The sequence below is a fragment of the Marmota monax genome, unplaced genomic scaffold (assembly GCF_021218885.2).
Source record: "Marmota monax isolate L192 unplaced genomic scaffold, Marmota_monax_Labrador192_F-V1.1 WCK01_AAM20220418_F8-fsc00012, whole genome shotgun sequence".
Lineage (NCBI taxonomy): Eukaryota > Metazoa > Chordata > Mammalia > Rodentia > Sciuridae > Marmota > Marmota monax.
The window spans coordinates 27,067,663-27,139,751 of record NW_026695227.1 but is presented as its reverse complement, the minus strand read 5'-3'; positions in this window follow the sequence as shown (position 1 = coordinate 27,139,751).

The window sequence follows — 72,089 nt, the reverse complement described above, 5'->3', positions numbered from 1 at the left end:
GATGAGAGGGGTTATGGATTCTGTTTTTGATATATTAGGACAGGGTGCTAACAGGGAATTAGATATGAGGAATGTGACCTGAAAGAGGTCACCTCTGGAGATATTGCCTTGGGAATTGTCCAAATGGAAGTGCTAATTAAACCCATGGGGCTGACTGGAAGCTGCCAAAGGAGAGAGCCCAGAGAGAGAAAGGAGTGAGGCAGATTGGAGCAAGTCAGGGCTGGAGTGTCTCAGGGTCCAGTGGACACAGGAAGGGTCCAGTATTGATGCTGCCCCCAGGGTAAAAGCTCATAAAGACCCAAATACAATGTTGTCTTTGAGTTTTTCTACTTTTTAAACTTCAAGCTTTTCTCTACTGTAAAAGTTGTTTCTATTCTCTTTCTAGTCTTCTTACCTACAGAAACTTTACCTAAACAAACAAGCAAATAAACAAAAAATTTCACTTTTTCTCTATATAGCACATGTTACATTCTAATTAATATGCTTTGGGTATGGCTTGTTCTCAAAGTGTCTCTGTGCTGGTGGCTTGGTCTCAGTGTAGAAGTGGGGCTTAGTGGAAGGAGTCAGGTCATTGGGGGTATCACCCTTGGAAGGGATTATTATAGTTCTCAGGGGACCTTGGTTAGTTCCCAGAATAGTTGGTTGCTATAAAAAAAGCAAGACTACTCTCCTCCCTGGTGTCTGGCTTCTTGTCTCACCATGTAATCTCTTCCTCACAGCTGGTGGGGAAAGAATTCTCAGAGAATTCAAAGTTGTCCTAGTCAAGTCCTCTGTAGAGACTTCAAGATCCACATGTACTTTAGCCAAGATGCCGTCTGCCATGTTGTGACACTGCCAAAGGGGCCTCACCAAAGATTGAACAAATGGGACTGCCAAATCTTGGACTCTCAGCCTCCAAAACTATGAGTGTAATAATCTTCTTTATAAAGTACCTAGTTTCAGGTGTTTTGTTATAGCAACAGAAATGGACTAATACACTAATCAACATTTTTCATTGGGATTTCCCCCTTCTCTCAAATTGAGTTTTTTTTTCATACATTCTTTTTATTTATTTATTTTTTAATCCATCATTAGTAGCATAACAGTAAAAAAATAGGTATATCCCCTCCTTACTTGCAGGAAAAACCAATATTTTCTTTCTTTTGTTTATTTTTAATTACATGAGGGATAAATACATTCACATTACGAAAAATTTGAACAATTCAAAATCATAAGGAATTCAAAGTTGTGTTCCTCAATACCAATGAACTCTATTTTTGACTTTTTGCTTTTTAGTGTGTATCCTTCCAGATCTGTGTGTTTGTGTGTGTAAGAGAACATGCGCAAAAAGAGATAAATATACTCTTGTGTGTGTGATGTATTTTTCCATAATTGAATTTAATTTGTATTTTGAATCCCATTATGTTAGGTGGTGGGGAAAGAATTCTCAGAGAATTTAAAGTTGTCCTAGTTAATTCCTTCCAGAGACTTCAAGATCCATACTAGCACCAAACATTTTTGCTTTCCTTCTGATATTCCCCCTATTCCAAATGTGTGGACTGTTCATGTAATCTGGGAGCAGGGTGACCAAGTGTCATGGTTTTCCTGATACTGAGAGTGTTCCTAGAATGTGGGACTTTCATTATTAGAACTGGGAAAGTTTGGGGCAAACAGGCAAAGGTGTGTCTGCTGATCTGGGAATTCGATTGGGGATGGGAGACAGAAGGAAAAAATTGCACTGTTTGATCAAGAATTTTTTTAAATCTTCTGTTTCTGGCATAGATTTTATACTCTGAACCTTTCAGAGATTACATTTATTTGGAAATTCTCAGCAAAGAATTTTTTTTTTGTGTGGTGCTGGGGTCTGAACCCAGGGCCTATGTACATGCAAGGCAAGCACTCTACCAACTGAGCTATATCCCCAGCCCAAGAATTGAATCTTGTTCTCATAGTTTCTGTTTCATTTGGACCAACAGCTTCTGTAGGGCACATGGTGTCATTTTGTGTATTAATGTTCTCCTCACTGCCTTTTGGACCACTTTTCTAGCCCTCAGTCTCTGAATTTCATAGAAAACTCTTTCTAATAGAGTCCAGAGAGGTTTTCTAGGAACCATACCCCGGCCTGTACTGGAGACTTCAGTCCTCTCTTCTCCTGGACAGAGGTCCATTGCAGGGACATCTTCCTCAGGGGTGTACAAGGTCACGGTGACAGAGGGAGGGTGGAGAATCAGGGACTGGAGGGATTAGAAGAATACTTGAACTTATATGCATATTATATTTTATCCTAATGAAATATATAATATATATATTTATATATTATATATTTTTGGGGTGCTGGAGATTGAACCTAACGGTGCTTAACCACTGAGTCACATCCACAGACAATTTTTATATTTTATTTGGAGACAGGGTCTTGCTGAGTTGCTTAGGTCTTCACTAAGTTGCAGAGGCTGGCTTTATGCTTGCAATCCTCCTGCCTCAGCCTCCAGAGCCTCTGGGATTACAGTTGTGTGCTGCCGTGCCAGCAGGAAATGTTATTAATATAAATTTTTGTATTGACACTACCACTGACACTCATGTGATGTGAGATGGTCTACTATGTGGAAAGGATCACCGAAGTGACTACATCTGTGCTGTTTATTTTCAGTTTATTGCAAAATACTGCAATTCAATTATTGTGTGCCTGGGTGAATAGATTATATAGATTCTGTTATCTTTATTTAGTTAAAACAAACTTCATAAAATATTTCAGTGACTTAAATACTGATGGCTATACCAATAATGTAAGCACAAGAGAACAAGAATAGTAGCACCTGCTCCCTGACCCCTAACTAATTCTTCTCCAGTCATATTCATCTCCTTGTTTTTCTTCAAACATGCTGGCAGCTGTCCCTCTCTGGGCCTTTGCCCTGGCTGACGCCTCTGCCTGGTGTGCTCTTCTCTCTGTTCCTGATAGGCCTGGTTCCCTTACCTCCTTCAAGTTTGTGCTCACATACCACCTGAATACCTAATATAATATAAAATTGCAGCCCTCCATTTCTCATTTTCTTTATTCTGCTTTATTATTGTTGTGTACTTATCTTCTAACATAACTTGGGATTTGCTTATTTACTCTATCAATCATCTGCTCTGCTGTACACTTCATGAGGACAGGGATATTTTCCTTGCTCCTGCATTGCCAGTGCTTAGAATAGTGTTGACCTCGTGGCAGACCACATGGTTGAGTGAAGGCGAGATAACGGCAGAACCAACATTCTTTTTACTCTTAGTGCATGCTCCTTAGTAGCCATTATATCTGAAAATATGCAAAAGTACACCTCCATTTATTTCTGAGAATTTCCAACATGATGCCTTACAAGTGCTCAGAGAAGGTAGTCCAGTTTGCCAGATGTGGTCACCTCATGTCTCAACTATTCTTCTTCTCCATCCCTGCTCATGTGAAGCCACTTGGAGAAGACTCATTGCTGGCATGGCCCCTTTGGAGAAGAGCAATGTTCTTTCTGCCAATGCCAGGGTGGTGCCTGGGTTGTTTTTCCCCCTGCCTTTCTTCATAGGAGCTTTGTGACAGTCTGAGTAGAAGAGCGGGCTAGGAGACAGTCTTGAGCTACATCTGCACAGCCAGCACCCAGATTTTTACTGAGAGGTCCTGTTTATTCAGGGGCAACTGGAAGCTTCCAAAGCTTCCAATCACAGTTGCCACTGTGATTTTAATAGTGGGGAGGGAGGAGTGGATCTTGTCTTTTGACATGCTTTATTTCCTTTCTATAGGCCACCTTTGTGTCTAGAATTGGGCACTATGGTACATGTCTGAAATCTTAGGGACTCAGAAACTGAGGAGGATCTGAAATTCAAAGGCAGCCTGGGCAACTTAACAAGACTGTGAATTAAAATAAAAAAGGGCTGGGGATGCAGCTCAGTGGTAAAGTGTTCTTGGGTTCAATCCCCAGTAATGCAAAAACAAAACAAAACAAAAACACAGACCTTAAGCGGCTTCATTTTTGAGTCTAGAATTGGGCAATACTTCATTTCTTAAAACAGAATAAGTATTTGATGGGTTGAGCAGAAGAGGTTAGTTTTATAGACAGAAAAGGGCTGCAGAAAGCAGAAACAACAAAGCAGATTGTTTCAGGTCACTCTTGAATAGATTCATCAGATTTTTGTCTTGATTCTCCTCTTTTGACGGAGGGCATAAAACTAGTTTAAAAATCATTACATTCTCTTTTGTGTTTTCTACCTTTTCATCTCATTCTCATGAAACAGTTTCTCTTCATTCAAATGTAGAACTAACTCCACGCTATGAACAAGTGTGAATGTCTATTTATATATGTGTGCACAGGAGGTGGTGGCAAGAGAGGAGGACAAATTATCTACATTAGCAGCAGCAGCAGCATTACTAATGTAAGGACCTCATATTAATATCATTCATTTATAAGTGAAGTCTGATCTTAAAGATTGTAGATAGACCTTACACCCACAACTTATCACCATTTCCTGAACTTGCTTATTCTGCCCTTTTCCACAAGATGTACTCTTATCAAGACCCAATTCAAATACTACCTCCTCTGCGAAGGCTTCCCAGCTCTCCCTGGAAAAGAAAAAAAAAAAAAATGAAATAACCATTGACTTGAATGAGTCAAGTTTACTGAGTGAAAGCTTCATTGAGCAATCAGCTTATTATGCTGGCTTCAAATGTGTGAACAATGTACCGAAATAAAGTGCTGAGAGAGGATTAAGTAGCTTCAAAACCACTACAGAAACAATTGCTAATTGCAGAGGACTAGTTAAATCCATTTGAAAAGCTGCAGTGTGGATGGAAGTAGGAAATGGTTTGCTTTGCCTATTACCATAAAGATTTAGGGCAGTCGTTTGCTTACTCATTTGCCCAGGAGGAGTGGCATGCTGCTGCTGGGGGAAGGACTCTCAAACTCCCAGTCAGCCAGTCTCTAAATCTCTGCTGGGGATGAGGTTGTCCCTTTCCTATGCCGGGAAAGTTTTCTTTGCCTCTTCCTCCCTCTCTTCTTCCTTTACTTCTTCCTTCCTTCCTTCTTTCCTTTTTTTCTCTTTTCACTTTTAAATACCAGAGCTTCTTACAGTGTACACTCTGAATGAAGAGAACGTTTTAGTTTTTCATGAACTTCTTTAATTTTTGAGACTGGAACTCACTTCAAACACTGGCTTGTTAATGTGAGGTTTGTTAAGGTTTTGATAACAATGGTGAGTAGTATTTATCAAGTGCTTATTATGTACTGTTCCAAGTGACTCACAGACACTAACTCATTTAATACTAGAGCAACCTCATGAGATGTGTGTATTATTGTTATGATTTACAGATGAGAGATTCGAGGTACAGAGAGGTTAACTTGCCTGAGGCCTCTCAGCTCTCAGATAGGAGCCCAGGCGGTTGTTTCTAGAATCTTCTCTTTACCACTGTGGCAGTTTACTACTTCTCTTTAAGAAAACCATCAATATTGCTCTTCAAATTTAAATTTTACATGATCAATTCAGAAAAAAATGTATTTACTATGAAAACTATAGAAATCATAAATCTATTATGTACACAGTACTTTTGAGGTTTTTAATAATTAGGGTGATTTTTTTAGAGAGCAAACTAGTGCTAGAAAACAGAAACACACTCACTTTACATTATAATTAATGCCGGATACAGCCACAAGTCTCTTACACCTTACATTCTTTGGTTTTACATTATATTTATTTGTTACCCTCATCCCTCTGTAATGTAAGTCCCTTGAGGGAGGGAATGTCATCTGCTATGTTTACCTCTGATGTCTAGAACAAAGCTTGGAGTATAGTAGGTATCAAATAAAGCAGATACAGCTTTTATTTTCCTTATATTATATTGTGTATAATATTTTATATTTGTGATATAATATATATATATATATTAATATATAAATTATGTATGTTATGCTTTAAACACACATTAAATATATTCTTAAATGCTATAAATAGAAACATGCATAGGTGTAAATAAGTAAGATTTATCATAAGCAAAAATACTGCCTACTTATGTTTGTTGAATGTTCATCTTTTAGATTTATTCTTTACTGCCTTTTGACTGTTAATAAGTTCTAGTTCTTACTTTATATTTAGCATTACATTACTAAAGTCTCTTTAGAAAATGAAGGCATAGTCAAAAACTGTAGTACCATTTGTAGATTCTCACAGTTCTGTTATTATTTTCCCTCGTGCTGGAGATAACATGCAGGGACTTGGGTATGCTGGGCAAGCACTCTGCCACTGAGCCACACTCCTAGCCCTCAAGAGTTCTATTTTAAAAACTACCTCCAAAGTGATGTTCATGAACACCCCTCTTCACCCCACATTCCAGCCTACCCAAAGAAAGCAATCCCAGAGCATCCGCAGTTATGCCTCACTTGCCCTCTTTTCTTTGTTGAATTATTGCTTTATCTTCAGGACCTTGCTTGAATGTAGACCCTGTGTAGGTTATCCATGAAAAATACTTTACATTTCCCTCTGTGATCTCAGAGGACTCTATAAGTTACTTGTGTACATGTCAGTATCCTTGACTGGACTTTGCTCTTCCTGGTACTTGGCACATAGTAACTACTCAGTAAATACTGCATGAAAGAATAATAAGGTTAATGAAGTACTGGGAGGGGAATTCAGTCAATCTAAACAGGATGGAGATAGCATTTTTAGTATGATATCCTATATCTGTAATACCGTGTACAGCAATAGTTTGCGTCAGAAGAATTAGCCATTATTTCCAAGGATCACATATTAAAGTCTATTAACTGAAGTAAAAAAAGAAAATGCTATATGTGCGAGGTTGATGGAAGCCTTTCTTAATGTTGATGTTATACAAATTTATTCTATATGATTAGTAAGATTCTCAGCAATGAATCACACATTTTCTCTTGTAAAGGCAGTTTTCTCCCTCATTTATAAATAGGCGAAAGTCACACCTAGTATAGAAAACAAGATAAAAATAATTGAGTGTATTTATAAGCAACTACAGTTATAAACCAGTACATTCCCCTTTTGAGAAAATAGTGTAAAATTCAAGCGTGGGTGGTAGTTTGATTATGGAGATCTGTCATCTGCTTTCAGATACATTTTAAGAAAAGCACTGAGCTAATTAAATTTATTATTCATCTTCTTCTTTCGAAGGAAAGCATATGCAAATTTCCTGAAGCAGATCATATTCATAAGGAAAAGTACCACACTCTGGGTTGGTCCCACCTCTCAGCTCTTTCTAGTAACAAGTGGTCCAGGTATATTGAGAAGGAAAATGTTTTGGCAGAATTTTCCAAGGTAGGAAAGGGAGCTCTTTGCTAAGGGAGGTCTTCTTTCCTTTAGCAAAGTTAGAAATATTCAGTGTTTCTGCATTTAATAAAAGTTACATTGCTTTAGCTGCATTAAGAAGCCCCAGTCCTCATCTCTATAACATTGCCTACTAACGAGAAAGTCACCAGCTATTCCTTTGTATATTTTCCTGGAATTAAACAGTCATGCACATCTGGTTTGGAAATTGAGAATTCTCCCTCTTTTAAGGTTAACTGCAAGAGTGAAATAAGAAAGGTAAATCAGCCATCTGCTGAAGAGCTCACTAACCAGGCTACAGGGGGTGGGCAGCATTTACCTCTCAAGGAATCTGGGCTTCTCAGTTTTCACAGTATCTTGTTTATCTTCCTGAGGCTGCCCTGTCCTCCAGAGCCTGGCTAATGATCTACTGAACATATGGCTGGGTCTGCATTCTCTTTCCCTTTTCATTAGATTTAAACTTCTGGAGGGCAGGGATAGGCACCTCTGTCGTTGTCTCGTAGCTGCTGAACACCTGGAATACCTTTATGTTCAATCTTGGGCAATATTTCAGGTAGTGACTCTTTGCACTGGTCTTGAACAATTTCATGAAACAATGTTAATTCTTGTGTATGCTGAAATTACGCTGTTGATCATGTCTTTTTTAGGAGGCTGCTGATACTACAAACAATACCTTTTGAAGATTTCCCAATACAAGAAATTTAATCAAAAAAATCTCTTTAGATGGTCTTCCAACTTTTATGCATCATGAAAAACAAGCACAGTTATTAGGGAAGGTACATGTCTTTTTATAATAAATTATTTGCAGCACTTTTTATTATGCTGAGAACCTGTAATTAAAGTTCTAAGATCAGTGAATATTTTCAATATTAATTATAAAAGTATGGGACTAAATCCACACATTAGATGAACTTAAATGAATGGTGCAAAGATGAAATTGTCCAGATATATCATATTTTACTCTATCTCCTCCCTTGTATTTACTAGTTGCAGTTGAGGTATGCCTCTTGCTACATACTCTTCAGAATTTCTAAGAATAGTGGCCAATGTTATTGCTACTAAGAATCATAATTTTTGCATCAGACTTTTAGAAGATTTTTAGGAATCTGTCTTCCCCCAAAGAAAGCCTGGCCCAGCAGAAAGGCTTTGAACTGTAATGTTCCATTTGAATGACAATTTCATGACTTTATTCTGTGTGAGTTGAGAGAAGATATTTAACCTTTCTTTATCTAAGAAATGCTACTGATAATTTCAACTTACAAGGTAATCCCGAGGGTGAAATGAGATTCTGCATACCAAGTGCCCAGCATTGGGTAAACATGACAAATGAGAACTACTAATAAAAACAGTAGAGGCATTAAAGATCTTTTTAATGATAGCAATGATCAAGGCTAACAGCATATATTTTGAAAAGATAAATTTTAGATCAATGAGCAAAATTCTTCAAGTTTGCAACGTTCAATTTTCCATAAATACATATTGCTCATTGCATATTGTATATCGCTCATTTATTTCTTCCTTTCATCCTTTCTTTGGCCATTTGAGGGTTTTGAGTTTATTCTTCATGGTGGGCATATTGACATATGAGTGTTCCTGCAAGAGAATTGAAGTGAGAATGTGGGGTGCAGCTCAAGGACAATCAAATCTGGAGGTGGTTTGCAGTTCCTAAACTTGCTATTTTGGGGGCATGTGAGGTAACCTTAAAACTTGCCTTATCAGTTTCTTCATCCTGAAAATGGAAATACCTTCTTTCCATCTTAAGATGATTATTATGATGCCCCATGCATGTAAATAGATTTTATAAATAATAAACAGAATAGAAATGTAAAGTATCATGCATAATTAATATTGTTAACAATAATGTCACTTGAATTTAGGTCTCAGTATTATTTTGAAAACTTTCCTGAGAGACCGGTATTTTTGCATTTCCTGCTTATAACTTTAATCAGTTAATTATGGGTCCCTTCCAACTTGTTGGCCTTTCTCTTTCCTCTTAAATTGGCAGGTCTCCTTATCTTGCCCTTACAAAATAGTACAGGGAAGATTGTGATTCTGATTAACCACACATGGAATTAATGTGTGGGTTCATTCTTGATTCCACCAGAAATCTCATTTTTTGTAAATGTGGAAATTACAGCATCTTTTTATGTTGTAGTGGAATAGTTTTTACAGTGTAAACTGCATCAAAATCTCCTCCAAGGAGCAATGTGTAAAATATACTTTAAAAGTATATTTTAAAGGCCCTTAAGTTCTTCTTTGTGTAGGAATTAAGAAAAAAGAAGCCTCTTTATTCAGTGGACAGCTTTGTGTGGGAAGTTGGTGTACTGGCTAATGGGTCTAAGCTGTTTACATGGTATGCACAAGTTTTCAATAAATGCCTAAAATTCAAGCCTCCCTCATCTTAAGACAGGCTGAGGGAGGAAACTAAATTAAAAAAAAAAAAAAAGTATCAATTTCCTCATGCCTTGCTGAAAGTATGATTTTTATTTCTAATGGCATTTGAATGTTTCTAGATATTTCAAACAATCCAAATACAAATACTACCAATAATTTTGGGTTTCCAAAATATTTTTGAGGTGTGTTAAAGATGTTCAAAAAGCTTTCTAAAAAGTGGGCTGATAGTTTGACCAATGCCTCACTCAGTCTTTCTGGTAGCAAAGTATAGGATTTTCTAGCATAAAATTTGACATTCATTTTATTTTATTGTAGTGCTGGGGATGGAACCCAGAGCCTTGTACATGCTAGGCAAGTGCTCTACCCCTGTCCTACGGCCCCAACCTCTTGGTATTTATTTTATAGCACACTGTATGGATGAGAACCGAGTGAAGAACTTCCCCCTAGAGGGCACACCTTTGTTCATGAAGATCTTGTGGGATATGTGCAGGGTGGATATGTGCAGGCATAGAACAATGAGTGGCTGCTTATAGCATGTGTTCTTGGGGGTGTCAAATATGTGCTCTCAAATATCACCCCATTCAGATGTAACTGACCTTGAAATGCCACCAGTTGGAGAGAGAACACATTGCTCCTTGGAGGAGATTTTGATGCAGTTTACACTGTAAAAATTGTCCCTTATCAAATAAAAGGTTAACTATCCTTAGTGCACAGAAAAGCACTTAGTACCTAGAATGAGTTTAAGGAGCAGTTAAACAGTCCACAGTGAACAGCAAATCAGACTTAACCCCTTCCTCTTTTCTATGCATCCCACATAATTTGGAGAATGTTACCCCTCTTCCAACTCTGGGATTCAGTCCTAAATCAGCTGTGGGAACCCAATCTCTTTGGGAATGACTGGTCTAGGAGCATGGCTGAAGCCAGTTGTCACATGGCATAATACTGACAACTGCAGATACTTGATCTAAATTGTCCCTGAAAGGCTGAACAGATAGGTTTTTATTCCATGGTTAGAGGATAGTTTTTTTCTTCTTCTTCTTTTTACTCTCTGTTACTAGATATAACCAAGAAAGTCTGTTACCCACATTGTTGTTGCCTCTACCAGCTGCCCAAGACAAATGGCAACCCACTGATGGGGGCAGAACGGAGTCAATGTAGTGAAACAGTCAGAGCTCTGTGCCTACAGTTCAGACATCTTGTGACAGAAAAGAAAAGCTTCCCTGGGCTGGGGCTGGGGCTGGGGCTCCGCAGTAATGCACTTGCCTGGCATGTGTGAGGCACTGGGTTTGGTTCTCAGCACCACGTAAAATAAATAAAGGACTATCAACAACTAAAAAAAAAAAAAAAAAAAAAATCAAAAAATTTAAAAATAAAAGAAAAGCTTCCCTTATTGAAAAAAATAGTTTGAGTCAGTTTTCTATATATTTTAGCTGGAAGTAGTCTAACCAATATAACCCTCGGGAAATATTTGTTAAAGAATTTGTTAAGTGAATGAATCAGAGTAAAAGTGAGAGGGCAGAAGAAAGCCAGGGAGGGTAGGAAGAGAATGGAAGCATATCAACGAAAGAGCTCTCCTGCATCGAACCAGGGAGTGAATTTCTGGACTGGGGCCTTGGCTGGGGAGCTGCTGTGTGTGTGGTCCTGAGAGCACTGTGAGGGGCCCTGAGTGTCTGGAGCCAGCTGTGCTAGGCAATAGTGTTCCCAGGGGCCCATGCAAATGTGAATGGAACAGTGCCTGCACCCCTGGTTTGCAAATCCTTCCTGTCTGTAGGAACATGAAATTTTCTCTCATTTGTTTATTTATTTACTAGAATTGCAAATTGTACGAGATCAAGTACTTTGTCTCAATGGCTATAAGACTGTCTGCCACAAGGTGGGAACTCTGTACCTAACATTTTTTATGTTTTAATAATAGTTTCAATGAGATTAATTCATACATCATAAAAGTTACCCCTTTAGAGTGTTCAATTCAGTGTCTTTTAATATAGTTACAAAGCTGGGCAAGTATCGCCCCTATATAATTTTAGGCATTTTCATACTAAAAAGAAGCTTATTAACAACCACTACTCATTTTGCTCTACTACCAGCCCTTAGAAATTACTCATCTTTCTGCCATTAGGCATCTGCCTATCCTTTACATTCTAAATAAATGGAATGATATGATAAGCTAGCCTTTTTTGGTTGGGTTTTTTTTTTCCTTAGCATGTTTTTAAGATTCATCCATGTCAAAGCATGTATCTGTACTTCACTCCTTTTATGGCTGAATCATATCTCACTATCTGGATATACCATGTTTGTTTATCCATTCATCAGTTGATGGATATTTTTTTTTCCAGTTCGAGGCTATTATGAATCATGCTGCTATGAAGACTTAAATAGAGTTCTTTGTGTGTGTGTGTGTGTGTGTGTGGCCATATTCTTAATTCTCTTGGGTATATACCTAGGAATAGAAATGCTGGATCCTATGGTAGGTTTATGTTTACCTTTTTAAGAACTGCCAACAATTTCCCAAAGTGGCTGTAGTATTTTACATTTTCAGAAGAAAATACGTGGTACTCAATTTTTCCACATCCTTACCAAAACTTGTTATTATCAGCCTTTTAAATTTTAACTATCTTAGTAGTTGCAAAGTGGTTGTATTTCATAGTGGTTTATCTATATGTATTTTCTTTCTTTTTTTATTTTCATGTATGTGGATTTATTTATTTTGCATTACAATTCTTAATACACCATTATACAATAATTTATCATATCTCTGATGATATATAAGGTATGTTGACACCAAATTCACATCTTCATACATGTATTTTGTATAATGATGAGGGTCTCCTTTCACCATCCATGCTATTCCCCTTCTCCCTTCCTTTCCCTCCCACCCCTGATCCTTATCTAGAGATAATCTTCCTCCCTTGCTCTCCCTCCCAACTCCATTTTGAGTCACCCCCCCTTATATCAGAGAAGACATTCAGCATTTGTTTTTTTGGGATTGGCTACCTTCACTTAGCATAATCTTCTCTAATGCCATCCATTTCCCTGCAAATGCCATGATCTTATTATTTTTTATTGCGGAGTAATATTTCATTATGTATAAACGCCACATTTTTTTTTATCCATTCATCTACTGAAGGACATCTAGGATGGCTCCACAGTTTAGCTATTGTGGATTGTGCTGCTATAAACATTGATGTGGCTGTGTCCCTGTAATATGCTGATTTTAGGTCCTTTAGGTATAGTCCGAGAAGAGGAATAGCTGGGTCAAATGATGGTTCCATTCCCAGTTTTCCAAGGAATTTCCATACTGCTTTCCAAATTGGCTGCACCAATTTGCAGTCCCACCAGCAGTGTATAAGTGTATCTCCCCCCCCCCCCCCCCCCCCCCCCCCCCCCCCCCCCCCCGCAATCCTTGCCAGCATTTTTTGTTGTTTGTCTTCATAATGGCTGCCACTCTTACTGGAATGAGATGGTATCTTAGAGTAGTTTTAATTTGCATTTCTCTGATTGCTAGAGATGATGAGCATTTTTTTTCGTATATTTGTTGATCGATTGTATATCCTCTTCTGAGAAGTGTCTGTTCAGGTCCTTGGCCCATTTACTGATTGGATTATTTGTGTTTTTTTGGTGCTTGTCTTGTTCAGCTTTTTATATACCCTAGAGATTAGAGCTCTATCTGATGTGTGAGGGGTAAAAATTTGTTCCCAGGGTGTAGGCTCCCTATTCACTTCACATATTATTTCTTTTGCTGAGAAAAAACTTTAGTTTGAATCCGTCCCATGTGTTGATTCTTGGTTTTAGTTCTTGTGCTATAGGCATCTTATTAAAGAAGTTGGGGCCTAGCCCCACGTGATGGAGATTAGGGCCTACTTTTTCTTCTATTAGACTCGGAGTCTCTGGTTTAATCCCTAGATCCTTGATCCATTTTGAGTTAACTTTTGTGCATGGTGAGAGATAGGGATTCAATTTCATTTTGTTGCATATGGATTTCCAGTTTTCCCAGCACCATTTGTTGAAGATGCTATCCTTTCTCCAGTGCATGGTTTTGGCACCTTTGTCTAATATAATATCTAAATGTATTTTTAAAAGAGTCAATGAATCTGAATCAGGAACCTCATTTGACAAAGGTCATGGGATTTACTCTGCCACTCTCTGAGGATACTTGTTCCTTGAGCACTTCCCCAGCAGCTAGAAGATCAGAAGTAATCCCTAGATACCTAGTAGGCTGGTTGGGGGTATCTCCTTGTATGAAAGTGTCCATAATATGCATTCACTGGGACCTGTAAATTGTGGGCCTCCTAGAATGGTAAGTTAAATATTTACTTTAACAATTTATGGAAGCATTCAGGGGAAATCTGCTGTTCCAGACACAATGAAACCCCAGATAATAACTGGGATCTCTGAGATAATAATCATACATGATATAACCATTAGGCTACCCCTAAACACTAAATTTCACTGCCATCCCAACTGGAGTGAGATGAAAATTTCAGTCTAATTTTGATTTGCATTTGCCTGACTGCTAAGAATGTTCAACATTTTTTTCCCTATATTCGTTGGCCATTTGTGTTTCTTCTTTTGAGAAATATCTGTGTAGTTCATTTGCCTATTGGGCAGGAATTAAGTCAATGTGTGTGGTAACTCATTTTATGCTAATTAGAAACTCTGACCATTTCATACATTTGACTAATAAAAAAATAAGTGAAATAAACACTACTTAGTAAATACATTCTATTTAGTGAAAAATGTCTTTAGTAGCATGGGCTCTGGAGAGTGGTTGGGAATAGGATAAGTGATTTTAAAGTGATCTCTGTTGAGGCAATATTGCACAGTTAGGGACACAGCATCTGGATTTATTTTCTCACTGTAATTTTTTACCTCGCTGCAACTCATCCATGCATCTCAATCTGAAAAATAAGAAAGTTCTAGTAATGTTATTGTGAGGATATGTGCCAACTATTTAAAATGCTTTTCACAGAGCTATTAAGCAGTTGTGAGTGTTGTTCATGGCTAAACTGCTATGACAGAGTCCCTCATTTAAAAAACAAAGACATGAAGAGTTGGAGCAATTGAAAGCTTTGCTTAGGTGGCAACCAAACTCAGATTCAATCCAGAGCATGTGTTTCATTTTTAGAAAAAATTTTATTGATAAATAATATTTACACAGAATAGTGGGGTTTCATTGTGGCCTATTCATACTTGCACATGACATAATTTGGTCATTTTCATTCCCCAGTACTTCTACTTGCTCTCCCCTCTTCCTTCCCCTTTATTCCCATCCTCTGTCTATTGGTCTTTCTTCTATTTTCATGAGATTCTTCCTGCCTTTTTTTCTTATGTCCTCTCCAGCTTCCATATATGAGAGAAAATACATAACCCTTGACCTTCTGAGTCTGGCTTCTTTGGCTTAACATGATACTCCCATTTTTTTTAATCCATTTTTTAAAATGCAAATGACATAATTTCATTTTCTTTATGGCTGAACAAAAATTCATTATGTATATATACCACATTTTCTTTGTCCACTCAACTATTGATGGATACCTAGGCTGGTTCCATAACTTGACTATTGTGAATTATGCTGCTAGAAACATGGGTATGTATGTACCTCTGAAGTACAGAAATTTTTTTAAAGATAATACCAAGAAGTGGTACAGCAGGATCACATGGTTCCATTCCTAGTCTTTTGAGGAACCTCCATACTGATTTCCACAGTGGCTATACTAACTTACAGTCCCATCAATGGTGTGTAAGACTTCCTTTTCCCCTGCATCCTCACCAACATTCATTGTTATTTGTATTCTTGATGACTGCTATTCCAACTGGAGTGAGTGAGATGAAAATTTCAGTCTAATTTTGATTTGCATTTGCCTGACTGCTAAGAATGTTTAACATTTTTTTCCCTATATTTGTTGGTCATTTGTGTTTCTTCTTTTGAGAAATATCTGTTTAGTTCATTTGCCCATTTATTGATTGGAGTGTGTGTGTGTGTGTGTGTGTGTGTGTTTGATACTAAGTTTAGTTCTTTCTATAATCTGGATATAAGATTTTCTCTCATTCTGTAGGGCCTCTCTTGATGTTATTATCATCATCATCATTATTATTTTTGCTGTACAGAAGATTTAAAATTTTATGCCATATTACTTATTGATTATTGGTATTATTTCCTGAGCTTTAGGGGTCCTATTGAAGTTCTTGCCTGTGCCTATGTGTTAGAGTACACATATTTTTGTTGTTTTTGGTGGTGCCAGGGATTGAACCAGGGCCTTATGTATGCTAAGTAAGCACTCTACCCCTGAGACAGATCCTCAGCTCTGCTGCTATGTGTTAGAGGGTTGACCCTACATTATCTCCTAACAGATGTAAAGTTTTGGGTTTTATTTCTAGGTCTTTGATTAATTTTTAGTTGACTTTTGTGCAGGGTGAAAGATAGGCACCTCATTCCATTCTTGTACATATGGACGTCCAGTTTTCCTAGCACCATTTGGTGTTTTCTCCAACATTTTTTGGCACATTTGTCAAGTTATCAGACGGCCATAAATATGTAGTTCATCTATGTTTCTTCAATTCTATTGGTCTGTGCTCCTGTCTTTATGCCTATACCATGTCATTTTGTTAGTATAGCTCTGTAGTACAACTTAAAATCTTGTATTGTGATACCTCTAATATTGCCTTTTTTTGCTTCTCAGAATTGCTACAGATATTCTGGGTCCAGATGAATTTTAACACTGTTTTCTTTAGTTCTATGAAGAATATGTTTTGTATTTTGATCAGGATTGCATTGAATTTGTAGATTGTTTTTGGTTATATGGTTATTTTAACAATATTAATTCTGCCTATCCATGGACATGGGAGGTCTTTCCATCTTCTAGTGTCTTTTGTTTCTTTTTCATTGTTCTGTCATTTTTGTTTTACCCCTTTGGTTAGATTTATTGTTTGAGTGGGTTTTTTTTTTTTTTTTTTGAGGCTTCCATGAGTGGAATTGTTTTTCTGATTTCCTTATCAATAGATTCATTGTTTATTGTAGGTTTTTATAGGTTGATTTTGTATCCTGCTACTTTTCTAAATTTGTTTATCAATCTGGTGAAGCTTCATGGTCTTTTAAGTATAGGATCCTATCATCTATCATCTGTGAACAGGGAAAATTTGATTTCTTCCTTTCCCATATGTTTTACTTGCCTAACATTTCCCATATGTTCTCTTGCCTAATTGCTCTGGCTAAAATTTCAAGTACTGTATTGAATAGAAATGGTGAGAGCAGATATCCTCATCTTGTTCCTGATTTTAGAGGAAACATTTTCAGTTTTTTTTCCATTTAGCATGATGTCGGCTTTGAATTTGTCATATATAACCTTTATTATGTTGAAGTAAGTTCCTTTTGTCCTTCATTTTTTAGGGTTTTTATTGTGAAGGGTGTTGAGTTTTTTGTCAAAGACTTTTTCTGCATTTCTTGAGATGACTAGGTGATCTTTTTCTTTGACTCTATTTATGTTGTGTGTTGCATTGATTAATTTATGAATGTTGAACCCTCCTTGTATCCCTGGGATGAAGATTTTTTTATGTGTTAATGAATACTGATTTGAAAGTATTTGGTTAAGAATATTTGCTTTTATGTTCATCAAAAACAATGGTCTGTCATTTTATTTTCTTGATGTATCCTAAGCTGAATTTGGTATTGGTGTGATACTGACTTCATAGAATGAGTTAGAAGTATTCCCCTCCTTTTCTATTTCATGCAATAATTGGAGGTGTAATTAGTTCTTTAAAGATCTGGTAAGCAAGTGTAGTGACATATGCTTGTAATCCCAGTGATTCAGGAGGCTGAGGTAGGAGGATTGCAAATTCAAGGCCAGCCTCAGGAATTTAGTGAGGCCCAAGAAACTTAGTAAGATCCCACTCTCAAAATAAAATGATAATTTAAAAAGTACTGGGCTCAAACCCCATACCAATAAATACATTTTAAAGGATTAAAAAAATTTCTGGTAAAATTCAGCTGTGAATTCATCTGTTCTTGAACTCTTTTTTTGGTGGGAGGTTTTTAAAAATTACTGCTTCAATCTCATTTATTGTGATTGTTCAGTTTAGGTTTTCTATATCTCTTGGCTCAGTTTTTTTAGGTCATATATGTCTAGAAATGTGTCTGTTTCTTCTCAATTTTCCAATTTATTGGAATATAGATTTTCTAAATAGTCCTTAATTGTCCTCTGAATTTCAGTGGTATCTATTGTAACACCCCCTTTTTCACCTCTAATTTCATTAACTTGGGTCTTTTCTCTTTTTCTTTTCATTACTTTAACTAAGGGTTTATCAATCTTGTTTTTTTTTTTAAGAACTAACTTTCATTGATCCTTTGCATTAATCTCTTTATTATTTATTTGGGGATTGGTTTATTCTTCTTTTTCTAAGACTTTGAGATGCATCATTACTTATTTATTTGAGATCTTTCTGATTTTTTAATGTATACATTTATAGTTGTCAACTTTTCTCTTAGAAGTAACTTCATTATATTTCACAGATTATTATAGGTTGCATTTCTATTCTTGTTTAATTCTAAAACTTCTAAATGTAGGTTATATTTATTTTTATTAATGTTGTAGTTGGAAGAAGGGAAATAGATGAGAAATATAATTTTTTATTATAAATTCTTATTTAGATGATTTCTTTTTTTAGTTTTTTTAAATTATTAGTTGTTCAAAACATTACAAAGCTCTTGACATATCATATTTCATACATTTGATTCAAGCGGATTATGAACTCCCATTTTTACCCTGTATACAGATTGCAGAATCACATCGGTTACACATCCACTTTTTTACATACTGCCATACTAGTGTATGTTGTATTCTGCTGCCCTTCCTACCCTCTACTATCCCGGCTCCCCTCCCCTCCCCTCCTATCTTCTTTTCCAAGATTTTCTTTGTGGCCTAAAATATGATCTGTTTTGGAGAAAGTTGCATGGGCAGTTGAAAATAAATGTATTCAGCTGTTGTTGGATGAAATATTCTCTAGATATCAGCTAAGTCCATTTGTATCAGCTAAGTCCATATATAGTAAATTTTAACTATGTAGTATATTTGTTGGTTTTATGTTTGGATGACCTATCAGTAAGGGTATTGAATACTATCACCTGTTACACTATGGAATCTTTACTTGCCTGAGTATTTATGTTGAGTATTGTTTATTTTATGAAGCTGATATTTTGGGCATAAATATTACAATCATTATTTCTTGTTGGATTGTTCCCTTTACTAGTATGTAGTGGCCTTCTTTTTCTCTCCTGACTAATTTTGGTGTATGCTTTGTCTAATATGAGACTAGCAATTGCTACTTGCTTTTGGATTCCATTTGCATGGAATATTATTTTCCATACTTTCATGTTGTCTGTGGATGTCTTTGTTAATAAGGTGTGTTTCTTGCAGGCAACATATAGTTGAGGCTTGTTTTTAAATCCAATCTGCCAGTCTGTCTTTTTATTGAAGAATTGAGACCATTCACATTCTGTGTTCTTGGAGAATAATGTATTACTTCCTGACACTTTGTTTCATTTCTAATGTTTGATTTTTTAATTCTTTATTCAGCATTCATTCACTCCACTTAGATTTAAATCTAATTCTCATTTGCATATCTACTCTTCTGATGAGATTTATTCTTTCCTAAGCTTTCTTTGTTGTTTTTATATTTTTCTTCTATGTATATGTTTTCTTTAAGGGTATTCTGTAACGCTGATTTAGTGGTCATCAGTTAATTTAGTGTTTGCTTATCTTGAAATGTTTTCATTTATTCTTTGATTCTGAAGGATAGCTTTGAGAATATGTAATCTAGGTTTGGCAGTGGTTTTTTTCAGAGCTTAGAGTACATCATTTGGAGACCTATTATAGCCTTCAGGGTTTCTTTTAAGAAACCTGCTATTATTATAATTGGCTAGCCTTTATAAGGAACCTGATGTTTCTCTCTTGCAGGTTTTACATTTTTCTTCCATTTGGATTTTTAGCATTTTAGCTATACAGTGTTGTGGGAAGATTATTTTCTGCTCTTGTCTATTTGGGGTTCTAAATGCCTCAGATGTCTGAATGTCCATCTTATTATCCATGTCATGGAAATTTTCTACTGTTATTTCACTGATTAGGTTTTTAGTGTCTATAGCCTATAATCTCTTTGTTCAATACCAATGAGCCTTAAATTAGGTTTCTTAATGTTGTTCCAGAACTCTTGAATATTCTGATAATAGTTTCTTTTTCTTTTCTTTATTGCTGTCTAAGTGTTCAAGTTCATACACCTTGTCTTCAGGGCCTAAAGTTCTATCTCTCCCTGATCTAATCGATTAGTGAGTCTTTCAACTAAGTTTTTAATTTGCCTATTTGAGTTTTTTATTTCTAGTATTTAACTCTTTTTCAGAATCTCTTTGTTGAAAAGCTCTTCCATATGTTGTATTTTCTCCCTTAATTCACAACTTAGATCTTTTAGTTCATTGATTATTTTAACAATCAACATTTTAAATTCTTTATTCAGCATTTCTCCATTTAGATGTCTATGGAATCAGTTACTGAAGCATTATTAACTTTGGAGGGCATTTAATTACCTTATTTTCTCATGTTTCCTATATTTCTATGTTGCTATTTGTGCATCTTCTGGAATGGGTATCTCTTCTACATCTATACAAGGGCCCTTATTTTAAAATATATATGTTTTTTTAGTCGTAGATGGACACAATACCTTTATTTTATTTGTTTATTTTTATGTGGTGCTGGGGATTAAACCCAGCGCCTCATGCGTGCTAGGCAAGCGCTCTACCACTGAGCCACAACCCCAGCCCCACAGGGCCCTTTTAATGAGCTGCATTCCCTTTACACTGTGCCCTGGGCTGGGAGTCTATCTGAGTGTCCATACTCCCACTCAACCTGATCACAGTGCTACATTCAGTCCCTAGGACCATTCTAAGAGGAGATCATAATCACCAGTAACTGATCACTTCAGAGTAAAGCCTCATTAAAAAATATGAAAAATGTTTCCCACAGCTCCTCTAATCCAAAATTGGAAAAGGGGAGTAATGCTCTAGAATGGGCAAAGAAATTATGTATCAAAGAAAGCAAAATTACGATTAAAGTATGCAGGGCATGAAAAGGGAAAAAGGAAAAAGGAAAAATGGAGGAAAGGGAGCGACAGAGTGGAATGCAAGTAGAAGTAGAATGACGGAAGTGATGCAAGAAGAGGAAGAGACAAGGGGAGAGGGTACAAAAAGGAGCAAGGGGATGAAAGAAAGAATGAATCTGATTAACACATTAAGACATTAGAAGCAGTACCTAAAATTGGATTAAGGAATAGAATCAAATAATGGGGGAGGGAACCCATCAAATCAACACAGAAGATAATATTGTTGAAATAAAAAAATTGACAGTAGAGAGTCTTAAATTATTCCTTGTTGAGCTATTTGAAATGGAGAGATTTCTTATTGGGTCTTCCAGACTTGGATTCCATCAGGTTTGGGGAGATTTAATAAATGCCCACGCTTTCTTGGCTGAACCCCAAAGTTTCTCTAGATATGGAGATAGCAGCCACACTAGCCATCTCTCTTCTGGGTTGGGGAACTGTATATTTTTTCTTCCCATCTAGTTGTTTTTTTCTCCAAACACTGCTCATAACTTACTGAATCTATCCCTACAGACCTCACTTTACCTACCTCAGACAAATCTAGGAGGCTCCCTCCATACTTTGGTTGTTTGGGTACCTATCATAATTTTCAGGAGGGTCAGAAGAAATGTCCCATAATTGAGGCAGTCAGGTCTCTCTGCTTGGGACCATAGTCTTTTGTGCTCATTTATATAAATGCTTCATGTGTCTGGCGCTGTCAAAACAGGTGTGAGCTCTCCTGCTTAGATTTGAGGGTGAGCAACATGTGTTAGTCTATGGCAGAGGCACAGCAGCCTGGCAGCAGTGGTGTTGGGTGTGCTGGGGCAGAGGCACTGGACAGCAGCCAACAGCTGGGGCATGTGTACTGGTGAGCTGCTGCTGGGGCATGGTTGGTGGTGGCCAGTGTCTGTGGTTGGCACCTGTGGGCCATTTCTGGGGTGTGTGCGGCACAGCTGGGATGTGGGCTTCTGGCTTGCACAGATGCAGCTGGGGCACTTGCTGCGCCTTAGACAATATTCACCTAACAGCAATCCCACTCCACAGTTTACTCAAAGGTGTTCCCTGTGATAGTATTTCCTGTTATCTCTAGGTGGGACGAAGCTGGGTAGATTTGATTCCTTCCTGCAAGACAGGCTTAGGTGTGGTCTCTACAAAATGGCTGCCTGCCACAGTTTTCTGCCAGCAATTTGAGATAAGTTGTGAGCTTCTCACTCACCTGTGGCTTTACAGCTCCTGCCTCTGTCTAACTTGATCTGACTTTCTTTTCTACCCTTGTTTCTGAAGTAAGTTTGTCAGCTTTCCTTTCCCACTTTCTCCTTCTGTTACCCTTTCCCTCTGACCCACACTGGTCAGGGTTTGGAGTTAATGAATTCATCCCTGTTTTCTACTCCAGTAATTAGAATTTTTGAGTCCCTCCAAGTCACTGACTGTCTAATATTGTTTCTTAGTGTTTTTCTCTGTCACCCACCTCTCTGATCAGCTGTTCTCTCACTTATTTATTCTAAACCACAGAGAAGTCGAGATTTGCTGCCTAATTCCCCTCTGCCATCTTGTCAGCCCCCCACAGCACATGTTTCTTCTTTTTCTCCTCCCCCACATCCTCCTTTTCCTCTTTCTTCATGTGGGGAATTGAACCCAGGGTCTGGTAAATGCTAGGCAAGTGCTTTACGAACCAAGCTATTTCCCCAGCTCCAGAACATGTTTCTTGACCCTCTCCTCCACATTCTGCTGTGTTAATGTCTCCTTATTTGAATAAGAAGCCAGTAAAAATACAGAAGTTTTTCAAAATATTAATATAAAATGTATTATTTCTCCTTGTTACTATCACTGCATTCAACTCCACCCCAAAGAGGAAGGATTGTGGCAGAGGAAGATATAGTTTTTACATCAGCTTTAAAGGCTTTATACTTAAGCCTTTAAATACAAATTTAAACTTCTTTTGGTTTAACCCAATTGAGACTGTCAGTCCTGTGGACATGCCTCTGGGTTGTGGGTGGGTCAATGGCTTCTGCTTCACTGACTCTGAGGCGAGAAGGAAGTAGCCCAAAGAATGGGAGAGCTGTTCCAGATACAGCATTTTCCCTGCTGTAGCTGTGCTCCTATAATTGAAATAATGTTGGCTAATGATTAAGATGGATTTCTACTGGGTTTTAATCAATTATTTGGCAAGGTAAAGTGATTCTGTAGAAAGAGTACATTTGGAATTAAACCTGTCCTCCAGTAATCTAGACAAAAAGAGAATGTGGCATCGCACTTCAAATAATGAGCCAAAGTGAAAATGATTCTTTGGCAGAGGCTTGTTCTGAAGACAGGAAGGAATGCACAGGAGCCTCTTTTTCTGAGAACACTTCCACATGGTTCCACCTCATTACAAGCCAGCAACTGGATTAGATCAGTAACTTTTAATTTTGTTCCTATGATCTACAGCAAGAAGTGCATTTTATATCACAATTCTGCACACACATACACACACTCACATAATGAATTTTTATGAAACAGTTTTTGCACTTTCTAAATGGAGCACATTCTGATATTTTGTATTTTATTTCATTTAAAAATATTTATAATCCACTAAATTGATCTTGAACTCACTTATCACTTGTGACCTGCAACTTGAAATGCCATATTAAATGTATCTTTTTTAAATGGTCTTTTATTTAGTTCTTTAATAATCTTTAGTTTATAGTTCTTCATAATCTTTAATAATTAGAATATTAAGGATACATTTTTGAGAGTCTCTGCCTCTCATGTTTCATCTTACAGTGTTGAAGAGCCATGAATTTAGTTAGGCATTGTCTTACAGGGATAATATTTGCTTTTTTATATAACTTCACTTCTGCCTGGAGTTTACTACATCTTTAAAATCCAAAGATACCCTTTAGAAGTGCAATGTGAAGTTTTCAGTGTATATTGTTTTTATTAATGACTTAGTAGCAAACTTTAGGTAATATTATTAGAAAGCTTAATTCTAATGTTTTTATTATCATTTTCAGTGTACACCAATTCATTATTTTAAAATGTTTTTAAGTGAAAAAAGCAAGTTGCAAAGCAATCTTTCTCCTATGCTATTGTTTGTATTTTATAAAACTCTTAAGTGTATACTTGTATTTACATAAAGTCTTTCTACTAAGAAACTGGTAACAGTGGCTGTTTTAGGAGAGAAAAACTGGGGCAGTAGGGATTCTGTGTGAGAAGGAGTCTTACTACTTCTGCTACATATGTTTATATTCAATTTGGAAGGGAAATGTCATATTACCTTTGAGAATATATTAGTGCATTATAGTTAACACTTCTGTAAAATAAGTCAATTGTATTAATATGATCTCTGAGATTGTTTTTGCACTTAAATTCAGGATTCTGAACTCTAATTTTGTGTGCTTAAGTAGTCAATCTATATCCAAAGCAAGTTGAATTGAATCAGTCCCTGCTATTAAGAAATTTATGTTCTCAAGAGAATGGGTATTGGAGTATACATTCCAGAGAGGATATGAGAAATATTCTGTAATTTACAGAAAAGCTTGGCTAACTTTTGCAAATGGAGTTGTTCTAGATATCCTTTAAAAATTCAGTTAGCTATTTTAAGAATATTTTTAGATGAAAACCCATCTAAAATAAATTACATGCTTCTTTAGTTGACCAGGAAATTATATGACCACAGTGGACAAATCATCATTATGAATTGCAATTCCCAGTAAGACTGTGTCATGATTGTGTCATTAGAATCGTTTAAGGTACATAGGGATGTTTGTCCTGAATTAGTGATGTCGCCCTGATATTTCTAGCAGTTTTATTTTTCTGGGTTCCTTGGTAGTTTACATTGTTGACACTTCTCAGAATGCTGACTTGGAGGAAGAAACTCTTCGTTCCATTTCAGGTTTGCTGGTTAAATATATTAGATTTAGAAATCAATACCATTTTGGAGAACAGTATGCAGACTGCTAAGGGTCTCTGAATGTGACCTCACCTTTGACTAGCATGCATGCATGTTAATAAATGGACTTGTAATATCATGTACTTATGCTGCTCAGACTTTTACTTTTATTAGTCCTTGGTTCTTGTCCGTGTTCCTAATAGGTGTAACTGTCTAGTGGTGTGAAACATGTTCTCAAAACACTAAAAGGATATGCAAAAAATGTCAAGAACTGGAGAGAAGAACTCAAAAAAATGGAAAGTACAAATATGAGAAGGGTTCAATAGTCACAGAATATTTAAGTATTAGGGATTCTGTCAAAAAATTACAAATAAATTTTTAGAGTCTGTGTTGAAGAATAATTATAATTTTAGTCTTCTTGTTCAAGGAGAGATTAAAGATTAGTAGGAACTAGAAAGAACAAAATTCTTGTGCACATAACATAAACAGCTAAAAAACCAATTAGAATAACTATTTTTTCCTTATTTGAAATGCTAAATTTATGCTATCTATTTATATCACTTACTTTATTTGATCCTCATAATCTAACCAGGGTTATAAACTTAGCTACTGAAGTCCCAGACTGCCTCTGGATTGCTTGCCCCGAGGGGTGTCATTCATAGTGTGCAGGGAATCGGGGGAGCAACCCCAGAGACACAGTATAAATATTGTTCACTGGAGATGGACAATATGGGCACATGGCTATTGACAGTCCTTTACAAAGTCTTCTCCCTCTACAGAGTTGCCAGTTCTTGTGACAGTGTGGAGGTATAGTCAACCAGTTTAAAAAAAAAAGTCAAAGCAGATGCCTGGAGCCGAATTGGGAAGCACTGAGAACAGCCGCAGGGTTAAACTAACCCCACCCACAGCAGCTGTGCAGGGACTTTCTGATCAGTCAGTTGAAGGAGACTGAGACCGCCAGATCATGAACACCATCAGAGCATTCAGAATGAATGCCTACTGTTACACAGTTTTGAACTATTTATACCATAATAATGCTATACCATATCTTGTGATGCATTTGATACAACTAAAATACATCACATCAAGGAATAAAATTTTCAGAGGAAGTGATGTTCAAAAACCTAACCAAAACAATATGTAAAGTATAAAATGAAATCAACCCCCACACTCCAACCACACCAGGAAGCAAGGTCAGATTTTATAGAGGTTTATCCATGAAGGAGAGATGAGCCAGGATGGGAATGTAGTAGCACATTTGCACTATATCCAGACCTGCGCAAAATATTTAATTTGGCATGCTGTGTAATTTTCCTGGAGGCATTACTTCCACATAACCTTGATAATACCACAGCCACACAGGCTGAAGGAGGCTGAAAGGCCATTTGAGAGAGGTAACAAAAGTGGCATTCTGTGTGGTTCTGAAGGTCTGTCTCTTAGCGGGTTACTAAGGTTTATATTTTATGTATTTATTAATCATCTGAAAGCGAGAATGAGCAGAATGCTAATGACAGTTGCTGAGAAGACTAAATTGGGCGGTGTTACAAGCTTTGATAAATGGCCAGGATATGAACAGCAGTAGGGTTCAAAAAGACCCAAACACGTCAGAAATATGGGATGGAAAAAAATTGAAATTGTTCTCAGAAAGATGTAAGCAAATATCTGACGAAAAATCACATCAGAAGCATTTACTGGAGAAGAGAAACCCCAGAGAAGTGGGATGACTAGCAGCAACTTAAGAAGGAGCTGGGAGAAATGTGGGCGAGCTTGCTGTAAATATTAACAACAGAAAGAGAACACTGAGGTGGTGGGGGAACACTGAGGTGGTGGGGGAGCACTGGGAGGAAGGAGGGTGCCTCAGACAAGTGTGGCTGAAATCATCCGGAGACAACTGTATTCCATTTTGAGAACCTACATAAACAAACACTGTTGACAGTCTTGGAAGGAACCCAGAGATAAATAACTAAAATGATTAATGGAAAGGAGGGATTGATTTATGAAGAGAGATTTGCCAAGTGGATCACGTGATTAAGCAATGGCAAAGGCAACATCGTACAGTCTGGAAATGACAGCAAAACTTATACTTCAGATCTGGGTGTAGAAGTGTTAAAAAAAAAAAAAGAAAACGAGGATAAAGTAGAATAGAATTCATTAACACGAGGGAAAACACAAGATTCGATTTTAAATGGTGTTGATTGAACCAGTGTTAAGATTACTACCTATTTTGATGGAAAACTGTTCAGTTACAAATCAGCTTTTGAAGGAAAATGCTGAATCCACGTTCGCTATAACATTATAACCAGAAAGACCACTGAAAGGGATAATATTGTCCTGGCAGCAATATGTATAAAACAAATGGGTTTCTTATTTCTAATTTTGCTTACTTTTGACAGAATTCTACAACAGATGCTTTTGTCAGTTTTTTTTTAAGAGACAGAGAGAGAGAATTTTTAATATTTATTTTTTAGTTTTTGGCGGACACAACATCTTTGTTTGTATGTGGTGCTGAGGATCGAACCCGGGCTGCACGCATGCCAGGTGAGCGCGCTACTGCTTGAGCCACATCCCCAGCCCCAACTTTTGTCAGTTTAATAAGAAGAACTGGCAAGTGGGAGAAAGCCCCTTCTTATTCCTATTTTAAGCAAAACTATAGTATTATTTTCTATACTTACATCATACTGCATGACCACCCCCATCCAGAAACCATAAATAAGTGGAAAGAAAAAGAAAGGCATTATAGAGCTTTGAAAGACATTTACCTACTTACCTTTGTTTTAATGGACAGGGTATTTTTTTAAAAATACTTATTGAGATTTCCTCTGTCATTGATTGAAACGACAAAGACCTGTTTTATAAACTATGTGAGTAGGCATTTTAGCACGATATTTTAAGACTGAGAATGTAAGATAATCTAATTTGGTTCCCACTTTCTCCTTACCACATTAGGAGTAGATATTTGTTGAAGGAAAACAAGACATTAAGCACAGAATCAAATACGGAACAAAATAAATACCCTGCCCAAAGAACTCCAGTCAGATCAGAAACTCTTAGGAAAACAAGGCCTACTTCAGCATAATTATAAGTGGCACTTAGTACATTACTGGCGAAGTTGGAGAAGTAAGCCAGAAGATGAAGAAGATCAGGTTATGTTGTCTTTTGTATCCTAAAGTAAATCCTTCAGTTTTAAGGAGAATGAAGTACTTAGTTAATGGCAAGATATATTTAAATGGAAAAATTTACATGTTCCACAATTTAACTTGAGGTTAAACTTGAAGCCCAGCTCTGCTCTTCATTGGCATTATTTTTAATGAGATCAAAACAAATTATAGTGATCTTGTGTCTCATGGTATCATTAGATGATACATAATCATTATCTATTATTACCTAATGGTTACCTAGCATATAGTTGGTACTTAATAATATTGAATGAAAGAATGAATGAAGGAGTAGGGAAAATGACTGGCACAAATGGGAGAAGAAGGTGGCTCAATAAATTGATCCTAAAAGTCTCCATGTGTTAAATTTACATATAACAGCTGTCATTGCTACATCAGTCAAATGTGACTGTTGTCCCCTCACTATTCCACATTTCTCTCCTACTCTTTCAAGTCATGTGATATTGCTTTCAAGATCCACTTGAATTCACTAGGTATGATAGAGTTCCTACTCAGTGCTAAACACCCGACTAGGTGCTGGGACCCAGGATGATGACAATTTCTCTTCCCAAGGAGTTTATAGTTTGGTAAGATGAGCAGACAAGTTATGTCTAATTATAACTGCATATAAAACAAAAACATGTAATAAATTATTATAATTCATTAAAAGGAATGTCACAGTAGGAGTTTGTATCAGGAGCAACAGGAGCACTGAGAAGAGAGTATCTAAATCTGGGTTATAACAAAAATGTGAACAAAGTGTTGGAGCATCTCATCCTCTCCAAGGATTATCTTGACCTTCTGTTTAACCTAAGTGTGTGTATGCATATGCATTTAGAAGAGTGGATGGTTTACCCCAGGCCTCATATTTTCTGCCATCCATATTCTACAATACACAAAGACAGACCTTTTATGGGGAAGTTTGACCTCTAATGTTCTTGCAATTACTGGCCAGTAAAGACAAAAAGATTGGCTTAGAATTCATTTGTGACTACTCTATGCAAAATTATCTTGTTTGTGTTCGTCTCTTTCCATTATGTCCTGAAGAAATTATTTAAAATGAAATCAGCTGGCAGGAATGCTTGATTTCATATGTCAAATAAAAAAGACTCACTAAAAACTATTTATTCTCAGCAGGGTTGTAGCTTGTGAAATTGCTGGTTTGCAAAATTCATTTTAATCTATTATTTTTATCAGCATATTTTGGTGTAAAAGGTTCACTGGATAAAAGTGCAATGCAGCCTGTAGTCTGTAATATCTTCAAAAAAGAAGGAAAGAAAGAAAAAACCTACTTAGCAACATATTAGGTATGCTTTATTCAGTCCACATAACACTGAGGTTTTTAATTTAATTTATGTTTCTGTTGACTTAATGTAAATAAATAAAAAGTAGGAAGTTCTTTGCATACCACTCTCAGGGGAAGACAGTACAGAGATAACCTGCACTTTGATCATTTTATTTTACAATCAGTATCTTAGATGGCAGATTTAAGACAGGTTCTGTAGATTGCTGTTTGGCTTTTATTACGAAGGCCTGATGTGAACAGGATATATACCACAATATAATATTACTATCCATCTTGTACTTCAACCACATTTCAGTGCATGATAGTAAATCACCTGTAGCTAGATACTAGATAATGTGTTGTGTAAATCCCCATTCCTTGGTCTCTGTGTGAGTTTAAATATAAATGTATTATCTTGTTGAAGTACAGTGAGACTATCATCAGCTCCATTATCCACCTCAATTTTCAAAGTAAATATAGTAATATAGGAATGAAAATATGTATCCTTCTTCCTTTTGAAACCTGTCAATCAAATTGCACTTCAACAAACAGATTTGAAGCTAACTGCCTGCCAAGTTTTCCAGTATAGAGAGAGCCCAGTAGAAGAATACTTGGACACTGTCTAGTCAAAGAAAACAACATAGAGGAAAGAGTGTAGGACTTTAATGTAGGTGCCTTGATTTTCTGGGAGATCTGGAGTAATCATTCAACTTGAATGACTTCATCAGAAGTTATGTCTAGTTGAAGTTTTTTTCTTGTGAACTTTTCTTTGTGAAAGTGTGTGTGTGTGTGTGTAAAAATTCACTAGGGTACATGCTTTATACTCATATAGAAGCCCCTTCCACTTTCTAAGGTCACAGCCATTTCAAAGTTCCCTATGTGAAGGGATTGACAGTATTTTGCACTGTCTGGTCTACTTTACTCAGGCCTCAAAGTTAATCTGATTTGCCAGAACCACAAAACAAACCTGAGAAAGAACATGAGTTAGACCTTAGATCTTCAGCATCTCATGTGTTGGAAAACTGTCACTTGTGACTTATTTTACTCCATCCCTTAATCTGATGCAGTTGAGACTCAAGGTGATTAAAGCAGGGAAAGAGGTGCTTCTGGAATTGAGGGGCGGGGTGGGGGGTGGGGGAGGGGCGGTGCAGGCAGGAACTGTGCAGGAAAGCATCAACTCCCAGCCCAGCCAGGGTGTGCAATTCCCCGTGTGGGCACAGTTTCAGGTAAGTACGTTTAGAACTAAGGGTAGGTGTGCTTACTTAAATATGCCCCTGCCTTCCTTTTCATGGCATCCAAGAACAGAAGGACAAGGCTGTCAGCTAAGTGGTCCTGTGTGTGATTAGGCATGCGTGTGCTCTCTGATAACTGAGTCCTTGTCTGAAGTCAGAAATCCCAGGGAAGTTGGCAATTAGCATATTGTTACTTGTTTTAATATTTAAGTATTTAGGTATTGTATGAATTCCTTTTTCATGTAAAAATTTGAATGTAACACATGAGGCTAATATTCCTTTAAATAGCTCCCCACTTCCCCATCCTAGTTTCCTTCCCAGTAAGAACTTCCTCTACAGATTTATACAGTATATATGTATATATCCAGACAAGATGTGCAGCATTTGTGTGTGTATGTGTGTGCATAATTTTATAGCAATGGTATTACTCCGGATAAAATGTTTAGCAATACTTTTCTCCCACTGAATTCTGTCTTTGGAAATCTTTCCATAATGATACATATAAATATATGTCTAGCTCTCTTTAGCTGCAGCAAAATATCCTATAGTGTGTTTATACAGATATTTATTTAACTAAGCCCCTACTGGACATAAAGAAAGAAACTTAATATGTGCTCAATAGGTGTTTATTGAATACATGCACAAATAAGTTTTCTTAGCAAGGCATCAGAGAGAACCTCTTTAAAGTGTGTGATGTACACAATCAAGAGTTGACCCTGTACTTAGTCATAGAATAATTGCTTCATTTGGTATTAGTAATAACATTCATTAGTGGCTTACTATGTGTGAGACACTGTATAAGCAATTTGCAGGCATTTCCTCATCTCTGATGCAGATATTATTATTATCTTCAATTCACTAACAAGGAAATTAAGGCTCAATGAGGCTCAGTGAGGTTCTGCAAATTGCCCAAACCTCACTTCTAGAAGGGTGGAACCTGCTTTCAAACCTAGACACCAAAGCACAAGTGTTTCCACACTCTGGTTTTACCCTACTTTTATAATTTGGAGAGAGGGTGAGAAAGAACCTTTTGTGCTCTTTTCTTGCCTCCTATATTTCTACATTTATAAAATATGTAACTTGAAGCTACAGAGTGAGCGTTAATACATGGTAATGGGAAACAGTACGAACAAGGAGGACAAGCAGGTTAAGTGTAGTCAAGGGGAAGTAGTAAGGACAGTGTATAGGAGAAAATAAAAAAGGAACTAAGAATTCCACAAATTTCAGACCAGATCACCCAAACATTACAAAATAACCATGGTAATTTTTGAATGAATATAACATAATGTTTAGACCATTGGACATTTAAAGGCAAGTTAGTGGGAAACAGAGAGCAATATAATCAATGGTAACTTTCAGAAAGTAAAGATACAGGAAAGATGTGCCAGGAGGTCACATGGGCTGGGGTTTAAAGGTCTCATGCAATGCAGCCTTCAGGGTCTGGTGGTCCAGAGAGGAAATTCAGGAGTCAGAAGGGGAAGATGATGTAGAAAGATGCATTCAGGCTTCCTCTTTAAATATGTGCCCTGTATGACTACTGATAAGGACCCTAACTTTGGGATGGTGGTGCACAGCTAAAGGGCAGCAGGAGACTGTGGAAGGGGTTATGGAAAGGGCTTTCAAGATCATAGGCTGATAAATAAACTAAACACAACTTTTGCCCATGTCTACGATGGTTCTCTCTGTAGCATCCTTAACAATAACTAAGACTCTGAATGAATTTCAGTGGTGGCAGAACTTATTCCTTCAAAATGTTTGTAGAAGCCAGGATATTTTTAGGAAGATTTTTATTTAATTTAATTAAGATCATCTTTCCCACAAATACCAACCTTTGGTCTATTTTCTCCTCTGATACAACATGAAGCAACTCTGGAGGACCCATCCCACTTGCCCTACCACACCTGTTTGCCCCACATCTACTGCTCTCAATCCCAGGCTAAATATGACTTCAGTTATTTATCTTCCTTTCTCACCATCCTGAATTATATTCTCTGGATTCACATAGGTTTATCAATATTCTCCTTAAACTATAACTCCTAAAAGTGATTACACTAGACCAGATACTGTTTGCTAGTGATGACGACAGTGGGACTATTGCTGTTCTTGTGAATGGTCTTATTAATGTGACTTAAGATTGCCTAGTTTTTAGCCCTGGAAACTAATTGCATTCAGCCTGAGATTTTTCAGCTGTTCCAATCCCATGTACCAGCAAGATCTCTTTATAAGTTCTCCTTCAGAGACTAGTGGACCAGTGTTTTGAGTGGTGGATTTGGAGGTGCTTTTACTTCAATATTAAAAATAAGTTAATTATATTGGGCAATACCTGTGTCATGAACATGAATTATGCTAGATATAGTTCAATGCACCTGAAGGAAAAATAAAGTTATATATAAAACTTTTGCTGGATTCAGGGAGGTAGGTTAGTTGAATGCTTGTGTCCTGCTTTTCCTGTATATTCCAGAATTCTGGACTTGTACTCAGTGTCAGGCATAAAATGGACATGAGGGTGTTCTCATATCTAGTCAGTGATCAGATCATCCCATGGATTATTTGTTGTATTTTTATCTTTATCTCCAGTTGCTATTTAATAAAGTTCATAAAAGTAGGAGTACAGGATTTTTTTAAATAGTAGTATCCTTCTTAAGCTCATTTTTGTCTTTTGATGGGATGTGTGTGTTTGTCAAGGTCACCAATCCTATATTCAGTAATGTAGTTCTTTGTGTCCTCCTTTTATTTTTTTTCTTCCTTTTTAAATCCAGACATAATATTTGTACATTGTTATGGGGTACATTATGATAATTCAATACACACATACAATGTGTAATCAAATCAGGATAACAAGCATTTCCATCTCTTCAACCATTAATCATTTTATGTGTTGGGAATTTTGTGCTTGTTTAGTCACTTCAAAATATATCATAGATTGTTTTAATCAGTACTTACCTCGCCCACCCCGTGCTAAAGAAGAGCCAGAAATAGTTCCTGTACTCTGTGTCTTGATGCTTCTTTTTGCAATTCTTTCTGTCTCCTCCTTCTCCCTGCTATCTTTCCCAGTCTCTGGTGACATTCTCCCATAAGATTGACTAATTTCCACAAAGGAGTAAGAACATATGGTAACTTTTTTTTTTTTTTGGTGTCTTATTTCACTTAACCTAATGACCTGCAGTTTCTCCTACGTTGCTGAAAATGACAGGATTTCATTCTTTTTAAGACTGAATAGCATTACATTGTGTAAATATAGCACATTTTCTTTATACATTCATCTACTGAAGTTCATCTGGGTTTATTCATATTTGAGCTATCATGAACAGTGCAGCCATAAACATGGGAGTGCAAGTATCTTTTTGGTGTAATGATTTCATCTTCTTTGGATATCCTGTAGTGGAATTTCTGGATCATATAGTGGTTCTGTTTTTAGTTTATTTTTTTTTGAGGCATATCCATGCTGTTTCCCACAATGGTTATACTAATTTACATTCCCACCCACAGTGTATAAGAATTCCCTTTTCTTTGCATCCTCGCCTGCATTTGTGACATACATACATATATATATATATATATGTGTGTGTGTGTGTGTGTGTGTGTGTGTGTGTGTATATATATATATATATATATATATATATATATATATATATGAGATATTTTGACTGTATGCCCTCCTTTAAAAACATTCTCTTTTGGCTTCTGTGATACCAACCTCTTCCAATTTTCCTCTCACCTGACTGCACTCTTGTTGATCTCCTTCAGGCCTCTTCCCCACTTGCAGTGTACTCTCTCCTAGCTTTCCTTATCCGTTCCCTCACTGATGACATCCACAGGTATTTCTGCCAGTTGGACCTTTTTCCTAGGGCCTGGCCTCAGATGCATAACAACCTACTTAACATCTCAATTTAGATAATATTAAGTATTGTAAACTTAACTTATGAAAAGCCTAACTCTTGGTCTCCCAGTAATTTCTAACTGCTCATCTTGCAGTTTTTGCTTTACTAATAAAGAGTATTGTCATCTACTGGTTTCTCAACCTCTAAATTTGAATTACACATTAAGGCAGTGTAGCATCGTGATTGAGGGCTGGGCTCCTTGGGTTCACATTTCAACTGTATTGCTTACTACCTATTTCTTGCTTTACTATGTCTTAGCTTCCCATTTGTGAAATGGGAGAGACAAAATTATCTCAAAAAACTGTTGTGAGAATTAAGCTAATTAAAGCATGTTTGAAGTGCTCAAACCAATGTCAATGCTTCTCCTATAGCCAGAGAAAGTGATAGTTTGTCCAGGCCCCTTTCAAGGTCTTGTACCTAATTTTTTGTTATTCATAATTTTATAATAAAAAAACGGGACTTATGAACTATACAAATTCTAGTGCAACAAAATTTGAATCTGATCTTTCCAGCAGCCCCACATAAAAATCAACAAATGCCATCCAAAATATATCCCCTGTTCTCCATGTCACTTGTCATACCCTGGATAGGCAGTTCTTGTCTGGACCGTTATAATAAGTGGTCTCTTTGCCTCTGATCTTTCCCTGTTTAATCCATTCTTTTTGGTTTTTTCCCAAATATTTTTGGTTGTAGATGGACACAATACCTTTATTTTATTTATGTATTGTTATGTGGTGCTGAGGATCAAACCTGATACCTCACATGTGCTAGGCAAGCACTCTACCACTGAACTGCAAACCCAACCCCTTAACCTATTCTTTTTTTTTTTTTTAATTTTTTATTGTTGGCTGTTCAAAACATTACATAGTTCTTGATATATCATATTTCACAATTTGATTCAAGTGGGTTATGAGCTCCCATTTTTACCCCATATACAGATTGCAGAATCACATCAGTTACACATCCATTGATTTACATATTGCCATACTAGTGTCTGTTGTGTTCTGCTGCCTTTCCTATCCTCTACTATCCCCCCTCCCCTCCCCTCCCCTCCCCTCCCCTCTTCTCTCTCTGCTCCCTCTACTGACATTCGTTTGTCCCCCTTATATTATTTTTCCCCTTCCCCTCACTTCCTCTTGTATGTACTTTTGTATAACTCTGAGGGTCTCCTTCCATTTCCATGCATTTTCCCTTCTCTCTCCCTTTCCCTCCCACCTCTCATCCCTGTTTAATATTAATCTTCTTCTCATGCTCTTCGACCCTACTCTGTTCTTAGTTACTCTCCTTATATCAAAGAAGACATTTGGCATTTGTTTTTTAGGGATTGGCTAGCTTCACTTAGTATAATCTGCTCTAATGCCATCCATTTCCCTGTAAATTCTATGATTTTGTCATTTTTTAATGCAGAGTAATACTCCATTGTGTATAAATGCCACATTTTTTTTATCCATTCATCCATTGAAGGGCATCTAGGTTGCCTTAACCCATTCTTAAGCCAGTATGATCTCTCTAACTAGTAAGTCTTGTTTTCTTAAGACCCTTCAATGGCATATTATACTAAAGTTTGGGGGGGAATTACCAATATATGCACATATATAAACTTCTCTATATAGGTTACATGTCAATAAAAATATTTTAAAAGTACTTCAACAATTTCCTATTGTCCTTGATATAAAATTCACATTCTTTAATATGGATTTGTAAGGTTATGAGTGGCAGACATTGTGGGCTCCTGTAATCTAGCCCCATAACCAGTCCCAGTCTCTAATCTTGCTGGCAGATCCTTGATTTTGTTTAGTTCAGGGTAGATGGCTTTTGTCAGTCTGTAAAACCTATAGATTTCTTTTTAGAATAATATTTTTTTAATATATAAAACATATTGGATTATATAAAAACACATTCTATTGAAATGTAGTTATCAAAAGCACCTTTGTAGAACATGTATTCTTTTATTAATTCATTAAATACAAGATTATAAATTTAAAATATAGGTATTAACAATAAGTTTACATTTTTTAAACAGAATGCCTTTATTTTATTTGTTTATTTTTTTATGTGGTGCTAAGGATTGAAGATTGATTAGCATGACTGTTATTGCTTAGTGAACACAAAGACTATATAGTGGTATTTAACTCACCTTCTTCCATGTATTGATCCAAAACTAGGTGAGGATAGGGAATACAGGAAGGCAGTGTTATCATACCTGTATTGTGGTATGAAAATATCTGTGGCTTTTTACTGGTGCGGAAATCACATGCTCTGCTGTTACTACTGTCATTTTTGGCCTATCTTCATAATTAAAGGAAATAAAATTTTAGAGATTTCAGTTAGAGTTTGTCGAAAAATAAAGATAGAATATTTTCCCATCTCAGCTCACAATCTCCCTGAATACTGACCAAAATGTTCATGGCCTTATGGTAAGAACCTTTCACGTGAGTGGTGGTATTCCTGGATCATGTGATCAGGCCCACAGAGTGAATGACAGTGAGCCAGTTGTAGTAATTCCATTCCTTTTGCCAGTGTTAGTTTTAGGCATTGGCTACATCTGGCTGAGGAAATAGTTACAAACCTGACTTGGAGAGGAGGAGAGGAAAGGGATGCGGCAGCATTTCTTGGGGAGGGTTTACTTGCACTTTAAAAAACAAACTGCCACAGCCACGTGGTGCCATAGAAGTATCCAAGTTAGGCAGACAGACTCCAAAGAATGAGGTGACAACAGCAAAAGAATCTGCATCCTTGGGGATGGGTTGAACAGCTGACCTACCTACTCCTGGTGCCACTTGCCTTTGAGCCTCATGTTTATTATAAACATTTAAATATCTGTTTATTTTGTATAATATAGATGTTAACATGTTTACCATGTAAGATAATAAACTTCCTGTTGGAGCTTTTCAGTTAGCCTTTTTATTAATGGCAGCGGAAAGCATCCAGAGTTACACAAGCTGCTCCCTGTGGATCCTGCCAATCTTTCTGACTTTACCTCTCACTGTTCTTCCTCTAGATCATAGGCTTTGTGTTTCCAGCTCTTTGCTGTGTGTCCTAGGATTGCTGCTCACCCTCCTTTGTTTGAGTGGCTCCTTCCTGGTCCCTCAGGTCTGAGCTGGCATGTTATTTTTTCAGACAGATGTATGGGACTCTTCATTCTAAAGTTTATGTTCTCTCTGTCACACCCCCACACCCTTGTCACGCTCTGTTTTTCTGTTGCTTCTTCACAGGTCTTACCAAACTTGTACTTAAAAAAATATTTTCTTGGATTTATTTATTTAATTTCTCACTAGAGTACAAGCTCCCAGCATTAATTGAGTGCTTGGAACAAACCCTCAGTAAGTATTTGCTGAATAAATATCATCTCAGATTCTTTTCCAGGGCTCAGAGCAAGGGGGGAATATAACTTTCTAGGAGAGCATCTCTCTCTCTCTCTCTCTCTCTCTCTCTTTTTTTTTTTTTTTGTAGGTGTAGATGGACAGCATGCCTTTATTTTATTTGTTTATTTTCATGTGGTGCTGAGGCAAGCGCTCTGCCACTGAGCCGTAGACCCAGCCTCTAGGAGAGCATCTCTTAGTGCCACTATGCCTAACTTACTCCAATACCCCCATCATCTCCTAGATCACTCTTTTTTAAGTGTTTTGACATTTTGAGCAAATAAAAGCCTAACAACTCAATGATTATAAATTATGTGGATAATTGGAGCAGTGCAGAATTGAACCACTGGGGTAGGATAATTTCACTGAGCAGGTAAATAAATAATAACTAATTAGACAGAATAGGTAGACAATGTAGCATTATTTAGGAAACTTACTAACCTTTAGATGTGTAGTATATCTATGACTTCACTAAAATTTGTTAGTTCTAGTTTTTCCAGTGTGTTCTTATATTGTCTGATACTGTAACCTACAATGTGGTAAATATATTCACTCTTTCAATTATTATGTCTGTTTCACATCTTATTACATTATCCAGAATTTCCAGAGCAATTTCATGCATCAATAGCTTTATCAGGCCCTTTTGTTTTCTTCTCAATTTTAATGGGAATGTCTCTATTGGCTGTTGATGTTGGCTTTGTGTATGACATTTTAAAAAATCATATCAAAGAAGTATTTTTTGTTCCTCAGAGATGCTTAACTATAGTAACAGTTGGAAATGCATGAGAGGTGTAACTGGTTGTTTTTGTTTTGTTTTTACATTCTGTAACACTCTATTCTGTTTTCATGTATAAAATCCTATTGATGTTGGGATTTGACTTCTTGTCTCATTTTTCTCTGTAAGTTTAGTTATGACTGTCCTATCTTCCTGATGAGGGGTAGAGCTAAGGTTGTAGAGATGATGAAATGGACTTGCCAGGTGACCCATGCAAGGACTGAGCATATGGATGGAGATGTCACTGTTATGTGCTGTTGCTTTCACTGCTCCTTCTGAATGTGAACTATGTGTTTCATATATATTTTAGGATACATTACATGTAGCTACTACGTAATGAGTGCTTGTTATGTGCTGGCCCTATGTAAATTACTTTATATGGTTGATCTCATTTAATCCTCATGTTATTATAGGAGGTAGGTGCTATTTTTCCCATTTTATGGATGTCAAAATGGAGTCCTAAGGGATTTTCTTTGCCTCAAGTAACACAGCAGGGATTTGGACCTTGGCAATTAACTTTGTGTCCCTCGCTGTTACTAACTCTTATGCTACCAATAACTCGCATTTAGTTTTGAAAACTTGGAAACTAATTACCATAAATGTAAGAATCCACAGGAAGAAATCAGTAAATTAGAACCAATCTCAAAATGAACCGACAGTAAATATGCCTAACTATGTAGCTCAAGTATTGGTCTTTTAAACCATTTTATGAAGTGAATGACACATTTAAATGAAAGGCTTTCATGATAAATTCTCCTTTATTTTAACATTTATAACAGATGCTTGCCCTAAAAATCCCTGTTGCTAAGAAGCTAATTATTATCAAAACTTTCTTAGTAATGAGTTTATATAATGTTTCAAGTCTACATCCACCCTGGAAAGATTATCTAGAATTTCTGATGAAATATTATTTTCCTGAGTTATGGTAATGAACCCACATTTATTTGTTATCATTTATGCATATTATCAAAATGAAGTCAGGGTGTTTCCATTTCTATTAGAATGCTAAGTTTTTTGTTTTTTTTTAAAGAAAATTTTAGAAAACAACAACCTACAAACAACTGGAAACTGAAAACAACATAGTCATTACTCAGACTTAGATTCTAAAGGTACAAAATGATCTCATAAAGAGTGCTACTTAAAACAATGATAAAATTCCAGTCAACATAATAAATGATGAAATCTGCTGGAAAGCAATAAAGTCATAAAACAAAACATTTTGCCCTTTAGGACCAAAAAAAATATCATGTTTGAATTAATATCTGGAATTATAGCCTTGAGAAATTGATTGCAAGGCTTTTTGCCTAGTGCTTACTAAAGCTCATGGCTTCATATGATACTCTTGTGGTGAACATTCCACATTGAACTTGGTCTGGGCCGGCTCAGGTCAACACTTGGCTGTTACAGACACAGAGAATAATATCACTGTTTACAGACACAGCAAGGAGTGCCATTGACCCTGTGAGGGTTCCAAAGTTACCTGAATAGAAGAATTGTGTCCTTATTGCAGGTATAACTTACTCTAATAAAATTAATTTTATTTATCAGTGTGATCTCAAGAGATTAAATAAACTGGAATTTATAGAAGGAAGTTTACTTCCATACCCACAATAATTCTCCTTTCAAAAATTAGTTTCCTTGGTGTTTTTAAAGTATAATTTGATCTATGGAAATTTTTAGAAACAAATCTGTTGCATAAAATAATGTGTCTAAAATTGAAATCATTCAATGAATAGTAATTAAGTTCCTTCTATGTGTGGTTGTAACTTCAGTGCTTTAACATAAGTTTCCTTAGATAATCTTTATGATTATATGGTATAGATGTCAAAACTCCTAACTTATGGGTAAATATGGTGAAGATCACAGAAACTGAGTAGAGGACAAAATTAATCTCACCTTTGAAATCTGCTTGCTCAGTAGAGGGTTTGGTGAATGGTGGGAGGAACTATGTAATATAGGTAGTAAATATGATGGAAATGGATTAAAATGTGCTTTCTAACTCCAATTCCAGTGTTCTTTCCACTATACCCTACTGCCTCTAATAATACTTCCTTTGGAAAGTGTAAATGAAGAGGCATCATCAAGTAAAGCCAACTAAAATTAAGTTAAGGACTCCTATCTGAAGTAAGGTGGGCTGAAGCTGTGTATGAGGCAATTATCTGAAATAAGTATACTTCCATAATACTGTTCTGGGGAATGAATTAGAACAAGTAATATCTCATGCTTTTATAATTATGTTAAAATAGATACTACTGTCATGTATAACTAAAATGAACCAATTAAGAAAATATTCTATCATTGTAGCTGCTTCAGCAAAAGAAAGACCATCATTTCAAAAAAGGGTCTGATTGCTGACTTGGCTAAAGAAGTGGCTAAAGTAATGCATGAGTAAACAAAATTTTAGAGACATCTATTTCCAGTAATGACATAGTAGGCAATTCAAACCAACTTTTTGCTAAGGACAATTAGAAATGCTAGACAAAATATTTTGAAAATATTTTTTAAAATGTCAGATAGGAAGCAATTAGTAGGGATGAAGGAAGATGGCGGCGAGGGGAGTGCATTGCCCCCGTGTGCTGCTTCACTGTGTGGGAGTATGACAAGTCAGGACGGCTAAAGGATATCTTGTTAGGAATTTCCAGCAATAGTGGGGTGCTCCGAACCTGGAGGAAGGATTTCCATCGCACGAGGATCGGCTACGGGGACTCAAACGTGAGAGGTTTGTTGCACGGAGGGTAACACTGCTTATTCAGCAAATCTCCCCGCGGCTAGAGTCTGCAGCGCGCACTGGGAAACGAGGAGATAGCGACGCAGGGATACAGCGCTGCAGTTTCTGCCAGCCGTGCAAGCACCGTACTCAGGGCTGAATTCTGGGTTCGAGACGGGGGAAGGAAGCGGTCCATCTCGGTTCTCCACACCGGTCAGACCACAGAGGAGGCCAGCAGCCACCATGTTGGAAAGCTGACGACACCATACCTGTTTTCGACTGACCGCAGCTCATTCAGCCATAGAACAGGTAATTTCAGGCTGCAATTCGCCTGCGGCTTGCAGACAGATTGCTAGGGTTCAGTGCCTGGGTGCTTCTTAGAACCTGATCTTATCAGAGCGAACAACGAGCGCGGGGCGGCCGAGTTCCTGCTCCCGGAACCATCCCGGAACCGCCCTGGCCCAGGGCTGCGGAGCCTGCGGAGGCTGCTTCTTGGACCCTGCTCCTATCAGAGCATACACCAAGCACTAAGCGGCCGAATTCCGGCTCCCGGAACTGAGCCCACGGGGACTGCTTCTTGGAGCCTACACTTATAGGAGCTTACACCGAGCACGGAGTGTCTGAGTTCCGGCTCCCGGAACTTCCCTGGCCCGGGGCTAGGAGCCCGCGGAAACTGCTTCTCGGTCCGGGTCCTGCTGAGGGCCGGTCAGGACTCACCCGTTGCTTTGGTTGCCCGGCAAGGGGAACGAAATGCTGCCATTCGCATAGGATACCAACATGGCAGAGATCTGATGTCATCAGAAAGCGGCGGAGGAGAGAACTTCATCAATACCAGCGGCAACATAAACAGTTGGTCTCCTGGTAGGGGGGGTGAGGCACAGACACCCGAGTCTCCTCAATTTGTCGTCGAGCCAGAGGGGAGGAGACGGGCCGCCGCCAGCGCCCGGAGCAGGCCCAGCGGCTCGCCAGCGTGGTGACCGCGTGACCCCAATTGGAGAGGGGGCGGAGCGGAGCAGCCACCCACACCCGCAAGGTGGGCAGACACGCGACCCAGTGGTACATGGGCGTGGTAGGAGGGGCAGGGCAGAGCCGCCGTTCACGCTTGCAAGGTAAACAGACCTGTGACAGCCTGGCGGGTCAGGCCCAGTGGCCTGCCAGTGTGGTACACACGTCACCCCAACTTGAGTAGGGGCAGAGCAGATCCTTCTCCCACGCCCGGATCAGGCCCTGCCGGTGTGGTGGTCACGTGACCCCAATTGGAGTGGGGGCGGAGCGGAACCGCCACCCGTGCCGGCAGGGTGAGCAGACCAGTGACCAACTTGCAGATCAGGCCCAGGGGTCCGCAGGTGTGGTAGGAGGGGCAGGGCAGATCCGCCGCCCGCGCCTCCAAGGTAGGCAGACCTGCAACAGACCGGCGGATCAGGCCCAGGAGCCTGCCGGCTTGGTACACACACCACCCTAATTGGAGTAGGGGCAGAGCAGAGTCGCCGCCCGTGCCAGGAACAGGCCCAGCGTCCTGCAGGCGGGGTAGTCACGACACCCCAATTGGAGTTGGGGCAGAGCAGAGCCTCCACCTGTGCCCGAAAGGTGGGCAGATCTGCGACTGACCAGCGGGACAGGCCCAGTGGCCTGCCGGTACGACAGACACGTCACCCCATTTGGAGTAGGGGCAGAATAGAGCCGCTGCCCGCGCCTGCAGGGTAGGAAAACCTGCAACCGACTGGCGGATCAGGCCCGGTGGCCTGCCGGCGTGGTACACTTGTCACCCCAATTGGAGTAGCGGCAGAACAGAGCCGCCGCCAGCGCCCAGAACAGGCCCAGTGACCTGCCGGCGTGGTAGCCACGACACCCCAATTGGAATAAGGAGAGAGCAGAGCCGCCGCCCGCACCTGCAGGAAAGATACGCAAGCAGTATGAAAAGACAAGGAAAGAAAGGACCACAAGCAATGCAGGTCAACGCAACTTTAGAAGAAGTAACAGCTGCAGCAGATGGAATGTCAGATAAAGAATTCAGGATATACATGCTTCAGATGATCTGGAGTCTCAAGGAAGACATTAAACAGCAAAATCAGACAATGAAAGATCACCTCGACAATGAATTACGCAAACAAATCCAGGAAGCAAAGGATCAAATATACAGGGAGAAAAAGGTTATAAAAAACAAACAAACAGAAATCCTAGAAATGCAGGAAGCAATAAACCAACTTAAAAACTCAATGGAGAATACTACCAGCAGAGTAGAACACTTAGAAGATAGAACATCAGACAATGAAGACAAAGTATTTCAACTGGAAAAGAACATAGACAGCTCAGCAAGACTGTTAAGAAACCATGAGCAGAACATCCAAGAAATATGGGATAACATTAAGAGACCAAACTTAAGAGTCATTGGGATACAGGAAGGTACAGAGCTCCAAACCAAAGGAATGCGCAGTCTATTCAATGAAATAATACGAGAAAACTTCCCAGACTTGAAGAATGAGACAGAATCCCAAATCCTAGAAGCCTACAGGACGCCGAATGTGCAAAATCATAAGAGATCCACACCTAGACACATTATAATGAAGATGCCCAACATACAGAATAAGGAGAGAATTTTAAAAGCTACAAGAGAAAGGAAGCAGATTACATTTAGGGGTAAGCCAATCAGGATAACAGCTGATCTTTCAACACAGACTCTGAAAGCTAGAATATCCTGGAATAACATATTTCAAACACTGAAAGAAAATGGGTTCCAACCAAGAATTGTGTATCCAGCGAAATTAAGCTTCAGGATGGAAGATGAAATTAAAACCTTCCACGATAAACAAAAGTTTAAAGAATTCGCAGCTAGAAAACCATCTCTTCAAAACATCCTCGCCAAAGCATTACAGGAAGAGGAAATGGAAAATAACAATGAAAACCAACAGTGGGAGGTAGGACAGTAAAGGGGGGGGGAATAATCAAAGAGGAAAACAAACCATGTTTAGTAACATAAATAAACAAATATGGCTGGAAGAACAACCCATATCTCAATAATAACCCTAAATGTTAATGGCTTAAACTCACCAATTAAGAGACACAGGCTAGTAGAATGGATCACAAAACAAGACCCAACAATATGCTGCCTACAGGAGACGCATTTGATAGGAAAAGACATACATAGGCTGAAGGTGAAAGGTTGGGAAAAATCATATCACTCATATGGACTTCGGAAACAAGCAGGAGTGTCCATATTCATATCAAATAAAATAGATTTCAAGCCAAAGTTAATCAAAAGGGATAAAGAGGGACACTACATACTGCTTAAGGGAACCATACACCAACAAGACATAACAATCATAAATATTTATGCCCCAAACAATGGTGCAGCTATGTTCGTCAAACAAACTCTTCTCAAGTTCAAGAGTCTAATAGACCACCATACCATTATCATGGGAGACTTCAACACACCTCTCTCGCCACTGGACAGATCTTCCAAACAAAAGCTGAATAAGGAAACTATAGAACTCAATAACACTATTAATAACCTAGACCTAATTGACATATATAGAGTATACCACCCAACATCAAGCAGTTACACTATTTTCTCAGCAGCACATGGATCCTTCTCAAATATAGATCATATATTATGTCACAGGGGAACTCTTAGACAATATAAAGGAGTAGAGATAATACCATGCATCTTATCTGATCATAATGGAATGAAACTGAAAATCAACGATAAAAGAAGGAAGGAAAAAGCATACATCACTTGGAGAATGAACAATAGGTTACTGAATGATCAATGGGTTATAGAAGATATCAAGGAGGAAATTAAAAAATTCTTAGAGATAAATGAAAACACAGACACAACATATCGGAATCTATGGGACACATTGAAAGCAGTTTTAAGAGGAAAATTCATTGCTTGGAGTTCATTCCTTAAAAAAAGAAAACACCAACAAATACATGATCTCATACTTCATCTCAAAATCCTTGAAAAAGAAGAGCAAAACAACAGCAAAAGAAGTAGAAGGCAAGAAATAATGAAAATCAGAGCTGAAATTAATGAAATCGAAACAAAAGAAACAATTGAAAAAATTGACAAAACTAAAAGTTGGTTCTTTGAAAAAATAAATAAAATCGACAGACCCTTAGCCATGCTAGCGAAGAGAAGAAGAGAGAGAACTCAAATTACTAGCATACGGGATGAAAAAGGCAATATCACAACAGACACTTCAGAAATACAGAAGATAATCAAAAACTATTTTGAATCCTTATACTCCAATAAATTAGAAGATAGTGAAGGCATAGATAAATTTCTTAAGTCATATGATCTGCCCAGATTGAGTCAGGAGGATATAGACAATCTAAACAGACCAATATCAATTGAGGAAATAGAAGAAACCATCAAAAGACTACCAACTAAGAAAAGCCCAGGACCGGATGGGTATACAGCAGAATTTTACAAAACCTTTAAAGAGGAACTAATACCAATACTTTTCAAGCTACTTCAGGAAATAGAAAAGGAGGGAGAACTTCCAAATTCATTCTATGAGGCCAACATCACCCTGATACCTAAACCAGACAAAGACACTTCAAAGAAAGAAAACTACAGACCAATATCTCTAATGAACCTAGATGCAAAAATCCTCAATAAAATTCTGGCGAATCGGATACAAAAACATATCAAAAAAATAGTACACCATGATCAAGTAGGATTCATCCCTGGGATGCAAGTCTGGTTCAATATACGGAAATCAATAAATGTTATTCACCACATCAATAGACTTAAAAATAAGAACCATATGATCATCTCGATAGATGCGGAAAAAGCATTCGACAAAGTACAGCATCCCTTTATGTTCAAAACTCTAGAAAAACTAGGGATAACAGGAACATACCTCAATATTGTAAAAGCAATCTATGCTAAGCCTCAGGCTAGCAACATTCTGAATGGAGAAAAACTGAAGGCATTCCCTCTAAAATCTGGAACAAGACAGGGATGCCCTCTCTCTCCACTTCTGTTCAACATAGTTCTCGAAACACTGGCCAGAGCAATTAGACAGACGAAAGAAATTAAAGGCATAAAAATAGGAAAAGAAGAACTTAAATTATCACTATTTGCAGATGATATGATTCTATACCTAGCAGACCCAAAAGGCTCTACAAAGAAACTATTAGAGCTAATAAATGAATTCAGCAAAGTGGCAGGATATAAAATCAACACGCATAAATCAAAGGCATTCCTGTATATCAGCAACAAATCCTCTGAAATGGAAGTGAGGACAACCACTCCATTCAAAATATCTTCAAAAAAAATAAAATACTTGGGAATCAACCTAACAAAAGAGGTGAATGACTTATACAATGAAAACTACAGAACCCTAAAGAGAGAAATAGAAGAAGATCTTAGAAGATGGAAAAATATACCCTGTTCATGGATAGGCAGAACTAACATCATCAAAATGGCGATATTACCAAAAGTTCTCTATAGGTTTAATGCAATGCCAATCAAAATCCCAACGGCATTTCTTGTAGAAATAGAGAAAGCAATCATGAAATTCATATGGAAAAATAAAAGACCCAGAATAGCAAAAACAATGCTAAGCAGGAAGTGTGAATCAGGCGGTATAGCGATACCCGACTTCAAACTATACTACAGAGCAATAGTAACAAAAACAGCATGGTACTGGTACCAAAACAGGCGGGTGGACCAATGGTACAGAATAGAGGACACAGAAACCAATCCACAAAACTACAACTATCTTATATTTGATAAAGGGGCTAAAAGCATGCAATGGAGGAAGGATAGCATCTTCAACAAATGGTGCTGGGAAAACTGGAAATCCATATGCAACAAAATGAAACTGAATCCCTTTCTCTTGCCATGCACAAAAGTGAATTCAAAATGGATCAAGGAGCTTGATATCAAATCAGAGACGCGCCGTCTGATAGAAGAAAAAGTTGGCTACGATCTACATACTGTGGGGTCGGGCTCCAAATTCCTCAATAGGACACCCATAGCACAAAAGTTAATAACTAGAATCAACAAATGGGACTTACTCAAACTAAAAAGTTTTTTCTCAGCAAAAGAAACAATAAGAGAGGTAAATAGGGAGCCTACACCCTGAGAACAAATCTTTACTCCTCACACTTCAGATAGAGCCCTAATATCCAGAGTATACAAAGATCTCAAAAAATTAGACAATAAGAGAACAAACAACCCAATCAACAAATGGGCCAAGGACCTGAACAGACACTTCTCAGAGGAGGACATACAGTCAATCAACAAGTACATGAAAAAATGCTCACCATCTCTAGCTGTCAGAGAAATGCAAATCAAAACCACCCTAAGATACCATCTCACTCCAGTAAGATTGGCAGCCATTATGAAGTCAAACAACAACAAGTGCTGGCGAGGATGTGGGGAAAAGGGTACACTTGTTCATTGCTGGTGGGACTGCAAATTGGTGCAGCCAATTTGAAAGCAGTATGGAGACTTCTTGGAAGGCTGGGAATGGAGCCACCATTTGACCCAGCTATTCCCCTTCTTGGTCTATTCCCTAAAGACCTAAAAAGAGCATGCTACAGGGACACTGCTACATCGATGTTCATAGCAGCACAGTTCACAATAGCAAGACTGTGGAACCAACCTAGATGCCCTTCAATAGACGAATGGATAAAAAAAATGTGGCATTTATACACAATGGAGTATTACTCTGCATTAAAAAATGACAAAATCTTAGAATTTGCAGGGAAATGGATGGCATTAGAGCAGATTATGCTAAGTGAAGCTAGCCAATCCCTAAAAAACAAATGCCAAATGTATTCTTTGATATAAGGAGAGTAACTAAGATCAGAGTAGGGACGAAGAGCAGGAGAAGAAGATTAACATTTAACAGGGATGAGAGGTGGGAGGGAAAGGGAGAGAGAAGGGAAATTGCATGGTAATGGAAGGAGACCCTCAGGGTTATACAGTGGAGGGGGTAGAGAGAGAGGAGGGGAGGGGAGGGGAGAGGTGGGGAGGGGGGAGGGTGGAGGATGGGAAAGGCAGCGGAGCACAACAGACACTAGTATGGCAATATGTAAATCAATGGATGTGTAACTGATGTGATTCTGCAATCTGTGTATGGGGTGAAGGTGGGAATTCATAACCCACTTGAATCAAAGTGTGGAATATGATATGTCAAGAAATTTGTAATGTTTTGAACAACCCACAATAAAAAATTAAAAATAACAACAACAACAAAAAAATAAAATGTCAGATAGTTGATAACTTAATAAAAAGTTGTTGAAGATGTGAAAGAAAGTGGTGGCACAGAGAGATGAACCTGGCACTAAAAGTCACCTTTCCTGTGAATTTTTGTTTTGTTTTTGTCAATTTTGGAGAAAATACTGAGAACTGGATCAGTGCTTTTGAAAACTTACTGAGACTAGGGTAGTTTAGAGTCCAAAGCTTGCCAAGGAATTGTTGGTCCTAGTAAAGCTGCCTCAATTTAAGTTGCATCTTGAAAGTTCATATTCAAAATGGAAAGGTAAATTCAAAGTAGACAGAAATTCTTAGAGAGTTCAGTTTAGTTTTAAATCATCTCAGTCCCTGAAGTTGAATTGAGGTTGTCTCAAATGGCTAGTGCCTCCAGCTGTATTATAGAAACCTTTCTGGTGAAATAAATGTCATCCTTGACCAAAAATTGTTTTTATGAATAATTCATTAAATACAGTATGCAGAACAAAATAAAAAATAACTAGATACACAAGATGATAAAACTTTATGAACATAACCGTCTATTAAACAAATAACAGAAAATGATCCACAGTGGCTCCAGATATTGTACTTATCAGGTACAGACCTTAAAATATGTATGCTTCCTATGCTGAAGGACATGACAGGATTGAAAGTTTAAGTTGGAAACTATATGATACAATATAATAAAAAACAACAATAAAAACTAAGAATATGGTAAATTAAACATAGGGAAAGAGAGAATTAAAGAACTAGAAGATAGCTCAGGGAAAAAAATGTTCAAAATTATCATTGAGAAAAATAAGGATTGCAAATCAATAAAAAGAATACACTGGAAAGAGCTAACGTATGTATTATGGGAGTTCCAGATGATTAAGGAGAGAAGAGAGCATGGGCCAAAAATAATATTTGAAAAGATAATGGCTGAGGACTTTCAAAAACTGTTGAAAGAAATCAGTAACAGATTCCAAGAAGATCTGGGAAGTACAGGAAATACAAATACAAAAAAAAAAATTCTAATCTAGGTACAAGAAGGACAAACTTATGAAAACCAAAGATAATACATTTTTAAAAATCTAAAATGCTTACTATGCATTTATACACATAAAAGTTTTTGTTAGGACTAAGTATTCCTAACTATGTACGAAATAGGTTTTTCTCTTATAAGAAGGATGGTACTGACAAAGGAGGTATTATTTCCCTAGCTATATTGGGGTTCACTCAGGAAGAAAGACAATTTACAAGAATTATCTGAGATTTGTTTGTTTTTAAAACCCCACAAAACACGAAATATTGAATATGTAAATCAGGACATTTACAAGTAAACATATAACAAGAAAAAACATAATAGTAGATAGTCTTCTGGACCACAGCTGAAACGTCAGACAATAAATTTGGACTCAAGTAATCTGTCACAAAAACAAGAGGGATAAATATATTTTTTTATTTGTATTATTTGAAACAAAAACCATAAGGATCACTTACAAAGGCAACATTTTTCCTAGAACTGAAGGAAAGGAGATACCAACATTAGATTAGAAAGTGCTGGATTGGGAGGATAAGGCTATTGGGTTCAGTGCTAACTTTAAACTGTTCAACTTCTCAATCTCTTTCAATCTCAATGACTTCTTAGGGAGAAGGATAAAAAATAGTTGGCCCATCTACTTCCTGTGGTTGTTGGAAAGATACTCACATTCACACTGGAAATGATAGATAAAATAGTATTAACAAAGGTAAGCTCCTAGAGAGGTAAGAACACAGAAAAAATTATCTGCCTGCCTTGACAGGAGGGTACATTAGTCACAATATTTCCATGGCTGTGAACAACTTATGGGAGAAGAGCAACTTAGAGGATGTTTCAGTTAGTTTTGAGCTGCTGTGACCAAAATATCTCACAAGAGCAACTTACAGGAGGAAAGTTTATTTTGGCTCATAGTTACAGAGGTTTAGTCCATGGTCGGCCTAGTCTATTGTTCTAGTTCCAAGGTGAAGCAGAATATCATTGTGGAAGGGTGTGGTGGAGGGAAACTGTTCCCCTCACGGCATCAGAGAGATGGAAGAAGGCAAGGAGCCACAAGGAAGATGAATCTTCCAGGGCATGCCCCCAGTAACTGACCTCCGCCAGCCATGCCCCACATGCCTACAGTTACCACCCAGATAGTCCATTCAAACTAGGATGGGCTGATTGCATTACAGTCTTACAGTTCACTTGTTTTCACTTCGGAATATCCCTGCATTAAGATAGGAGCTTTCAGGGACACCTCATATTCCAACTGTAACAGAGGATAAAAAGTTTATTTTGGGATCCCAGTTTCAGAGGTCTTAGTCCATAGTCCATTGATTCCATTACTCTGAGCCTGAGGTAAGACAAACATTATAGCAGAGACAGAAGGGCATGGTAGAGGAAATCTTCTCAGCTCATGGCGGCCAGAAAGGAGGGGAAGGATAGGAAAGGGCCAGGGACAGATATAGTTCAGACCATGCCCCCAGTGACCTACTTCCTATAGCCACACCCCATGTCTATAGTTACCATTCAATATGCCATTCAAGTTGTTAATCAAGTGGATTAATCCAGTGATGAGGTTATAGTCCTTATCATCTATTCATTTCATCCCTGAATATTCCTGCATTGCATAATATTCCTGCATTACATAACATTAAAGATCTGAACCATACAAAGAGTGATCATGAAAACAGTCATGTGAAAAACAGCTGAAAGATCTTGGTTTATTTTGCCTGGAAAAGGGGATGTTGTGGGTTTGGGTTTATGGGGGACAATAACATAATGTCCGCAAAGAATTTAGCTCAGGGCACTAACATAGTTGACACCTAATAAATGCCAACTATAATTTTGATTCCAATAGTAGAGTATTTAAACATTCTCTGTATCCTCAAAGGGAAGTACTAGCAACAATGTGTGGAAATTATGGAAAACACTAGTTATTTCCATATAGAGAAGGAAGAACTTTCTCCCAGAGCTATAAAAAGACATATGGACTGTTTTCATGACTTAGTCATCACCTGAGACATTGTAGAAACTTCTGTGTTTTTATAATGGTCATAATAATCTAAAGAGGTATAACTAGTTGGTATTATAAGTCATCTTATGGTTTAGAAGCAGACTGTTTTTCATCAGTTGACCATTTCTGAATGACAAAATTGTATATTGAAATAAGATACTTCATTAGTACTGAATGTGTTTTTTGTGAGCAGGTGACATATTTGCAGAAGGTATGACATTGTTTTCTTTTAATTTTCGAGGAAGTAATTTTTACAGAAGTCAGTAAAAATTATATCATTAACATATCAAAACTCAATAATTATGTATTTATTGAATTATGAAGACAGAAAATAATTTTAGTAGTCACCACCCTGGAGCGACTTGAAATTCCCAGGAGGAGGTTGGTAATGAAATAATAATCTTTTTCCTCTTTACATCAGAGAACACATTTCCACCATTGTGGGTGGTGTGTGTGTGTGTGTGTGTGTGTGTGTGTGTGTGTGTGTATACTTAATCTTCTTCACCTCAGAGAATGGTTCCTACCTGGAGGGAAGGGAGCAGTCACCTTGCTCTGAACTGAGGCGTGCCTTGGCATGCAGTGGGCTCCTCTGTCATCCCTTATGCATTCAAAGCTGTCAAAGGTTTTAGAAGTAAAAGGAAAATGGAAATCTCTGTTTTGCTCTTCTTTCTTCTCTTGATATAACCTTCAATAGGCAGTAGGCAGTCACACCTACTGTATTAGTGATTGACAAATTTGAGAGGAAATGTTTCTAGTGCTGATGGTATAGACTTGATCAGCAGCTTGTTTTTCTGAGAGGTAACTTTACCAATCATCATTAATAATGGTGCTAATATCTTTCTACTGAGCTGTTACACTGTGATGGAGGGTTACTTGTAAGCTCAGTTCCACAGCCCACAACTAACCAGTCACCTTGCTTTCTAGAGACTAGATAGATTAGTTAGAGTATCTAACATATAAAGTGGGATGTTAACTAGTTTAGATGGATAGGAAATACATACATATCAACTCTACTTAAATCTATTCATACTAAGTGATATCATATGCACATTCTATTTCCCTTTTTTAATATTTATTTTTTAGTTGGACACAATATCTTTATTTATTTATTTATTTTTATGTGGTGCTGAGGATCGAACCCAGGGCCTCGCACATGCTAGGTGAGTGCTCTACTGCTGAGCCATAACCCCAGCCCTACACATTCAATTTCTTAAAAGAACTTGAGAGATGTTATAGTTTTACATCATTCCATTAAAAAGAAGTTGAAGGAAACAGCTTGATATTCAGTTGAGGGTATTCACCATTGGCTTAGCATATAAATGTTTATGGGTTAAGGAATAGGACATGGAAATAACACTGGTTTTAAAACTCTTATCCCATTCTGTAAGAAGTGATTTTTGGGATCTACTTCTGAGGTTCAGTGGGAAAGTCTGTGTCAGAGGAAACAGATGGAGCCCATGGTAAAATACTCATTGTGCTAGTGAGATATATTTTTACTGTTTGTAAATGGAGTTTTGAGGGGGGTATTTAAAAGTACAGCCAGACTCCTTTTAGGTAAGTAGCATAGGTTCAGACAATGCTTAAAATCTCTTAAATTTTCAAAGTTTACCAAAGAAGCAATAACGGAATAGATTGAGAAAGCAACATATAACAGGAACAAGGAAGATCATAATTTACATTTTGTGCTTGGGACTAATGTTGGAGGTAATCATATATTCTAATATGCCTTCTGATGTGATTCTCTAATATAGGCATGAGTTTTAGAATCTCCTTCCCTCATTTATGACTTTATTTCTCATGGTGCCATATATCCTTTAAACTTTTTTGTTTGTTTTCTTTTGCAGTTATCCTTTTTATTTTTTAAAGTGAATTGTTAGGATATTTAAGAACTATTTGGACTCATTCTTTGATTTTAATTAATGTCTCACAAAGTGGCTTATGTTTAGAATGAAAACTCTGCTGGGGTTATTTTTGCCTCTGCAGCAAGCAGAATAACTTTATTGTTGTGTGTGTTTACACTGAGACCAGGCATCTCTAAGAAAGTTCAGATATTCTGACTTGATGTCAACAGTTAACCTGGAAACATGAAAGCTGGTTTAAATACCCCCTTGTTGAGATTAGATTATCTGAAATGTCAAGATAAGTGTTATAATCTTGTTTCTTTGCATCTACTTTTAACCCTTAAATGCAACAATTGGGCTGGGGATGTGGCTGAAGCGGTAGAGCGTTCGCCTGGCATGCGTGCGGCCCGGGTTCGATCCTCAGCACCACATACAAACAAAGATGTTGTGTCTGCTGATAACTAAAAAAAAAAAATATTAAAATTCTCTCTCTCTCTCTTTAAAAAAAATAAAAAAAATAAATGCAACAATTAATAATCAAGATAAATAAATTGGAAACAATAGGAATGGTTTACTATAGAGGCTGCACATTAGTGGGACTAAATGCTTTTTCAGTGGCACAGAGTTTGAGAAGTGGATTTGGGGGTATCTGATGTTTCTTGACTATGATCTGAACATATCGCCTGCGAATTATAACTGAAGGGTTTCCTTATGAAGATGCCATGTCCTGTGTTTGACAGATAAAGGTAACCATTCATTGAATAAGAAATGCAATGAGCCCTTTTGCATCAGGAGCCTGGATGAAACCTAGCATTCCAGTCCCAACAGGTGCTCTGTAAGTTTTATTGTGTATATAATGTGAGCAGTATATATAATATATCAAGGTCAAGTATCCCTAATCTCAAAATCCAAAATCCAAATGCTTCAAAATTTGAAACTTTTTGAATGCTAGGTAGATGCCACAAGTAGAAATTCCATACCAGACTTTATGTGATGGGTTGCAGTCAATACACACATACTAAAAATATTATATAAAATTACCTTCAGCCTGTATGTATAAGGTATACAAGAAATACAAGTGAATTTTCAGTTTAAAATTGGGTCCCATCCCCAAATACCTCATTATGTATATGCTAATATTCTAAAACCTGAAAAAATTAAAATTCAAACTCTTCTGGTTCTAAGCATTTTGGATAAGGGGTACTCAACTTGTGTAATCTACCTATTTATTATTTAAATATCAGGTTATATTTATTTCTCTCTCAACATCTTTTGTCCAACTTTCACTGGGCAGTCTGACCCTCAGGGTTTTCTTACCTCGTGGATTATTGCTGAGTAGGTAGGATCAGGAAGGGACAGGATGACAACTTGGAAGTTGCTTCAAGTCATGCTACTTCTTCCTTTTTTAAAAATATTTTTGTAGTTGTAGATGGATGGCATGCCTTTATTTTTATTTTGTTTTTATTTTTATGTGGTTCTAAGGATCACATATGCCAGGCAAGGGCTCTGCCACTGGGCTACAGCTCCAGCCTGAAGTCATGCTACTTCTAATCTAAGATTCTAAACTCATTGGAGAAATTAGGCTGACTGTGTGGGATAAAGAGAAGAGGGAAGGGATGCTTTGGAAAACAAAAAGAGAAAAAACGAGTGTTTTTGAGAACAGGACAGAAAGAACATAGGTCACCAGGATGGAGAGTTAAAAAGAAAACATACACACACACACACACACACACACACACACAGTGGATTGTGTCCACACTTCCCAAGCATCACTGAAGTGTCAGCAAAGGAATATAAAAATGGGTAAATACATATGGACCAAGAGAACAGGAGATAAGAATAAATAAGATATCAATAAAATTTTAGAGAATTAAAAGAAAGTGGAAAAAAACATAATTTAGCAGAAGAGAAACAGCTGAAACCCACCTGTCTCTAGAGGGAGACAGCCAAAAGAAATGGGCGACTCACACCTCAGAACCAGGGCCAGCCTTAGAACTAGAAGCACCAGGTACCATGGAAGGAGAGGTAGTATGTGGGGCTGAGCCAGGAGGATTAGAAAATATTTACATGAGACGTAATTAGACCCCTGTTCCCATGTCTTCCTGGTACAGCTGACTGGCTCCCTGTTCCCTACCCTGGCAGGAGCAAATTTATTCTTTCAAGAAACTGAACTATTGCAGGCAATAGGGAGGTGCTGGAAGGAATATAGGAAGGTGAGGTCAAAGGGGCAAGGTCATAGGCCAGAGAGAAGCATCTGGTCTGTTGGAAGATTTGGCAGCCAAAGGCCAGACCTGACAACTGAGCTGACATGGGAGAACACTTAGAAACCCCCAGAGCAGGTTGTGACACACAAAGAAAGGCTGTTCTGAGGAAAAGTGGCAACAATGATCATTGGAGAATCTAATAGGGGTTAGGAACCTTCAAGCTGAGTAAGAACAGAAACTGTTCAAGTTAATGTTGAAATAAGTGAGTGTTCTTGCATTTAACCCCTACAATTATAACCAGGTTTGGAAAGAATAAATGACCTTCATGTGCAGAGAAAATACAAAGGGAAATACAAGGTCTAGGTAAACATGAAAACATATTCAGACTCACACATACTCAAAGGAGATGCATACTCAAACAATGAGACACTTGTTTCAACTAAAAATTAGCAGAGAATCAGAAGACTGAGAATACCTAATGCTGTCAGGATATGTTGAAAGAAGCCTTGGCATAGTGCTGGCAGGAATATAAATTTACATTTTAAAGAAAGTGATTAGACAATGTGTACCAACAACTTTTAATATATTCATTCTCTTTGCCTATTGATTCGGAGAATCTTACCAAAGGTAATAACTAGAAATGTAAATAAATATAAATGATAAAAGATGTTTAACATTCATTATCTTTAAACATTAAAAAATTTGAATAAACTAAAAAGTTCAACTACAATATCTAATTATGTTACCTTGCTGCTGTGAAATATTATGCAGCCATTAAAATTTATGTTTACAGAGGATTTATAAATTTAGAATATTGGTGCAATTATGTTAAACAGACTAAATATACATATATATGTGTATATATACACATATATATGTGTATATATAATATTTATATAACATTTACATATATATTTATAGTATAATATATTCACTAAACATTTATATATGTATGTATGTATATATGTATATGTCTATAACATATGCTTTCAATGATGGAAATGTGCCAAAATAGAGCGAGCAGTTGTTATACATGTTTGGATTATAGATATTTTTATTTTTTAAAAAATATCCCTCTGTTGAATTTTTAAGTTTTCTATACAGGTCTTTTAAAAATAAGAATAAATGCCATTGAAGAATATTTGAAAAAGTTACTATTGGGGCTGGGATTGTGGCTCAGCAGTAGAGCGCTCGCCTAGCACAGGCAGGACCTGGATTCAATACTTAGCACCACATAAAAAATAAAATAAAGGCATTGTGTTGTGTCCATCTACAAAAAAGATTCTCTCTCTCTTTTAAAAAAGTCACTATTATGGTTTTTTTGGTTTGTTAACTTCAAACTTATCAGGGAAAACAAATGTAAAGAACTTTGTAGAGGAACAGTATTTTAAAATTTGAATTTATGTTGGAGAATGAGTAAACAATGTATGGTAAATAGAATATTGTCTTTTTCAAAGATGTTTGCATCCTTATCCCCAGAACCTGTAAATATGTTAAGTTTTATAGCAAAGGGGAAATTAAGATTGCAGATGGAATTAAATTTCCTCATCTGCTAACCTTGGGATGGGGATAGTATCCTGGATTTTTCTTCTGGGGGTGATGTAATCACAAAGGTTCTCATAAGTGGAAGACAGAAGCTGAAGAGAGAATCAGAGAGATGGCAGTATGAGAAGGATTTGACCCAATATTGTTAGCTTCAAGGATGGACAATGAAGCCATGAGCCAAAGGATATGGGTTACACTTAGAAGTTAAAAACTTCAGAGAAGCAGATTCTACCCCATAACCTCCAGAAGGAGCCTTCCTTGATTTTAGCCCAGGGAGAGCCATTTTGAACTTTTGACTCTTACAACTATAAGGTAATAAATTTAAAGTTGTTGCTTTAAACAAGTAAGTTTGTAGCAATTTGTTACAGCAGCAATAGGAAACTCATACACAAATCTTGGTAATATCACTATGACAGCAGCTAGTACCACTAATGCAGTGATAGAATGTGGGCCAACATTTACATAATGACTGAGAGTGTACAAACCCCTTCATCATACATTAGTTCATTTAATCCTCACAGCAATCTGTGAATAATAAAATGTTAATTTTACAAGTGGGAAAACCACTTGGAGTGGAAAAATGACTTGTTAAAAATTTGCACAGCAGCAGCTTGGATTCAGAGCGAGGCCCCTGACCCCAAGTCCCGTGAAGTGGTCTGCTCTTGCCAAAAAAGATTAAACAAAAAGGAGCAGAACCCATTGTCAAATGTGGGCTTCTACCTTGACCAAGCACAGCAGAGAAAAGGAATTTGTGAATAGTCTGAGTGTTAAGTTTGTGGGATTTGTTTTCTATAAAACTTTTGAACAACAACAACAACAAAACCTAAATTAGTAAATAAAATTCAAACATCTCTTTTTTTTTTTCCTTCAAAGAAGGGATGGTATATTTACACGGACCAATGGGAAAATTCTCCATTTCTTGGGGAGGATGCTGGTGTCTATAGCTTGGCTTGTCTGCCCCTCTCACTGACGTCACTTTGCCCTTCCATTATGGTCACCCTTTGCAGATGATAGCAAAAGAAATAAAAAGAAGGTGACATCCAAACCTTTGTCGATGAATGACTTTATGGGTCAACTTGGCCACGGGGCACCCAGACATTTTGTCCAACATTATCCTGAGTGTGGCTGTGAGGGTGTTTTGGGAAGAGATTAGTGTCTGAACAGGCAGACTGAGTAAAGCAGGTTGCCTTCCCTGACATGAGGAGGTCTCATCCAGTCCTCTGAAGACCTACACAAAACAAAAAGGCTGAGTAAGAGGAAACTGCCTCACTGATCTGAGACATCAGTCTTTTCCTCCCATCAGATGGGGACCGCGTCACTGGCTGTCCAGCATGCCAGTGCAGCTCTTGGCACTATACAAGTACATGAGCAGTTCCTTGTAGTAAGTCTCTTTATGTGTCCATCCTAATCTCTAATATTCAACCTGGTTCTGTGTCTCTGGAGAAACCTGACTCATATACCTTGGGAATAATTAAATTTTGTTAGTACAAAGTGAGGAAAATAGGCTTAACCCCTGGTTTCCTCTTGATTATTCCAGAGATGACTGTCTTCCTGACATTCAACCATTTGGGTATATGTACCTGAAATAGAACAGCTGATGATTTTTTTTGGAAAGCAAGAACAGACTTTCAGTATTTAGCATGTTTTGTCTATCAGACTTAGCCAAAACCTGGACTGAAGAGGTAGTGAGGCAGGGGTGGGCAGGGCTTCTGGGGAGGAGGCTGTTTCCTTGGGCAGTGAAGAAATGAGCCCAGAATATCTGCTAACTCTTTAAAGACAAACAAACAAACAAAAAACAAAACAAACAAACAAAAAACTAGAATTTATTCTTTTAGAGCAATTTTAGTTACATAGCAAAATTGAATTTCCTGTATATCCCATTTTCTCACAAGTATATAGATTTGCCCACTAACCAGTATTATGATATGTGTTCCCTAATTTTTATTCTAATATCTTCTCATTATAGTCTCCACAACCATATGACTATAAATTATCTTTTAATAAAATGGTTGCAGAAGACTCACTTGGAGAGATCACAAAATCGGGGAGAGAGGCTGCCCCCTTTACTCTGCATCCTGCTTCTCTGGGGCCTCTGCTCTTCTATCTCCAGCTCTGTCCTTCTCCACTCTGTAGGCCTAGGTGGTTCATTCTAGGTTGGCCTAGAATCACGCTCTCCTTTTCTCTCTTTCATTTCCAGAGGACATGCAGTATGACCCCCCCCGCCCCCGTTCCTGTTGTGCAGAACCCAGATGTGACTTTCCAGTGATGACTACTTATCCTGAGGACCTTAGTGGCAAAATGCCCACCTTGTTTTTTACTCTACAAACCCTGCAGTGCTCCTTATCCAAGTGATAGGCTTCTTGACAGACTTCTTCACCCTGCCTCATGTTTAGAGAACCAGACTTCCATTTACAATCCAGTGCCCTAGTGAGGGTCCAAACCATCCTTGTAGTTAATCTGGAATCCTCATCAACAGATGGGCCTTCTACTGCCCTTGGACAGACTCCCAGACACTGGGTACTCAGTCTCTGTGCATTATACATTTGTGAAGACTACTTCATCAGGTGACGACTGACCTTTTGCCTAAACTGAGGTCATCAAACCAAACTGATCAAACTTCATATGTAAGCCTTGCTGGTCTCAGTACATCTTGCCTTCTGGCACAGTCTGGCACATACCTGAGCCCTTCTCCTGCCTACCTATTTTATTGTAACCATGGAGGTGGACTTGAAATTGTTGCAAAGAGGCTCCTAAATCTTTGTATGGTATTAGAAAAAAAGAAGGGGGGATCTAAGTGGGGAGTGAGGGGGCTGTGAGAGGCGGGGACAAGGGACCAACATGTATGGAGCAGCTGCATTTTCTGGGAGTATTATATCTTTTAAAAAACTTTCACAGTAACCACACCAGGCAATGGATATTATTTTATTATATAGATGTTTAAAGTGAAACTCAGGTTAAGTAAGTGAGGGTACAATGGAGCCAGGATTCAGATCTGCATTATCCCAAAGCTCTGTCCTGTACTAGATGCAATTCTGTATTGGGTTCTTAAAAACAAACAAACAAACAAAAATAAAAGTCCTGGCACGGAACCTTCTGGCACTCTGGGTCTAATGGTTGTTGATAGCCTTCCTTCAAATTTTCTGTGTTTTGAAATGTAGACTCCTTTTCTGGCCATGCGAGATGATATATTGAACATCGTTCCTAGTAAGTGGAAGAAAAGTGTTTTTACCTGAGGCTTTGAGATGGAAAAAAGCTCTGACCACACTCTGGAGAGGTACATTTCTAGACACACTAGAAGTTTTCACTGGTAAAAAACCGCATGTGTCAGTTTTAAACCATGAAGGCATTTTTGTCTCAATATTGTTATAAGGTGTAAGAAAGAAAATAAATGTAGTATCCACTCTATCTTAACTATGGGAAGGAAGACTTTGTATAAACTTTATATAGCCTTACCTTGTGAAACAGCAAAGAACCCTAAATCATAAAGACAGCTTTGCCATTGTTTTCTCACTGTGCCCTGCTGCCCCCTGTAGAGTTGGCCATGATCTGCAGAGGGTGTTCTCATAGGTGCCCGCTCAGGGGCTCGCTGCCAGTTGGTAGCAGGTGTACCCATGAGAAGCCTCCCTGCGCTGGCCATATGTCATGTGAGGCTGTCTGCCTTTGAACTCTTGAATCCACGGTGAAGGCAGATGTGCATGCTTTTTCAAGTCCTTTCCAACAGAGGAAAAACAAAGCCTTCTATTGATTGAGGTAAAGACAAAATTTGTTTCACCTGGAGATAGTGGTTCTTACTGAGCTGGCAATGAATGTCATCCTCTACCCTGATTTTTAACCTTTCTTAGATTTCATATTCTTTTGAGAAGCTGTTGAAAGTGATTGACCTTTTATCCTAGAAAAAAATATGCATATATGAACACAAAATATTTTAGTTTCTAGAGGGTCAGGAAGCCCCCTGGGACATGAGGACTCAGTCTACCCCTCTCCCCATGGTATCTAGTCTAGATTTATTTCATTTATGAGAACATAGTGCCTTTCTGAGCTCATGGTACTATAATAAGGGCATCATACTTATTTTGCATTCAACAAAATGAAATTTGAGACATTCCTTATGTGTTTAGGACTTTGCTGCCAAAAAACTCACTAAGAACTATTGGCCACCTTTTTCAGTAATGGAGATTAAGTAATTTAAGTGTGTTTTGCTATTGCATTACCTGCTTGGTTCTGTTCTTGGTCCAGTGGGTGGGGGAGGGGGAAGGGAAAAACAGTATCTATGAGACTCTCTTGGAGGATTTACAAATTATGTCCTCTCTTTTTTCTCTTCCCAAGACCTGAGCATGCTAGCAGCCCCCTGTGGGACTCAACATTCCAGACCAACCAGTAGTCTTTGTGATGCCTAGTGGGAATATGAAGACTTCCCAGCAGAAGGTTAAAACCCTATTACAATTAGGGCTGCTATATACAAGGGACCTAAAAGAGATGATTCAGAGGAGCCAAATGACTCAGAGAATATTTGAGTAGGGAAAAATAATGTGAACATTTTGATTGTGACTGGTAGCAAGAAACACATTTCCCATCTTCATTTGGTTCACATATATACAGTGGAAATAAGAGTTCTGCAAAATACTGCAGTGGACTGCATGCATCCTGATTTTTCCATTTTACTCAAAAAGTACTGTACCAGTTCCAAGTCACATTTATGGGTAATGTCCATAATTTGAAAAACCATGATGTAGACTGAGGGTTTTACAATTAAATTCTTGGAATTCTCTGATGAAGTGTCTCAAGGCTGCCTGTGGAGGGGGTGAGGACAAAGCTGTGAAGGAAAGCAATAAGGGAGTGAGTTAAATGCCCCCATCAGAGAAGCACCATTAAATTTCCTTTAATGTATAGGGATTCTGTAAAGTATTTTATTTTACAAACATTGAAAACTGCTGACTTAGCACACTCCCCACTTTACATAAAAATTCAGTCCAAGATTAGGTGACTTCTTCAAATCAGCCTAGCAGTTAGTGACAGAGCATTTCTGAGGTTGTTTTTCATTCTATCATTCCTTTTTTAAATTTTTTTTGTAATTGTAGATGGACAGAATGCCTTTATTTTATTTGTTTATTTGTATGTGGTGCTGAGGATGGAACTCAGTGCCTCACACATGCTAGGCAAGTGCTTTGCCACTAAGCTACAGCCCCAGCCCATTCCTTTGTTTTTTCACGCCCTCCAGTGATTCAACAAGGTCATTATATTTTTTTTTAGTTGTAGATGGACACAATATCTTTATTTATTTTTATGTGGTGCTGAGGATTGAACCCAGTGCCTCAACGCGTGCTAGGCAAGTACTCTACCACTGAGCTACAACTCCAGGCCCCATTTCTTTGTTTTTATTTTTAATGAGTGTATATATATATTTAGTAAAAACTCATAGCTTCAAGGGCCTTATGAAGACATAAGAATCTTCCACCCACTAGTCATCCCATTCTTCATCTTCTAGTTATTTCCATAACTCAAAATAAATCTGTCTCTCTACTCTCAGCTTCTCACACTTAGGCAATCCTACTGATTCCCCACTGTGAAGGACAAGGCTTAGTTTATCCTTGTTTCTCTATCGTCCACCTCCAGCTTGCCTCTACTTCCACTCATACCTTATAGCTCTGTTAGTGTTTTCAATTCTGTAGTTGATTACCTATGTGATTTTAAGTAAAAATGTAGCCTTTAAAAAAGACCAAACACTGCTGTTCTACTCTCAATTCCATTGCTTTTTCTATTGTACCACTTCTACTACCTCTAAAAACAACCATAATGCTGAGAAATTTTAGTTGACAGTAAGATGAATTAGTGTGGTGTAGCTTCTTCAAAAAGCTACAGAAACTTTACACTATACTATTAGAGATATAAAGTCTACAAACACAAAGTCTGAGATAGATTGACCACAAGTTTCCCTTGAATAAAAGGAACAGAAGCGAAATATTGTACATTTCTCTGTCTTCCATTGCATATAATGTTGTGCCTTCTATTCATCAGGAAAAGGTAGAACTCAGGTCACTCAATGAAACTAGACATGACAGATTTGCGCTCACAATAAGAGAGAGGTTTCTAGTAAAGGACCCTCCAAGGATGATTGGGCTGCCTTTGAGGTGGTGAGTCCCCTCACTGTAAATGTGCAGACTCAGGATAGATGTCCAGGTTCTTGCAGAAAGGTAAAAAAAAACCTTTAAATTATTTTTAGCCCTGAGATTTTGTGATTCTATGAAATCAATGACAGGTCTCACAAGGTGAATGGAATGTGCTAGATCATGCATTCTCAACAAAGGAAATATTGTCCTCAGAGAGGTGGAAATTATGGGGGAGGGGTAATTAAAAAAAACTTAAATATTACAATTTTTTATGGCTTTCCAAAGGCCAGAACACACTAGCAGATGTGAGATTTATCTGTGATATTAACATTTTATAATAGGTGGAGATTAGGGGAAAATGTTTAAAAGTCTAGGGGAAAAGCAATTCTGGAAAACAGGTTAAGAAACACTGTACTGTGGAATATGATATGTCAAGAAATTTGTAATGTTTTGAACAACCCACAATAAAAAATTAAAAAAATAAAAAATAAAAAAAATAAAATAAAAAAATAAAAAAGAATTCAAATGCTAAAAAAAAAAAAAAAAAAAAAAAACAAACAAACTTGTGCTTGAATTATTGAATACCTGTGATCACTTCATAGAAATTTCAACTCTAATCTGCATTCTATTGGTTTGTATTTTTTCCCACTTGTTTATTTCCCTATGCCCTGGTGGTTTGCAAAAGACTTTCTATATATTTAATTGTGTATGACAGATATCAAATATCTTTCTACAAACTGCACTTCAATACAGAAAAAAAAGAAAAGAAAGAAAATTCTGCTGCCCCATACCATTAATTATAATTTCAACACACAAAAAAAAAAAAAAAAAAAAAAAAAGAAACACTGTACTACTCCAGATTATGTCACTAAGTCTCAGGGCTGTTTATAACCCCTTCCTTGGGAAGTCTTCTCTGACCCTCTTTCCCTTTTATTCCTGAGCATCATGAGTAGTTGTCCGGTTCCTATCACCCATTCTAGCAGGTGTCTTAAGACGGTGTGAGGAGGGGAGGGCAAGGGATTTGGATTGTGCCTGTTTCTGGCATGTTTGTAAGCTCTATGACTATCCTAGTCAGGGGTCTCCAGAAAAAAAGAAGCAATAAGATATACAGAGAGATACAGAGACAAGTTATGGGAATTGGCTCACACAACTACGAAGGCTGAGACGTCCCAGGATATGCTATCTGCAAACTAGAACACCAGGAAAACTGTTGGTGTAATTCATTCTGAGATCAAAGCCCTAAGCCCTGGATGGGGAGGTTGGCTGTTCTAAGTCTCAGTGTTCAAAGGCCTAGAACCTGAAGTTGTGGTGTTTTAGGCAGGAAAAGACAGATGTTCCAGCTCTGAAAGAGAGTCCTTGCTCTGCCTTTTGATTCTATCCAGGATATTGGTAGACTGGATGATTCCCACTCAAGTTGGTGAGGGCAATCTTCTATTCGACTGATTTAAATTATAATCTCTTTCAGAAACACTGACATACCCCAAAATAATGTTTTATCGTCTCTGATGGCATCCCTTAACCCTGTCAAGGTGACACAGAGAATTAACTATCACACACCCACCTTTTGTCAACTTGCCACATATGTGCATCTTTTAAAACTGTTCTTAATATCCAAACAAAGACAACAAGGTCATAATTCTGTCTAACATGATACAACTGTCCTGTATACAACCCAAACCATAATAATTCCTTTCCTAGAAGAGGAAGTAAATCCTTGAGTAATGTTTACTTTTCTTCTTGATATCCTGTAACTTAAATACTCTGATGTAAAGTTAACAGTACATAAATTCTGATATAAAGTTGATACATCTTATGTTACAAGATAAGGGAGTAGTAGAGGAAAGAAAACAAAGATATTTGCTTAATAAATATACATATACACTGAACTATTTATGCCAAAATAGAGAGGAAATAGTCATGTCTATTGTAGACCTGGGTTCTAAAACTGGCCATGTGGTTGTGGCTGGTATTTGTAACTTCCTTCTCCTATTCATTATGTATTCTTTTTCTCGTGAGTATCTCAACTGGTCATGGTTCTTTACCTGGTAGCTTGGCTTAGACCTTCATGTCTGAAGATTTTGGGCCATCTACAGTCCTGCTTGGTTTGGATTACTATAGTTTTCCATTGATCTTAGTAATGGGGCATGGTAACATTGAGATCCCTAAAGATACATTTTTTCCTTACATCTATTGTGGAATAGTAAGTAATACAATTTATCCTGGTAGTTTGGATCAACCAGCGTCAGCAATACCTTAACTTCTTTTTTGGTCTTGGAGGCACAAGGAACCCAAAGTGACTGGGTAGCAGTCTTAACTTTCAGTTCAATGGAATCTGTGTTGTGCCTTTTTATGGAAGCATTTCTCCCTCTGTAAGGCCTCTAGGCCATCAAAGCATAATATCTTGGGAACAGAAAGGAAGATCTTTGCTAGTGGCTTACTAGGGGTAATAGTGAGTGGTGCCACTTCCATTTCCACCTATTGATTCCTGGATCCATAAACCTGGACCCTTTTCTGGCTATGAGAGAAAATACACCATATATTGAATGCTGATTTAATATGTCAGAGCAAATATAACTACCCCTGCAAGCTATTCCTCCCTAGCTGATTCTGTAACTGAGTCTTCAAAAGTCCATTCTGCTGTTCTATAAGTGAGCTGCTTCAGGATGGTGGAGAACTTGATAAGACCAGTAAATTCCATCAGCCCAGACCTCTTGCCACACTTTTTTCACTGTGAAGTGAGCTCCTTGGCCAGAGCAATGCTGTATAATGCCAGGACAGTAGATGAAGTTTCTTTAAGTTCACAGAAGCAGGCAAATCCTTATCCAGAGTAAATATGCATTCCAGTAAGGACAAAATGCTGCCCTTCCCATGTTGGAAATAGTCTGAGGTAATTGACCTGCTACCACATACTGGCTAATGGCGAATGATTCTCTACTGGGGGCTCAGAGTTAATCTCAGATGCTGGCTTATTGGGAACTCAGCATGGTCATAGCCAGGTTGACCTTGGTGAGTTCAAGTCCATGTTGCTCAGCCTGTGCATGACCTCCTTCCTTGCCACCATGACTGCTATTTTCATGAGCTCATTGGGTAATGACAAGGGGTGGCTGGGGAAGATGATAACCAGTATCCAGAAAGCAGATAACCTTTTCCACTTAATTATTAAAATCCTTCTCTGCTGAGGTCACCCTTGATGAAGATATACATGAAACAAATTTCTTCGAAATTTTTGCCAGTTCAGCAAGGTCTATTTAAATATGTTTCTCCCAAAATCTGTTCTTGCCAATTGTGTTAGTCAACTTTATATCACTTTGATCAAATTACTCAACAAGAACAAATTAGAGGAGAAAAGTTTATTTGGGCTCATGGTTTCAGAGGTTCAGTACATAGTTAGCCAGTTCCATTGCTCCGGGTCTGAGGTATTGCATAATCTTATGGCCAAAGTGTGTGGTGGAGGAAAGCTGTTCACCTCACCATGGCCAGGAAGCAGAGTGAAAAGAGGAGGCTACAGAGAAGATGAGCCCTTCCAGAGCACATTCTCCAGTGATTCACCTCCTCCAACCATGTGCCATCTGCCAAAAGTTACCACCCAGTTATTCCATTCATTAGGATGGAATAATGGGTTACAATTCTCATTATTGAATCATCTCAACGTGGAACATTCTTGCAGAATGTTTTTGGGGGACACCTCATATCCAAATTGTAATACCAATTTTCCAATCATGTTCCTTCCAACTCCCTGGCTATCCAGTCAAACCATTGGCCACAGCCATTTTTCTTCAAGGAAAAGTGCACAACCATGTGCATTATCCAAAATTCTGCCTGCAGAATTTCCTTCACCATTGGATATTGGGGATATCCCAAAGAGGGGCATGCTGAGAGGGACAGTGTTATGCCTGTCCACTTTTGGGTGCATAGCATGCAGAACCATCTGCAAACCTGGTCCAAGTGTTCTCTTTGTTGTTCAACTGGGCATAGGGAATTTCCCAAGAGGCCATAGGTGCAGGATGAGAGAGAGAGAGAAGGCAGTGTAGCAGGAATGGGACCATGAGCATTTTGGGTCACTTTGTGAAACTTGTGCCTTTGGGCCTGTTCTAGCCTGAACACATCTACACCACTGGCATGTTGTGTGCACACCCAGCTTTATGGCTTAGTGGGTCAGATGCCAACCAATTCTTGATGCTATAGATGCATTACATAATCTCATCAAGTCCTAATTTCCACCTCTTTAATGGAGATAATGACAGTACCTTCCACATAGGATTGCTGGAATATTTAAATCCTTAATACTTAAAGCGATTCCAGGACCATTAGCACAGACCTCACCTGAGAGCTTGCTAGAAATGCCGAATCTCAGACCCCATTTCAAAATTACTAAATCAGAATCTTCATTTAAAAAAATCCCAGATGATTTGTAGGTAACTTAAAATTTGAGAAGGATTAGACCATCTGAAATAATGCTAGTAAAAGAGCTTATCATAGTACCTGCTATTGAATATTATTTCTATTAGTCTCTTTCTCTTACATTACACTATCGGTTCCACATCAGGACTTGGTCCTGTTCATCTTCATGTCCCCAGAACCCAAAGAAGTGCCTGGCAGATGGTATCACTCTGATTTACATAGTGATGAGAGGTATGTAAAATGAATAAATGAATGAGAAAGAATAGGGAGAGGAGTGAACGCTTGCTTTCTGAATATGGTCAGAGATGGTTTTTCTGCTCAGAGAGTTTTGTTATCTGACACACAGCTCCTTCTCCCTTCATCTATAAATAAAGACCTTTCACAGAGAGGACTGTCTTCTTTTTTTTTTTTTTTTTGTCTTAAGGACATGCACATCTAATTGAGAAACTTTCTTGAGCATCTCCTGTGCATGAGTCTTATGTTATACATTATACGCAGTGAAGAAAACAAAGATGAGTAAGACACGGTCCCCACCCCCTGCCAGTGTGTGTTTTTGTGTGTATTCTATCACAAATCTCTTGCAATACACTCATTTCAACCTTATCTTGGCTTAAAAGATAAGGAGAGAACTGAAACATATGGGGTTTGTTGGCACACTAGGGCTGAGTTATGAATACTGTCACAGACACAGGAACCAAAAGATTCAGACAAGAAAAACAAGCTTTAATAAAAGGTTCCAGAATTCAGACACCTTCTCTTCCCCTGCACCCTCCCTCAATGAACCACCCTCCTTTCTCTAAAATAAGCTTCCTTGCAGCAAATGGCCTTCAAGGTCTGCGAAACAGATCCTTAGAGTCACATACTTTCTTGGTCAGGGTAGAGGATTCAACACATTTTATTCTTTTATCCTTGTTCCTTGTGGATAATTCTTTCTTAGAATAGGTAAGCCATCTGCTGACAAGCTATCTGTGATTCACTGGTGCAAACTATTCACCTCCTTCACCACAGTACCCACTGGAATGGGAGAAAAACAGGCTTCTTCCTCCTCCCCCTCACTCCTTGTTTGAAGTCTTGCATTACTGGAAATCATCCAAGCATTTTTTTTGTTGTTGTTGTACTAAAGGACTTTCTTCTCTTAACTAATCTATTGGAAGTGATTCTTTTCCCTTGAGGCATATAGTTATATCAAATTCTAACTATTTATTAAGTATATTTAATTTTCTTTGTGGGGGCATTGGAGAGTAGGGAGGGGCTGGGTCAACTCTTGGAGAGGAACACGGAGACAGATACCCAGATGCCCCCCGTAGGGTGCTGGTGACTCAGGGTGCCAGCTTTCCCTCTGAGTCAGCAAGATTAACTTTATAGTTCTGTAACACCTTTCATCTGGGAATCCAAGGACTTTCCACATATGAGGTCAGTTAAGCATATGAATGCTTACTTTATTCTTTGCACTTGAAGACAGTAAGGAGGGTGGTATTACTGCCCAGGTACACACTCTAAGGAGATCCTATCACTTCCCTTTCTATCTGGCTCTGATGTGTTAGAATCATTTTCAGCTAGTGTCTGGAAACTACACCTGGAAGTCCCATAGGCCCTCAGCCTCAACAAGTGTCTCTGGCATTCTTCTTCCTTCTCCAGATTTGGATCACTTAACTGCTGGAGTCATCTGGACCTGTAGCATCTAGTCTAGTACCTGGCATTAGGGAGATGCCCACTGAATGTTAGAGATACATAAAACTCTGGGGGATACAGCAGTGAACAAAAGCAAACAAAAATCCCTGCCCTCCTGGAATTGATACTCTATAAGGGGATATAGATAATAGGCCAAATGGATGAGCAAAATATGTGGTATTTTAGATGACAATAAGTGAAGATAAGGGGATGAAGAGTATGGAAGGAGGGATGTTCAATTTTAAATAGGTTCAGGCTTCACCGAGAAAGTGACATTCGGCTAAAGATTGGGGGAGTAAGCTATTCAGATATTGGGGAATGGGAGCAGAAAAGCATATTTAGCACAGAGCACCACAAGTACAAAGGCCCTGAGCCTGTGTGACTGAAGGGGGGTGAGCAATGGGAGTGGGGAGGAGAAAGGGGGCCAGGGAAGATTGTGTAGACACCTGTGCGCTTTTAACGTCTCTGGCATTTAGCTGGAGATGGACACCACTGGGGGACTGAATGGAGTGATCTGGCCTGACCTGTTTAAAATAGGATTGCTGTGTTGTTTTGGGAATAGATAGGGAGCAGGGGTGGAGAGGCAGTGTGGGAATTAGGGTGGATGTAGAGAAACCAGTTGGGAGACCTGAAAGAAATGGTGATTGCGGGAGTAGGATGGCAGCAAGTGACATGGTGAGATGTGGAGATATTCTGGGCTCTGAAGATAAAGTCACCAGGATGTGTTGGCAGAGTGGATGTGGGAAGCATGTGTGTGTGTGTGTGTGTGTGTGTGTGAGAGAGAGAGAGAGAGAGAGAGAGAGGGAGGAATCAAGGATGGCACCAAAGTTTTTGGTCTGAGCTCCTGGGAGGACAGCCCTGTCATCAGCTCAGATGAAGAAGACTGAAGGAAGAGGAGGAATGTGATGGAAGGTCAAGAATTCTATTTTGAACAGTCAAGTGAGCAATGACCTTTAGACATCCTAATAAAGACTGTAAGTGGGTTGCTGGAGAGACAAATGTGGAGAGCGGACTTGAGAATTAAACTTGATCAGCTTATAGTGTGTGTATAAAACCATAAGCCTGAGCTCCTCCAGGGAGTTACAAGAAAGTCCATAGGCCCAGAGAGGGGAGTCTTGGGGTACACAATGTTGAGTGTTAGAGATTTGAGGAGAAGTAAGCAAACTACAGGTAGAAGGATCAGCAGGGAAAGTAGGAGTGTGATTTCCTGGAAGGTAAGCGAAGAAAACTTTTCAAGGAGAAGTGATTGGCTATGTCAGAGGTTGCTGTTAGGCCAAGTAAGATGAAGGCTGAGATTGTTCATAGGGCATGGACTATGGCAGTCTCCATGATCCTGGTAAGAGAAGGTTGGGTGGTGTAAGAGTGCCTTCAGAGCAAGTGGGAAAAGAGAAATTGGAGATAGTGAGCATAGACAGCCCTTTTTCTCCTCTTTACTAAGGTTTTGCTCAACATTCCTCCAGACGATTGCCACTGTTGCAATAGATTCTCTGTCTCAAGTCTTGATAACATTTTTTGCATGGCACTCAGGTCCTTCACAAATTGGCAGTGAACTCAGAGCCTAGCTTCCAATAATTTTCGTTCTTTGTCCCATTCCCAAAGCGGATCCATTTTTCCTGGTGCCAAGAGTCCTCTCATGCTTCTGTAAAATACATGCTGTGTCTCTGGAAAGAAACAAACAAAAAGATACACTCTCAGCCTTTTTAGCCCAGCAAACTTCTGTCATCCTTCAAGATGCATTTCATGGGCCACTCTTCTGGTACATCTTTCCTGTCTTCCGTCTCTCAATATACAGGCCTTTCTCTTTGCTCCTTGCCTTATTTTGATATACTTTAGCACTTATCAGACCATCATGCTGCAGCCTGACCACAACACAGTCACTAAAATTCTAAATGGCTAATTACAAAAGCTGGTGTTTATTAAATAATTACTGTGTGCATTGGATTAATCCATTGATTTCTTTAAATGGCCTTATGAAGCATTTTATTGTATTACTACAATTATTCTTCATCTTACAGATGAATAAATGAGTCTTAGAGAAGTCAAGAAACTCTACAGTAGCACACTAATAAGTAAGTTTGACATTTAAGATTTAAACCTAAGTATTCCTGATTTTAAAGCCTGTGCTTGAATTAACTACACCAAACTGCTATCCCTGAGATATACTGAAATTTCTGTGGTTTTGCTGTATGTTGCTCAAATTTAAAGAACTGATCAAGCCAGCACTTCAGATTGGTTTGGCCCGGTATAACTTTCTGTGATGAAGAAGATGTTCTATAAATCCACCTCATCCAATGTGCTAGCCAGTAGACATGTGTGGCCATTGAGCATTTGAAATTTGGCTGGTGCCACTAAGGAACTGACAGTTCATTTAATTTTAATTGATTTAAATTTGAATGACTACATATGGCTAGTGGCTGCTATAATGGGCAGTGAAGTTCTATAAAAATCAAACAACTCTAGATAACTATTTGGAGAAAGTTAAAGAGAGAGTCATAAAAGTGTTTTTTATCCCCTCCCTTAGCCTGTAAGGATACCCACGACAAAACTACTATATTTTGGAGAATATAAGAAAACATCAAATTTCAAATGAATTAGTATTACATGTACTACTAAGAACAAAATACTTTCAATTATAATTGTAAGCCACCATTTATTATCAGTCATATCCCAAGAGATTTTTAAATATTGGGCAAAAGTAATTTAGAGTCAATGAAAAATTGTACCTTACTTATTTTGGTGATTTCCAGGAAATTTCTTGAATGGTTTTCAAATGTCCAATTTTTCTTCTATTACTTTATACTGGATAGAGAGGTAAGACTGGAAGTATCATTCATAGTTTAATTCTTCAGTCAAAATATCTTGTAGGAATTGCAATAACAACTAAAAATTTGATTGGTTCTCTTAAAATGAGAAAGGACATAGTATATTAACATATGAGTAGGGCTTAGTGTGTTGGCTCCTATTTTTTTTCATTTACTTTTGTTGTTTGTCTTTGCTTCTGTATATCACACTGCTTGTCTAAGTTCTTG